Raw genomic sequence first — 61,570 nt, 5'->3', positions numbered from 1 at the left:
TGTTCATTTTTGGTTATGTCCTGAGCAGAAAATATATATCCTCTCCCACCAACCTTCCCACCATCTGTACCTGTCAGGTAATGTTCCCATGGCAGCTCCTTTCTCCTGAATAAGTCAGACAATGGGATTGTTACTAACGGATTCCTATTCAGTAGATGGTTAGGGGATCATGAGCTTGCTGACATAAAACAGCAGTTTTGGAGAGTCTAGGAAAGAATGACTTAGGTGAACCCTGTTTTTTTTTTTTTTTTTTTTTTTAAAGGACAGCAAATATTTTTCTATTGTACAACTTGAGAATATCATGATTATGCAATTTTTCAAAGCAATGATCTTTATCAGAGAATAACTCTCGTATAGGGACTAAAAGCCCAAATCTTTTGAGAATTCAGTCATTAGGGAATTGTGGTGATCAAATTATCATTAGTTGCTCCACAGCCCTCTCCTGAATCATTTCTGGTACCCCAAAGTCTGCCCTCTGTCTTCTTTCTATTTCTAGGTTGGAGTTCCTTTTAAGGAACCTATATTTTCACCCTTTTATTTTCTATTTATTTTTGATGCTTGAGCTCCAAAATGATCAAAGTATTCACGTGATGTGTGTATTATTGAGATAAATAGGCCTAAATGTACCCATCTTTTGCTATCGGTTAATCAAAAATCATGAAACCCTAGAAACTAACCTCTATTCTCGCTACGTCACCCATTTATCTATGTCCTTTAGTAAGGAAGAATGAGTTCCTTTGCCTCTACATTGTTGCTCGGGATTTCCTTGCCTCCTAGATATTTCTTGCCTCTAGTTATTCTGAAATGGCTATTACAGAATTTCTGCTGTTTTAAGTATACAACTCATTTTAGTGAATTCCATGTTAGTAATAGAGACTAAATGAAATACAGTTTTACTATTAATGTAAAAAATAGCATGGATGATAATAGGAGAAGGATGGGAAAAATGAAGGGGGGAGGGAATTAGGGGAGGCAAAAAACTGTAGAGACCATGGACTCTAAGAAACAGACTGAGGCTTTTAGAGGTGAGGGAGTGGGACAAATGTTTAGCCTGGTGATGGGTATTAAGGAGGGCACGTATTGCATGGAGCACTGAATGTTATACACAAACAGTGAATCATGGAACACTACATCAAAAACTAATGACGTACTGTATGGTGACTAACATAACATAATATAATAGAAAAAAAAACGGGGGGCGCCTGGGTGGCTCAGTTGGTTAAGCCGCTGCCTTTGGCTTGGGTCATGATCTCGGGGTCCTGGGATCGAGTCCCGGATTGGGCTCTCTGCTCAGCAAGGAGCCTGCTTCCCTCTCTCTCTCTCTCTCTCTCTGCCTGCCTATCCATCTACTGTCAAATAAATAAATAAAACCTTTTAAAAAAACGGTACATTTACTCTGATGAACATCGAGCAATGTATGGAATTGTTGAATCACTATATTGGAAAACTGAAACTAATACAACACTATGCCTATTATATTGGAGTTAAAAATAAATGGAAAAAATGTTGTCTCTAAAAAGAAATAACATGGAACTTTGATCCAGATTGTAAAAATTACATGGAATTGAATCTTTTCTTAAGCTCTACCTCACATCATTTTGAAAGGACATCCATTCATACATAAATATATAATGTATAGACAGATACAGATACTTAGGTATATTATGCTCTTGGGTGAGTTGTTTCTATCTCTCTTCTCTTGATAACAATATACTGTATAGAGTTGACTATTTGCTTGTACAGGCTAACAGTTCCTGACTCAGAGACAGTGGGGAAAATAATAGAGTCCTAAGGATTACCTGCAATTTGGGATAAGGAGAAATTTATGAGAATCTGGCTAATGTACAATTTGCATACAAAATAAACATCATTATTTTGTCCACAGGTCCAGAAGGACATGTAGAAAGGTCAGCAGTTGATTTCCTTACTCAGATGATCTGGTGATTCTAATGCATTTCACCTGCCATACACCTAATCTCTTCTTGTGGACTAGTGCTTGGGGATGTCCTCCCTCAAAACAGTGATGTGCGTCAAAGGGTCAGTCTTTTTTCCATTAACAATATAGGTGAAATGGATGATATGACCTTAGACTTCGGCCAGAATCAGAGAAGCTCACTATGATGATTTTCGATAAAAATGGAATAGAGAGGAAGAAAACCACTGACTGAAATACTTCTTTCATTTGGTTCTGGAGACACAAAGACATTATGTCCAACTCCAGCATTACAGTCTTCCTGCCTTCTGTGTTGACCCTAATAGGGATCCCAGGCCTAGAGTCTGTGCAGTGCTGGATCGGAATTCCTTTCTGTGTTATGTATTTCTTTGCTTTGATTGGAAATTCTGTGCTTCTGCTCATCATCATTTCAGAGCGTAGCCTCCATAAACCCATGTATATTTTCCTAGGCATGCTAGGAGTCACAGATATTGTACTTGGCACAAGCATTGTGCCCAAGATGCTTGGCATTTTCTGGCTACATATACCAGAGATTTATTTTGATTCCTGCTTGCTTCAAATGGGGTTCATCCACACATTTCAGTGCATCGAGTCAGGCATCCTCCTGGCCATGGCTCTGGACCGTTATGTGGCCATCTGTTATCCACTAAGATATACTGCCATCTTCACCCACCAGCTGGTCACCCAAATAGGGGCAGTCGTAACATTTAGAGCTGCCATTCTGGTAGCCCCATCTTTAGTACTGATTAAATGTCGGTTTCAGTTTTACCATACAACCATCATCTCCCACTCCTACTGTGAACACATGGCCATTGTGAAGCTGGCTGCAGAAAATGTGCGGGTCAACAAAATCTATGGCTTGTTTGTGGCATTTGCTGTTGCAGGATTTGACATGATATTCATCACTTTGTCCTACATACAGATCTTTTTCACAGTTTTTCGTTTGCCCCAGAAGGAGGCTCGGTGGAAAGCATTCAATACCTGCATCGCCCATATCTGTGTCTTCCTCCAGTTCTACCTCCTTGCCTTCTTCTCCTTCTTCACACATAGGTTCGGTGCTCATATTCCCCCTTATATTCATATCCTCTTTTCTAGCCTCTACCTGTTGGTCCCCCCTTTTCTCAATCCACTTGTCTATGGTGCCAAGACCAAGCAGATCCGCATTCACGTAGTAAAGATGTTGTGTTCATAAAATCCAGTGTGATTATCACCTACAGCCTTCTCTTTTATGCAATAGTAGCAATCTCTCAAAACTAAATAAAACAACAAAAATGGATGCTAATTGTGATGCTTGCATTTTCTATTTAATTCTCTTGTGAAATTTTCCCGCATTTTAAATGGTTGCCCCATCATAGCCCATGACCAATCAGTCATGGGATTTAGATAGTACTGCGTAATGAGAATGAGAAATGTAGAAAGACCCAAATAGTGAACATATATTCTTTTTTCTTAAATTTTAGTGCCTGATTAAACTTTCTCATTTAGGTATCCTTCTCCAAAAGGATTAGCAAATATGCGTCTCTCAATGAATTGAAATGCACCTAAGACTCATTGGTTAGATTGTCCAGGTACTCACTGATAACAAGTTGTCAATTCTGTTCTTTCTGGATCATCCCAATTATCTTTAAAAAATGAGAGGAAGACTTTTTTTTAAATTTCTCTACAAACAATTGAAAACAAACAAACAAAAACCCATGAATATTTATATGAGAAGACATAGTCTTCAATTTTCAACATTTCTGGTGCCTTTTAGGGCATTAAGACATAAAAAATCATGATAAATCCAGTGTTCCATGTTACCCATCACCACTTTTTCTGCATCTTCACCGTTTACTTCCTTATTCATTCTTCAAGTATTATTTAAAAAAAAACCTACAATATTATAAATGTGATAGTAAAGAACAGAGACATAATGGGAAATTTGATACAGTGTTTACATTTTTGAGTTTCTAGACATAATGGTTTTATATTTTGAGGAGAAAGAATGAGAGAGAGAGAGGGAATCACAGAGAAGCAATAGAGGTACCAATGGAATGTGGTTTAGCAAAGGGAGTAAAGCACTGAAATTCAACTGAAAGCAGCACTCTGTAGAGTCATTTTTATTATCTTTATTTTTATTTATTTAGGGATTCTGATTACTTTCTAATTTTTTATTTTAATTTCAGTGATATGTATGTTAGTTTCAGGTGTGCATTGTAGTGATTCAACACTTCCATATATTACCCTGTACTCATCAGGAGACCTGCACTCCTTACTCCCCATCAACAATTTCTTCTTCTTCTTCTTCTTCTTCTTCTTCTTCTTCTTCTTCTTCTTCTTCTTCTTCTTCTTCTTCTTCTTCTTCTTCTTCTTCTTCTTCTTCTTTCTTCTTCTTCTTTCTTCTTCTTCTTCTTCTTCTTCTTCTTCTCCTTCTTCTTCTTCTTCTCCTTATTCTCCTTCTCCTTCTTCTCCTCCTCCTTCTTCTCCTTCTTCTTCTTCTCCTTCTTCTTCTTCTTCTTCTTCTTCTTCTTCTTCTTCTTCTTCTTCTTCTTCTTCTTCTTCTTCTTCTTCTTCTTCTTCTTTTGATTTTTGCTCAGCAAGGACATGTAGAAAAAGACACAAGAAATTAAAAAAAAAAAAAAGGAAAGGAGAGGAAAAAATCTTAGGAAACCACAGAAGCTGCTCAGTATTCCTAGAACTTAAGCCGACTTTGGAGGTACTGTGTATGGCTGTGACTGGACTTCCTGGTCAATTGTAGTGACTCTTTGGGCTCTCTTCCTAAATAGATTGTCTGCAAAAAGCACAAGTATATATTTTTCTTTCTGAATGTGTTTATGCACTGATTGTTTATTTTTGATATGTGGCTCTGAATGTTGGGCATACATACATGCAATGGATTTGTAGTAAGGCCCAGTAATAGGATAGGGCTCAGGAGATAAGCAAGCCTAATAGTTATGATTCTGCAATTGCACTCCTGGGTATTTACCCCAAAGATACAGATGTGAAAAGAAGGGCCATCTGTACCCCAATGTTTATAGCAGCAATGACCACGGTCGCCAAACTATGGAAAGAACCAAGATGCCCTTCAATGGACGAATGGATAAGGAAGATGTGGTCCATATACACTATGGAGTATTATGCCTCCATCAGAAAGGATGAATACCCAACTTTTGTAGCAACATGGATGGGACTGGAAGAGATTATGCTGAGTGAAATAAGTCAAGCAGAGAGAGTCAATTATCATATGGTTTCACTTATTTGTGAAGCATAACAAATATCATGAAGGACAAGGGGTGTTATAGAGGAGAAGGGAGTTGGGGTAAATTGGAAGGGGAGGTGAATCATGAGAGACTATGGACTCTGAAAAACAATCTGAGGGGTTTGAAGTGGAGGGGCTGTGGGAAGTTGGGGTACCAGGTGGTAGGTATTAGAGAGGGCACGGATTGCATGGAGCACTGGGTGTGGTGAAAAAATAATGAATACTGTTTTTCTGAAAATAAATAAATTGAAAAAAAAAGGACCATGTATATGTGTCTATACACAAACCAGTGCATGCCTTTTTCCAAAGAGTTCACTGGATATTCACATATTCACCATATAGCAGGTGCTGAGCTTAGCACAGAGTAAGAAGTTGAGGCTCCCTATACAACAATGTATAACATTATGTATAACATAATATATAACAATGTATAACAACAATGATGTTACACTAGTGCTTGGGCAAGAATAAAACTCCTTTTCTAGGCCTATTACATTCCCTGTGCTGAACTGCCTATAGCTTATAAAACTAACATAACAGATTAGAGGTGAAAATTACAGTGGGAATTGTGTGTCTGGTGTGAGGCAGTAAGTCTTGGTCTTTGTGGTTACTCTAAACCAGTCTTTTTAAAATAAAATATTTATTTTACGTATTTTAAGTTGGAAGACTAACCTTTGAATTAGGGCATTTTTAGTGGTAATGTTTTGAGAATTTGACTCAGCCAGTATTTAAATCCAATCTAAGTGCCCGAGTTACATTGTCCCTGTCACCACACACTGCCTCCATGCATGCATTCCTGATTCAGTCAGAATAGGCCAGTAGGAGTATTGTGAAGAAATGCTTCAGGGAGCCCCAGAGCTGTAAGTTTGGTAGCTGCAGGTGATAATGCTTTGTCCAAACAAAACCAAATAAGATAAACCAGATCACTGGTGTCCCAAAAGATCAGAAGAATATCTGCAAAATTTGTTTTGTTTCTCTTTGACCTCTATTTCTGAATTTCTTTCAACACTTAGACTCTCCTCTCCCCCATCTCTGATGTCCTTATGAAGCCCCACACACTACACATCCCCTCCCCATAGCTTCACTTGACTCACATACGTGGCTCTGGCATAGGTCTGGGCTAGGCACACTCCCACATTAATCTTTTCTTTCCTGCTATGAACCCAGGTATCCCATTTCAAATAAATTTTCAAGGATTAATTTTAGCTCTACGTGAAATAGTTAAACTATTGATATATGTAATCAAAGGAGATAGAGACACTTAAGCACCTCAACATTATCTTACAGTATTTTCAAAGAATCACATATCACCTTAAGGAAAGGCCTGATGGGGTGATGATTTACGTATTATACATTCTAACCTCTATCAAAACACAAGGTCCAATTGACTATTGAGAACAAACTAATGGCTTTCAGTGGGGCAGGGGGACAGAGATGGGTATAATGGATGAAGGGCAGTGGGATATAGAAGCTCCCAAAGTGGAATTAGTAAATCACAGGAATAAAAGGCAAGCATAGGGAATATAGTCAGTAGTATTGTAATGGCATTGCCTGGTGGCCTGTGAGAAGTATCCTATGGCCAGTGTAATAGAACATAGAGACGTGTCCAATCATGGTGTGTGTTATGTGTGAAACTAATGGAACAGTGTATATAAATTATGCTCCAATTAAAAAAAAAGAAAAGAAATAAATGGCATCCACACATTTCAATTCTATGACATGAAGTGCCAGAATATTGACCACTTAATAAAAAATAAATGTATACAATGTAAAATGATAGTGACTCCAGTGGAAATAAGGTATGAAAAGGCAAATATCCCTTAAGTCTATGTTCCTCTTCAGCAAATGCAGTCAACTTGCTTTTACTTGAGCATAGGGATTAGGAGAGGATAGAAGCCACTTGTCCATTTGTTTGCATCCATGTCTCTATCCTTGTTTACATGTGCCTACTTATATGTATACCGTCCTCATAACACATCCCACTCCAATGTTCCATCTCCGAGCCTGCTTTCCACTCAGCTTCTCTCCTGCATTTATCTACATTCCTTTGTAACGACAGGAAAAGAATAACCAGTAAATGAACCTCCCTCCCATTTTTTGAAAGACGGTGGACCTCTATCTCATAATGTGAAACATTAATATTTGCTGCTCTGGAGGTATTTTGAAATAATAAATATGGTGTTTAATTTTAAGTCAGTGACCCAAAAAGGAGAGAATATTTTTCCTTACCACATGCAGGCCATATCCATTTAAGAATCTAACTGAATTTGGCACTGCATATAGTTTAGGTTTTTAATGTCCATTGTATAAGTTTAAGAAACATGTTGATTCACAGACCAGAATCGGTGAATTCACCTGAAGATCCTCAATCCCCAGCGTAGGCCTTAGCATCACTTTAGTGGTCAATCAATGAAGAAGAGGACCTATGTGTATATACTGCCTGGAATCTGTTTTGGTAAAACCTCATTCCCTCCTTCTCTCTTAAGGAATGAGATCAACTTCACATGTGTCTATTTTACTCAGGGATATCATCAGTGAAAATTTTGATGACATGTTTTTGTATCTAGTGTAATTTCTATAGGCAGTTTTGGTTGGTGGCTGAGATCAGAGCTTTCGAATTTGTGCTAACACTGAATCCAGTGGGACCAAGGTCAAAAAACTGAAAGTCTGTGGGAAATTTTTCATCTATAGGAATAATAATAGAATTTATGTGAAGGATTATTATAAACGTCTTTTCAACAGTCTGTTGTGAAGATTTAATGAGCCATATTTGGAAAGTACCATTAGACATAGTAAGCACTTAGCAAATGCTATTTTTTTCAAGATATATTTTAATTCTTCCATGGGAAGAGTCAGATTTCAGTTGTAGGCTAAATAATACATCTTGCTGTCTTTCCACAGAGAAGAATATATTTGGGCAAAAAAACCCATTTGATAAGACATCATTCAGCCTAATGGGGTGTTCCTCCATCTTGACTCAACTCTGTGGTTTTTGATCAAGGCACGAGGTCTGAATATGATGCCACAGATGCCTCCATCCCCTTATAATCACAGCGGTCCCCAGGATATGTGGTATGTCCTGATTGGAATTTCAGGACTGAAAGATTTTCACACCCGGATATCCATCATTATTTGTTCCATGTACGTTTTGGCTGTTGTAGGCAATTTATTCTTGATCTTTGTGATTGTGACTGAGTGCAGTCTCCATGAGCCCATGTATATCTACCTTTCCATGCTGGCCTCAGCAGATGTGCTGCTCTCCACACCACAAGCCCCAAAGATGCTGGCCATCTTCTGGTTCCAGTCCATGGATATATCCTTTGATTGTGTGTGTCCCAGATGTTCTTCATATATTTCATCTTTGTGGCAGAATCTGGTATTCTCCTGGCCATGGTATTTGACCGCTATGTGGCTATCTGTCACCCCCTGAGATATACCACAATCTTAACCTCTTCAGTCATTGGGAAGATTGGCATAGCAGCTATGGTCAGGAGCTTCATCATCTGCCTTCCATTCACCCTCTTGGTACACAGACTTAGGTATTGTGGGAGAAACATCATTCCCCATTTCTACTGTGAGCACATAAGCATTGCCAGATTGGCATGAGACAATATCAGGGTCAACATCATCTATGGGCTGACTGTGGCCCTGCTGTCTACAGGACTGGACACTGTGTTCATCATTATGTCTTACACCATGATCCTTTACACAGTGTTTCAGATACCTTCCTGGGTTGCCCTAAACACATGTGCTTCCCACATCTGTGTTATATGCTATCTGTGTTATGTTCTATGCCCCAGCATTCTTTTCTCTTTTTTTGCCCTTTGTTTTGGGGAGTAAACCATCCCTCATCATGTCCACATCCTAGTAGCCAACTTCTAAATGGTGGTGTCCCCTATGCTAAACCCCATCATTTACAGGGTCAAGACCAAACAGATTCAAGACCGAGTAATTCTCCTTTACTCCTGCATCACCACATGTTGTTAAAAAGAAGATTAATGCCTAATGTTGGATATTTCTCAATAAAACACACACACTCACCCACATACACACATATAATTTGATGGGTAATAGGAATAAATGAAATCCATAAATAATCCTCAGCACACATAAAAGGACAGTAAATGCCAAAGTTACCAATGCATTTCCCTAAAGTACTTAAAGACTTTGAAAAAATAGTGATATTCTGAATTCTCCTAGACATGCTATTATTGTAACTTCTTCTTAAGCAATCATAAGAGAACCCTGTGTAAAGAGAAATACATTTTAGGATTCAACCGAAATGGAACTTTCTTGGATAGAGCTGGGAAGTGGAAATGGCGATTTGCATAGCTTTTGTAGAGACCATTGAAATTTTGCTGAAATATGAAATACTCCTACTGCAATCAGGAAACACTTGTGCCAGTAGCATGAAGCTAATAAACTAATTATCTTCTCCTTTTTCTTCAATTAAAATGTGAGTTCTAAAATGAGGTTTTCTCATTCACTGATAAAATGTCTACTCAATGGAATAGGCACAGAGTATATGTTTATTGTATGAATGGGTGATAGTGAATTGAAACAAATAATAAATTATATTGACCCATCTGAGACAATGTAGACACCTTAAGAGTTAATCCTTTCTTCCCTACATATTGACAACTTTTGGCCAAAATCATCAATGACCCTCCCTTTAACAGAGTCTTCACTGAGAGAGGGAGTAAAAGATTAAAAATGCCATATCCAGGCCACAGATAAAGGCAGTAAAACATTATGTAGAATCCTGATGCATAATCTTAGATAAAAATTCTATAATCATACCAAATATAATTTTCATAAGCTTGTCTTCAGATTAAGTTCTTCATTCAAGAAAATACTTTTACAATCTCTCCTTCCTCAAGGCCTAACACATGCTATGAGAATATGAAATCTGACTTTATTTACACTTGAAGAAAGCAAAACATGAACTCAGAAGCTGTACTTTGAACATTTGTGAACTTTCCAGGGTTAGTCTTTTTTCCTATATGTATATATACATATATATGTTTGCGTTTTTATATGTATGCATATATATACATATATGTGTTTCCTTGTTTATATATATGCATATATATTTATTATATGTATATTCACTATATATATATATATATATATATATATAATGAAATTGAAATGAAAGGGTATTTCCTAGATCCTTGAAATCTTGAATAATTACCTTGGATTATAATATATGATGTAGTCACTTGGATTTCAGCAAATTAATCTATTTTAGGAGTTAAAAAATCCCTGTGATATTAGAAATTCTTGTTTGCTTGTCCCACACTAACTGTATAAAGCTATCTTGTGTAACTATTGGTTTTCGACTGGTAAATGGAATTATTTTAGTACCATATTTATTGGGTTGATGGTAAATGAAATATGCTATAGGATGTATTTGGCATTAAAATGTAAATTTTATTTTGATGATGGTAATTTTTAGGAACAGATACACTAAAGAACCCAGCACACCTAATTGAACCTAGCCAGGATGTACAGTTGTTTCAGCATTATTTGTAGAGAAGACTATGTTTTCTCTATTGAACATCCTTGATATTGTTTTTGGGAATCAATTGGCCTCATAGGTAGACATAAATTTCTTAACTCTATTACATATGATTTATCAGTGACTTGGCAATATGAGTCCCTTCATGGCTGTAGCCTTCTTAAAATCAAAGATGGACAGGGAACTGAGGTAATTGGTTTTACTACTAAATCAATTACTACTAAGTCAATTTTCTATAAAAAACATTGCCAGATTGGCATATGCTTCATAATGAATACATATCAATTTTTCTGAGAAAAAATTTGAATGATGATCCTTTAAAGATGATTCATTAACTTACCCCCCAAAACCCAAAAACTCAGAAAAAAAGGAAAACATATAGTTATTGATCTATTTGTGAAAGTATTTCATGATATTACAACAAAGTGGAAAACAGGTGTTTATCCATTCTAAAGCAATAGAAAGGTCATAACCATCATTCAAAGTAAGTTCAACATGAACAGAAATTTAGAGTATGACATGCCAAATCAGGAACAGAGTTAGGATATGTGCTGAAAATATTGTTATAAGAGTTGGCATAATAAAATTAATACCCCAGTTATTTTGAGAAGATACTATTCCCAGCAATAATGTATAGTTTAAGGGACTCAGGATAGAAGATTGGAGGACAACAAAATTTAAATAAAATCAGTAGAAGAAGAGGAGGGAAACAAAATGATAAGCTAGTTTAAACTATTCCTTGGTGACTCCAAACTTGGCTAATGATTGGCTAATATGTGCCAATCTGACCTCTGAATTAATTCTATTCAACATGAATCTGTACCATTGTATCTGTCTCCTTCACAGACAAAATTCTAGAAAGAGCATCGAAGGTCCTCTTTTTATCTCTATCTCTTCTCCCCAATATCTATTGTGAATGCCTCCTCCATCCTACTGAAAGGATTCATCCTAAATTTGCCAGCATCTCTATTACCTCAAATCCCTCTTAAGTTAGCAGAGAAAGTCTAGAAACCAGGCGAATCATGTCAAGGAGAAAGGTACCATGTGCATAAGTATTTCTTAGAATTCATTTGTTCTAATGATAAAGACATATGAATTCTTCCTATATTCCTAAACATTTGAAAGCATATTTATCTTCTTTTTCCTTGCAGATGACATGATTTCTCCACATCTATGAGGCATAAAATACCTGCATTCTGAGGGAAGAGTGGAAAAAAAGAGGAAGAAAGGTATAAAAAGGAGGAATAGAGAGAAATTTCACCAGATGGTCAACAACTAGCTCAGGATTCTGCATGGTAGAATTAACTAACTAATTAACTAATTAATTAATTTTATTAAATTCAATTAGCCCACTTATAGAACATCATTGATCAGGTGTGCCATTCAATAATTAATCAGTTGTATATAACAAGAAGTGCTCATCATATCACATGCCCTCCTCAATGCCCATCACCAAGTTACCCCATCCTCTAACCCTACTCCCCTCTAACAACCCACAGTTTATTTCCTATGATTAAGAGTCTCCCCTGGTTTCTTCCCTTTCTGATGACTTCCCATTCCATTTTCCCTCCTTTTCCCTATGATCATCTCTGTTGTTTCTTATATTCTACATAGAGGGAAAACATATGATACTTGTCTTTCATTGATTGAGTTATTTTGCTCATCATATACCCTCCAGTTCCACCTACCTCGATAGAAGGAACACACTCCAATATCATAAAAACCATTTATGGAAGTCCCACAGCAAACATCATTCTGAGTGGGCAAAAACTAAGACCTTTCCCCTAAAGCCAGGAACTGGATGGAGTGCCAACTGTCACCACCGTTGTGTTCTAGAAACCTTGCCTCAGCAATCAGACCACAAAAAAAGATTAAAAAAAATCAAATTATAAAGAAGGGCCATCTGTACCCCAATGTTTATAGCAGCAGTGGCCACAGTTGCCAAACTGTAGAAGGAACCAAGATGCCCTTCAACGGACAAATGGATAAGGAAGATGTGGTCCATATACACTATGGAGTATTATGCCTCCATCAGAAAGGATGAATGCCCAACTTTTGTATCAGCATGGATGGGACTGGAAGAGATTATGCTGAATGAAATAAGTCAAGCAGAGAGAATCAATTATCATATGGTTTCACTTATTTGTGGAGCATAACAAATAGTGTGAAGGACAAGGGGAGATGGAGAGAAGGGAGTTGAGGGAAATTGGAAGGGGAGGTGAACCATGAGAGACTATGGACTCTGAAAAACAATCTGAGGGGTTTGAAGTGGTGGGGGGTGGGAGACTGGGGGAACCAGGTGGTAGGTATTAGAGAGGGCACGGATTGCATGGAGCACTGGGTGTGGTACAAAAACAATGAATACTGTTATGCTAAAAATAAATAAAAAATAAATTAAATAAAAAGTTAAATGCTCATTCTTCTCAGATGACAGGATACTTTATGTGAAAAACCCAAAAGACTCCACCCCAAAATTGCTAAAACTCATACAGGAATTCAACAACATGGCAGGATATGAAATCAATACACAGATATCAGTTTCATTTCATACATTAACAATGAGACGGAAAAAAGAAAAATGAAAGAACCAACCCCATTTACAACTGCACCCCAAACCATAAGATACCTAGGAATAAACCTAACCAAAGGAGTAAAGGATCTATACTCTAAAAACTACAGAACAATTATGAAAGAATTGAGGAAGACAAAGAAATGGAAAAACATTACATGATCATGGATTGGAAATATAAATATTGTTAAAATGTCTATACTACCCAAAGCAATCTACACAATCAATGTTATCCCTAACAAAATACAATCCACTTTTTTTTTTTTCCACAAAGCTGGACAAATAATTCTAAAATTAGTATGGTAGGATTTGGAAATGTACATCATAATTGGTCATTGTGAGAATAACATTAAATATACAAAAATAGCTTCAATAGAATAAAAATCTCAGGACTAAGACTGCAAGAGAAGGAGAGTAAATGTGTGATAAAGAGCTATTGTGGATAAGACTTTTCTTTCCAGACGTGCCTTAGTGAACAAAGGGTCCTAAGGACATTTATAGAATTCATGGCATAGGAACATGCCCACATCTAAGTGTTCTTTAGAAGTTATTCCAAATGAGGATGGCAGAAAAGGAACTGAACTCATAAAAATACAACCTGTGTATATTAGTTTCTCTACATTTACCCTGTGGGGGAAAAGAAAAGAGAAGATTAGTGCAATTCTGCAAGTTATAGAAATTATTTCAGAGACATTAGCTGTGAATAGATCCAAAAGGGTATCATTCTGAGCTGCTGGGAGACTTCTGGACTGGCCTAGTGGTGAGGAAATCCCTCAGATCATATTCAGACTGTCTCCTCCACATTCACTGGGGAATATTTTAATTGGTAGTCAATAGTTTTCTTCTACAATTCAAGCTCAATAAATTTATGTGGCTGCCTCAGCATGATACAGACCTTGCTGTGAGTTTTGTTGGAGGATGAATCCACCAACATGATCTTGGAAAGACTAAAAGGATAGGGTCAAATTTGTTTTGTAGGGACAGAAGAAAAGCAGGAAAGGCTATTGCAGAGTTGTCCATATATTGGATATGGCCCGAGCAGCAAATGGATCAGAGTTTATGACTTTTACACGGGCTATTACTTAGGGTGGAGACAGAAGAAGAGGCACTGCCCAGCACATGATAACAAGGGAATGAGACCAGAATCTCTGGAGGAAGAAAGACGGATGAGAGGTAAGCAATGAGGAATAGGGCTATGAAGACTGATGGTGGTCTTCAGGTGTTGGGTAAGAGCAGAACAGGTTCCCAACAACAAAGGGTGAGGAAGTCTCACTATCCCCAGATTTACCTCATAATGCTTCACTACCAGCTTCTCCAGTGATTACCAACCAGCTTCTCCAGTGATTACCACTCCTTTCCACCTGCCCTGTATTCACTCACATCCTCTCCCTTGCCTTCCCACCATCCGTACCTGTCATGTAATGCTCCCATGGCAGCTCCTGTCTCTTGAATAAGTCAGACAATGGGACGGCTACTGAAGGATCTCTATTCAGCATATGGTTAAGTGATCATGAACTTGCTGACATATAGCAACTGTGTTGGAGAGTCTTGGAAAGAATGACATAACTGAACCCTGTTTTTTTTGAAGGGCAACAAATATTTTTCTATTACATGACTTGAGAATGTCGTGATTCTAGATATGCAATTTTTTAAACAACGATCTTTATTCTAGAAGAATTCTGATATGGGGACTAAGAGCCCAAGTCTTTTGAAAATTCAGTCATCAGTGAACTGTGCTGATCAAATTATGATTAAATGGCTCTACAGCCTTTTCCTGAATCATTTCTGGTGTCCCAAAGTCTGCCCTCTGTGTTCCTTTTCTTCTTCTAGATTGGACTCCCTTCTAAGGAACCTATCTTTCACCCCTTTATTTTCTATTCATTTTTTATGCTTAAGCTCCATAATGGTCAAAGCATTAAGTGATATGAATATTATTGAGAATCAGTAAGCCTAAATGTACCCATCTTTTGATATTTGTAAATGAAAACACTTTAAACCCTAGAAACTAACCTCTATTCTGGCTAAGTTACCCATTTGCTTATGTTCTTTAGTAAGCAAGAATGAGTCCTCTTGCCTCTACATTTTTGCTCAGGATTTCCTTGCCTCCTAGATATTTCTTGCTTCTAGTTATTCTGAAATGGGTATTACAGAATTTCTGCTATTTTAAGTATACAACTCATTTTAGTGAATTCCATGTTAGTAATAGAGACAAAATAAAATACAGTTTTACTAGTAATGTAAAACATGGCATGGAAAACATTAGGAGAAGGATGGGGAAAATGAAGGGGAGGCAGTTGGAAGGGGAAACAAACCATAGGAAGCTATGACTATGGACTCCAAGTAACAAAATGAGGGTTTTAGAGGGGAGGAGGTGGGGGATGGGCTAGCCCGGTGATGGGTTTTAAAGAGGGCATGTATTGCATGGAGCACTGGGTGTTATATACAAACAATGAATCATGGAACACTACATCAAAAACTAATGATGTACTGTATGGTGACCAACATAACATAACATAATAATAAAAAAATGAGAGTACTTACTTTGATGAACACTGAGTAATGTATGGAATTGTTGAAACACTATATTGGACAATTGAAATTAATATAATACTATGACTATTACATTGGGATTAAAAATAAATTGAAGGGGTGCCTGGGTACCTCAGTGGGTTAAGCCTCTGCCTTCAGCTCAGGTCATGATCTCAGGACACTGTGATTGAGCCTGTATGAGGCTCTCTGCTGAGAGCCTCTCTCTCTGCCTGCCTCTCTGCCTACTTATGATCTCTGTCTGTCAAATAAATAAATAAAATCTTTTAAAAAATAAATTTATTTTATTAAATTTATTTTTTAAATAAATAAAGCTTATTTATTTAAAAAAATAAATAAATTGCAAGATGTAATCTCTAAAAAAATAATATGTAACTTTGATCCAGATTGTAAAAATTACATGGATTTGAATCTTTTCTCAAGCTCTACCTCATATTCTTTTGAAAGAACATCCATTCATATGTAGATGTATAATATATAGACAGATATAGATATCTCAGTATATTATGCACTTGGGTGGAGTTGTTTCTAACTCTCTTCTCTTTCATATGAGCCTTTGATAACATTATACTGCATAGAGTTTGACTATTTGCTTGTACAGACTAACAGTTCCTGACTCAGACAGTGGGGGAAAAAATAGTCCTAAGGATTACCTGCAATTTGGGATAGGGAGAGATTTATGAAAATATGATTAATGGTCAATTTGCAAACGGAATAAGCAAACATTATTATTTTGTCCACAGGTTCAGAAGGACATATTGTGTCCACAGGCCCAGCATTTGATTCCCTTACTCAGATGATCTGGTGGTTCTAATGCATTTGACCTGCCATACACCTAATCTCTTCTTGTGGACTAGTGCTTGGGGATGTCCTCCCTCAAAACAGTGATGTGCATCAATGATCAAGTCTTTTTTCCATCAATAATACAGGTGAAATGGATGATATGACCTTAGACTTTTGCCAGAATCAGAGAGACTCACTATGACGACTTTGGATAAAAAAGGGAGTAGAGAAGAAGAATACCATTGATAGAGATACTCCTTTCATTTGGTTCTGAAGACCCAAAACCATTATGTCCATCTCCAACATTACAGTCTTTCTGCCTTCTGTGTTGACCCTAATAGGGATCCCAGGCCTAGAGTCTGTGCAGTGCTGGATTGGGATTCCATTCTGTGCCATGTATCTCTTTGCTTTGATTGGAAATTCCACGCTTCTGATCATCATCATTTCAGAGCGTAGCCTCCATCAACCCATGTATATTTTCCTAGGCATGCTAGGAGTTACAGATATTGTACTTGGCACAAGCATTGTGCCCAAGATGCTTGGCATTTTCTGGTTTCATGTGCCAGAGATTTATTTTGATTCTTGCTTGCTTCAAATGGGGTTCATCCACATTTTTGAGTGCATCGAGTCAGGCATCCTCCTGGCCATGGCTCTGGACCGTTATGTGGCCATCTGTTATCCACTAAGATATACTGCCATCTTCACCCACCAGCTGGTCACCCAAATAGGGGCTGTTGTAACATTTAGAGCTGCCATTCTGGTAGCCCCATCTTTAGTACTGATTAAATGTCGGTTTCAGTTTTACCATACAACCATCATCTCCCACTCCTACTGTGAACACATGGCCATTGTGAAGCTGGCTGCAGAAAATGTACGGGTCAACAAAATCTATGGCTTGTTTGTGGCATTTGCTGTTGCAGGATTTGACCTGATATTCATCACTTTGTCTTACATACAAATATTTATTACAGTTTTTCGTTTGCCCCAGAAGGAGGCTCGGTGGAAAGCATTCAATACCTGCATTGCCCATATCTGTGTCTTCCTCCAGCTCTACTTCCTTGCCTTCTTCTCCTTCTTCACACATAGGTTTGGTGCTCACGTTCCCCCTTATATCCACATTCTCTTTTCTAGTCTTTACTTGCTGGTCCCCCCTTTTCTCAATCCACTTGTCTATGGTGCCAAGACCAAGCAGATCCGCATTCACGTAGTAAAGATGTTGTGTTCATAAAATCCAATGAGTTTATCACCTGCAGCCTTCTCCTTTATGCAATAGTAACAATTTCTCAAAACTAAATAAAATAACAAAAATGCATGTTAATTGTAATGCTTGAGTTTTCTATTTAATTCTTTTGTGAATTTTTCTGCCTTTTATATTTTTAAAAATATTTTATTTATTTATTTGACACAGAGAGAGAGATCACAAGTAGTCAGAGCAGCAGGCAGAGGGGAAAGCAGGCTCCCTGCTGAGGAGAGAGCTGGATGGGGTCTCAATCCCAGGAACCCGAGATCATGACCTGAGTTGAAGGCAGAGGCTTAACCCACTGAGTCACCTGCTTTTTAAATGGTTGTCACATCATAGCCCATGACACCTATCAGTCATGGAATTTAGATTCTACTGAGTAATGAGATTGAGAAATGTAGAAGGAGCAAAATAGTGAATATGCACCATTTCCCCTTTTCTTTATTTTTAGTTCCCAATTAAACTTGCTCCTTTAAGTATCCTTCTTCAGAAGGATTACAAATATGTGTCTTTCAATGAGTTTAAATGCACCCAGGACTCATTGTTTAGATTGAGGATAGTGGAGCTCTGGGCTCCTCTGGCGTGGAGATTGGGAGGCCGCCATTTTCATTCCCATCCGCCGGAACTCTATGGAAAGCGTTCAGGGAACAAAACTCCCAAAAGCGAACCCGAGTGGATTACTTAGCCTGGCCCCTGGTAAGGGCTGTGCAATTCTGCCTCAGGCAAAGTCACTTGAGAATCAGTACAACAGGTTTCTCCCCCAGAAGATCAACAAGAAATCCAGCCAAGATCAAGTCCACTTACCAAGGAGAATAGCAGAATTCCGGAGGAGGAGAAAGCAAAGCATGGAATTCATGGCTTTCTTCCCATGATTCTTTTGTCTTGCAGTTAATTTTTTTTAATTGTATTTTCTTTCTACTGCTTAGTTTTTTTTAAATTTTAACCTTTCCTCTTTTAATGTTTTTCAGCTAGTTTATCTTAACAATACCTTTCATAAAAAAAAAAACCAAACAATAATCTTTTTTTGAACCTTCATTCTTATAGTCATATTTTATCCTTCATTGTATCTACCATTATTTTCTGTATACACATAGGGTTTTTTCTTCTAAAAAATTTGGGGTACAACTTCTTCTAATAGATCAAAATATACCCTAAATCTAGCTCTGGGCTTGTTCTAGTCTCCAGCCCAAGCAAATTCTCTCCACTTTCTTTTTCTTTATTCTCCCAACCAACTTACTTTATCAACTCCTTTTCTAAAAATTAAAAAAAATTCATTTTTATAGGCATATTCCATCCCTTCATTGTGTTTACCCTCATATATGGTTTTCATTCTTTAAAATTTGGGGAGATAGTTTCTTCTAAGAGACCAAAATACTCCCAAAATTAAAGGGGTGACCCTGTTATAGTCACCATTCTAATATACATACATATATTTTTCTTTTCTATAATTTTTCTTTATTTGTTTTCTTTTTCAATTGTTTTTTCTCTGAACTTTTTATCCCCTTTCTCCCCAGCACGATTTGGGGTCTCTTCTGATTTGGTTAAAGTGCATTTTCCTGGGGTCTTTGCCACCCTTTTAGTATTTCATGTGCTCCCTCATATTTTCTTATCTGGACAAAATGACAAGGCAGAAAAATTAACCACAAAAAAAAAGAACAAGAGGCAGTACCAAAGGCTAGGGACTTAATCAATACGGACATTGGTAATATGTGAGATCTAGAGTTCAGAATGACGATTCTCAAGGTTCTAGCCAGGCTCAAAAAGGCATGGAAGATATTAGAGAAACCATCTCTGGAGAGATAAAAGCCCTTTCTGGAGAAATAAAAGAACTAAAATCTAACCAAGTTGAAATTAAAAAAGCTATTAATGAGGTGTAATAAAAAATGGAGGCTCTTACTGCTAGGATAAATGAGGCAGAAGAAAGAATTAGTGATATAGAAGACCAAATGACAGAGAATAAAGAAGCTGAGCAAAAGAGAGACAAACAAATACTGGACCATGAGGGGAGAATTTGAGAGATAAGTAACACCATAAGATGATACAACATTAGAATAATTGAGATTCCAGAAGAAGAAAAAAGAGAAAGGGGAACAGAAGGTATACTGGAGAGAGTTATTGGAGAGAATTTTCCTAATATGGCAAAGGGAACAAGCATCAAAATCCAGGAGGTGCAGAGAACCCCCTCAAAATCAATAAGAATAGGTCCACACTCCATCACCTAATAGTAAAATTTACAAGTCTTAGTGACAAAGAGAAAATCCTGAAAGCAGCCTGGGAAAAGAAGTCTGTAACATACAATGGTAAAAATATTAGATTGGCAGTGGACTTAACCACAGAGAACTGGCAGGCCAGAAAGAACTGGCATGATATATTTAGAGCACTAAACAAGAAAAACATGCAGCCAAGAATACTATATCCAGCTAGGCTATCATTGAAAATAGAAGGAGAAATAAAAAGCTTCCAGGACAAACAAAAACCGAAAGAATTTGAAGACACCAAACCATCTCTACAGGAAATATTGAAAGGGGTCCTCTAAGCAAAGAGAGATCTGAAAAGTAGTAGATCAGAAAGGAACAGAGACAATATACAGTAACAGTCACCTTATAGGTACAATGGCACTAAATTCATATCTCTCAGTAGTTACCCTGAATGTAAATGGGCTAAATGCCCCAATCAAAAGACACAGGGTGGCAGAATGGATAAAAAAAACAAAAACCCATCAATATCCTGCCTACAAGAAACTCATTTTAGACCCGAAGACACCTCCAGATTTAAAATGAGGGGGTTGTTTTCCACCTCTAATGGACATCAAAGGAAAGTTGGGATGGCAATCCTTCTATCAGATCAATTAGATTTTAAGCCAAAGACTATAATAAGAGATGAGGAAGGACACTATATCATACTCAAAGGGTCTGTCCAACAAGAAGATCTAATAATTTTAAATATCTATGCTCCTAACATGGGAAAGCCAACTATATAAACCAATTAATAACAAAATCAAAGAAACTTATTGACAATAATACGATAATTAGTAGGAAACTTTAACACTACCCTCACTGAAATGGACAGATCATCCAAGCAAAAGATCAACAAGGAAATAAAGGCCTTAATTTAGGGATTCTGATCCTTTTTAAATTTTTTTAATTTTAATTTCAATCATATGTATGTTAGTTTAAGGTGTGCAATGTAGTAATTCAGCACTTCTATGGATCACCCTGTACTCATTAGGGGACCTGAACTTCTTACTCCCATCACCAGTTTACTTTACTTTACTTACTTACTTACTTACTTACTTACTTACTTATATGAGAGAGAAGGAGAGAGAGAGAGCACAAAAGCAGGGTAATTGGCAGAGGGGCAGGGAAGGGACAGGAGGAGAATCTCAAGCAGACTCCACTGAGCACAAAGTCCAATGTGGTTCTCCGTCTTAAGACTTTGAGATCATGACTTGAGCCAAAACCAAGAGACTGAAGTTTAACCAGCTGAATCACCCAGGTGCCCATCCCCATAGTTCTTTTGTTTTATTTCTTAATGAGTAGAATCATATGTCATTTGTCTTTCTCTGTAGGGAGTCAGACTCTTAATGAAGGACAAATGAATGGCTAGGAAGTAGCAATATATCATGCCAGGTAGATGATATTAAAGATTAAATATAAAATCAAAAACTTCACAGTACGGCTGTGTCTGTTGTAGAGGGAGCAGGTACAGTTAGAAGAACTAACTGACTTCTCCTTAGCCTCTTCCTGTAGAGGAGGTCAGAACTGGAAATTAACACATACAGTGTATGAAATCAAAATTTAATTAGTAATAACATTTCTGTCAACACCTAAAGATGATCATGGATATGAACTTCCACGAATAAATCTTAATTCTACAAATAACTATAAGTCCATGTCATATCCACCAGTTTTCTAGGTCTCTTTATGAAGACCTTACTGATTTAATATGGCAGTATGTATTTTTTTTATTGCTGACCAAGCTGTTCTTCTCCACAAGCGAGATGAGAGAACACGAGCATTAAGGAAGAGAGTGATTCTGGTGGCCACACTGAAGGCATCCAAAATGTCCTTGATTTAAACAAAACAAAACAAAAACACCACCACTATCAATCTATGAAAAGACATGGAAGAACCTTCAATGTATATTTCTACATGAAAGAAGCCATCCTGAAAAGGTTAATTAGTCATAACATTACAAGGACATGACATTCCAGAAAAGGCAAGGCTACAAAAATAGTATAAAGATCAGTGTAATGAGGGGTTCAGGAAGAGGGAGGGAGACATGAATAGGGGGAACACGGAGAGTTTATAGGATAACAAAGGTGTTCTGTGTGATACTCTAATGGTGGGTACATGACATTATGTACGGGTAACCCCTGGTTTTCGAAAGTTCATGTTATGCCATTTAGCTCTCATGAAAGACCTACATTAGTACCTATTTTTAGCACCTGAAAGAAATCTGAAGAGTATTTCCACTTTTATAAAAGAGATGAAATTCAAATTAGCTTTAAGTGTGTGTTTTGCATTGATCCATTGCAGAGGCAGCGAGAGCAGCCCCTCCAAGCTCCTCTCCCAGGAAGAACACTCCACATCACTGTATCAAAACCTCGTAGTTTCACACAGTGTCAGTGAGCATCTGTGCTTTATCCTGATTGATTTTGAACATCTGTTCATAAGATATGTCCCAAAGTATCAGCAAACTCTAAGAGCAGTTATTTTGGGGGTCTGGGAATGCTCAACAGATTTTCCTTGTGAATTCATGTTGATTGCTTCTTTGGTGCCATAATGACTCAGGAAAGGTTTAATAAGAATGCTCTACTTTTACATAGTGGAGAGGAAACATGTACTTGTCAGAAGCATAGAACTGAAGACAGCAAGAGTGATCCTTAATGTAATCTGTGGACTTTGGTTAATAGCGCATCAATACTGGTTCAGTTGTTTAACAAAATCTAACATGCACTCATTGAATTTTAATATAACATGGGAGCCAAGAGGACGTACTAGTAGCTTTGAAAGAAAAATGAATAAGGCAGTAAAAAACAGGGGCAGCTGGGGGGCTCAGTCAGTTAAGTGCTGACCTTTGGCTAAGGTTGTGATCTTGGGAACCTGGGATCAAGCTTCTTCTGGATTTCTGCTCAGTGGGGAATCTACTTCTCCCTCTCCCTCTGTTTGCACTCCCTCTCTCTCAAATAAATAAATAATCTAAAAAAAAAAAAAAGGCAGTCACAAACAGCCAATAACTGAATGTCTAGAAACAGATGGCACTGCTAATTACCACAGCAATGTGGGAATCTGGAAGATAGCATAAAGTCCCTTCACAATGTTGAGGGAAACTACTGGACTCCTGATGATAATAGTAGTCACTTTCAGGTTAATATGGCCACAGACTTCTTTCCTTCCTCAACTTCTGAGGAAAGAAGAGGAGCAAACGTAACAAGCCATGTTTTCATGTGTAGGGAAATAAGCAAAATCAAACAGAAGCCCCACCAGAAAAAGACTGTCTAGGGAAAGATGGTTGGGGAGCAGTAGCTTACTGTTAGTGAGACAGTGGAAACACCAGCCCCTCAAAACACATGCAAAAAAGAGAGTCCACCCCATGGTATAAAATAGTGAGAACATACATGTTGAGTCAGACATTCCTGAAGAGGGGAAATTAAAGGAAGAATTGTGGCCCAGGGAAACAGTCTTGAAAACAGTCTTAAGAAATTGTTGATTTTGGGGCACCTGGGTGGCTCAGTGGTTAAAGCATCTGCCTTCAGCTCAGGTCATGATCTCAGGGTCCTGGGATCGAGCCTCACATCGGGCTCTCTGCTCAGCAGGGAGCCTGCTCCCCCCCCCCCTCTCCCTGCCTCTCTGCCTACTTGTGATCTCGATCTCTCTCTCTATCAAATAAATAAATTAAAAAAAAAGAAATTGTTGATTTTGTGGTAGGGCAAACAATGACAGAAATGGGTGTCAGAGGTGTGTGGGTGGTGTGGTCCATTAAGCATATAAATGTTGGTATTGGCTAAGGTCCTGATCTCAGCATTGAGATGGAGCCCTGAGCTAGGTTCTGTACTCAGCAGGGAGTATGCTTGAAGATTCTCCCTCCTTCTTCCTTAGCCCCTCTCCTGCTCATGTAATCCCCCTGCTGTTTCTAAAATAAATAAATAAACATATAATTCTTTTTTTTTTTTTTTTAAAGAAATGTATGTGAAGTTTGTAAACCACTTTATTCTCCTAGAATCTCTGGCCCTTTTATAAAGAACTGTGTTTGACATTCCTGGAGACCATGAGACATTTCCAATAAAGAGTTTCTTTAGAAGATATATAATTAAAATAAAAATGTTTCTGCTGATAAACCTTTCATCTCCCCTACCTGAAAACACATACACACAATCACACACACACATGTGTCATAGAGAAAGTAGATTATGCCTCTCTAATTTATCCTTAGGAATAATATGTAGATATGGACATAAAATAAGAAAATAAAGACAGAACAGAAATAGACAAGAAATAAATCCTATGTTTTAAGAACTGCTTAAAGTCAGGATAGAAAGAAAAATACAAAATCATTTCAGAAATATTTACTACATTTTCATTCTTTTCTGTTGTGTAACAAACCACCGCAAAACACATTGCCTTAAATAACAATGATTTATCCTTTCTCATAATTCTGTGGGTCAACAATCCAGTTTGAGCTTGACTGTATGGTTGTTTCCTCAAGGAGAAGGCTGTGGTCACTCAGCAGGGCAGCATTTGGCTTGGAACTCCACTGAGTTGCAAGGTCCACAGATTGCTTTCCCATGCCTGGTGCCTTTGTGCTCATGTACATAGTCATACTCTACCCATGGTGATAGCTTCTTCATGTTATTGGTTTAACCCCATTGTGGTCCTACTCCTAACACAGGTGACAGGCTTTGAATAAGAAACAAGGTCGAGGGTGGCTCAGTGGGTTAAAGCCTCTGCCTTCGGTTCAGGTCATGATCCCAGGGTCCTGGGATCAAGCCCCACATCGGGTTCTCTGCTCTGCAGGGAGCCTGCTTCCTCCTCTCTCTCTCTGCCTGCCTCTCTGCCTACTTGTGATCTCTGTCTGTTAAATAAATAAAATCTTAAAAAAAAAAAAAAGAAACAAGGTCGAAGTTCCAAGATTTACTTACTAACTTTGGTTCAGTAACCTGAAACCATCACCATCATTCTTGCTACTTAATTGGTCAAAACACCTGTCATCCCAGGTTCAATGGGAGGAGACGTGGGCTTGCCTTCAAATGATAGCGGGTGCATGCACCCATAGAAAAGGGTGTGATTACAGTCAGCTTCTCAGATTACCTTCCACAGTGTCCAAATATTGTAATAGGAATTCACAAAGAATAATAAGCAAGAGAGAAGAAAGTAGTGTAAAGGTCTATTGATCGAGAAAAATGAAAAATATTTACACATACATGTAGGAAAGCATTCTCTGAAAAGTAATAAGAGCAAAACCAAACAATAAAATCAAACTGAAACTAAGGTTATAATTATAACCTTTGTAAAACAAACAAACAAACAAACAAAACAGAAATCCCAATGCACTTAGAGAAGAGTTATAAAGACTAGAAAGTTAAAAAAAAAAAGAAAAAGAAAAAGAAAAAAAAAGTCCAACAGAGAACATAAAAATCTACATAAAAATCCAAATAAGCTGGGTTATAGACATTAAGGAACACTAGCTCTGAAACTATTGATGCACTATATTTTGCCCAAATTGAATTTAAATTAAGAAATCCAAATAAGTGTCTATAGTAGCTAAGGACATTTCTTGACCCTTCTGATGCTAATTCTACCAGGTGACCCATGGAAGAGACAGAAAGCCAAGGAGCCTTAAGACTTCAGGTAAATAAGAGGCCAGAATTCAGTATTAGCCGCCTTCTAAAAAGCATACAATGCTTCTACATGTGGCCTTGACCATCTTCATTTGCAGATGTCTCCATGGGAACAGGCTGTGACGGCACTAGCGGGAGCCTCTGCCACACAAAGAGAACTGCATATTTAATGGAAAGTGTGTGTTAACTTGGGTCATGCGAGAGTGCTGTGCAGAGGACAACCTGCACACGCAGTATATGGGAAGGATGGGGTGGGGGCGCTTCTTCCTGAAGCCAACCTGGGCCTTCTCCTTCCAGGAGTGAGTGGAGTGACACTCACTGGGGGCTGACACTCTTGAGCCCGAGAGATGCCCAGAGGAGCTATAAATACCCAGCTCCCCATTTCTTCACCACATCGTGAACATCATATGTCTTTTTTCTTTTTTTTACCTCTCAACTAGTTAAATATCTTCAGGATCCTAGAAAATGTAGGTAAGAATTTGATTTTTGCTCAACAAGGACATGTAGAAAAAAGACATCAGAAAAACAAAAAGGAAAGGAAAGCAACGGAAAGGAAGAAAATCATAGGAACCACAGAAGCTGCTCAGTCTTCCTTGATCTTGATCATCTTGTGTTTCTCTCATCCCTGACCCCTGAGGTACAGTGCGGCTGTGACTGGACTGCCTGGGCAATTGTAATGACTCTTCAGAGTCTCTTCCTAAACGGATTGTCTGCAAAGTGCACAAGTATGTATTTTTCTTTCTGAATATGTTTATGCACTGGTTGTTTATCTTTGATATGTGGCTCTGAATGTTGGGCAGACATGCATCAAATTTGTTGTAAGGTCCAGTAATAGGATAGGGCTCAGAAGATAAACAAGCCTAATAGTTAAAGATCATGTATATTTGTCTATACACAAACTCATGCATGCCTTTTTTCCAAAGAGTTCACTGGATATTCACCATATAGTAGGCGCTGAGCTTAGCACAGAGTAAGAAGTTGAGGCTCCCTATACAATAATGATGTTACACTAGTGCTCGAGCAAGAATAAAACTCCTTTTCTAGGCCTATTACATTCCCTGTGCTGAACTGCCTACACCTTATAAAACTAACATAACAGATTAGAGGTGAAAATTACAGTGGGAATTATGTGTCTGGTGTGAGATGGTAAGTCTTGGCCTTTGTGGTTACTCTAAACCAGTCCTTTTAAAATAAAATATTTATTTCACATATTTTAAATTGGAAGACTAACCTTTGAATTAGGATATTTTTAGTGGTAATGTTTTGAGAATTTGACTCAACCAGTATTTAAATCCAATCTATGTGCCCGAGTTACACTGTCCCTGTCGCCACACACTGCCTCCATGCATGCATTCCTGATTCAGTCAGAATGGGCCAATAGGAGTATTGTGAAGAAATGCTTCAGGGAGCCCCAGAGCTGTAAGTTAGGTAGCTGCAGGCGATAATGCTTTGCCCAAACGAAACCAAATAAGATAAACCAGATCACTGGTGTCCCAAAAGATCAGAAGAACATCTACAAAATTTGTTTTGTTTCTCTTTGACCTCTATTTCTGAGTTTCTTTCAACACTTAGACTCTCCTCTCCCCCATCTCTGATGTCCTTATGAAGCCCCACACACTACACATCCCCTCCTCATAACTGCACTTGACTCACATACATGGCTCTGGCATAGGTCTGGGCTAGGCACACTCCCACATTAATCTTTTCTCTCACCCTCTAAACCCCACAACCCCATTTAAAATAAATTTTCAAGGTTTAATTTTAGCTCTATATAAAATGGTTAAATAATTGGTATATGTAATCAAAAGAGATAGAGACACTTAAGCATCTCAATATTTTCTTACAGCATTTTCAAAGAATCCCGTATCACCTTAAGGAAAGGCCTGATGGGGTGATGATTTACGTATTATACATTCTAACCTCTATCAAAACACAAGGTCCAATGGACTACTGAGAACAAACTAGTGGCTGCCAGAGGGGCAGGGGGCAGAGATGGGTACAATGGGTGAAGAGTAGGGGGAGATGGAAGCTTCCAGTTGTGGAATTAATAAGTCACAGGTATTACGAAGACATTGCATGGTGACCTACGAGAAGTATCCTTATGGCCAGTAAAACAAAGCACATAGACTTGTCCAATCATGGTATGTGGTAAAGTGAAACTAGTGAAATATTGTATGTAAATTATACTTCAATTTAAAAAAAAAAAAAGAAGAAAAAGAAATGGCATCAACACATTTCAATCCTATGACATGAAGTGCCAGAATATTGACCACTTAATGAAAAATAAAAGTAGACATGGTAAAATAATAGTGTGCAATGATCTGACTCCAATGAGACCAAGGGATAAAAGGCAAACATCCCCTGAGTCCTTGTTCCTCTTCAGAAATGCAGTCAGCTAGCTTTTACTTGAGAATGGGGATTAGGGGAGTTTGGAAGCCACTTGTCCTCCACTTGTTTGCATCCATGTCTCTATCCCTGTTCATATGTACTTGCTTATGTGTGTACAACCCTCATACACACATCCCACTCCAATGTTACATCTCCGAGCCTGCTTTTCACACAAGATTTCTCCTGCTTTTATCTATATTCTTTTGGGACGACAGAAAAATGGTAACCAGTAAATTATCTTCCCTCCCATTTATGGAAGGACTGGGAACCTCTATCTCAAAATGTGAAACTTTAATATTTGCTGCTGTGGAGGTATTTTGAAATAATAAATATGTTGTTTAATTTTTTTATAAAGATTTTATTTATTTGTTTGACAGAGATCACAAGTAGGCAGAGAGGCAGGCAGAGAGAGAGGAGGAAGCAGGCTCCCTGCTGAGCAGAGAGCCTGATTCAGGGCTTAATCCCAGGACCCTGGGATCATGACCTGAGCAGAAGGCAGAGGCTTTAACCCACTGAGCCACCCAGGAGCCTCTATGTTGTTTCATTTTTAATCAGTGACCCAAAAGGGAGAGAATATTTTTCTCATCACATGCAGGACATATCCATTTAAGAATGTGACACTCTATGTAGTTTAGGTTTTTACTGTTAATCCTTTAATTTTAAGAAACATGTTGATTTGCAGACCAGAATCAGTGAATTCACCTGTAGATCCTAAATGTCTGGCATAGGCCTCAGCATCAGTTCAGTGGTCAATCAATGAAGAAGAGGGCTAATGTGTTATAGTGCCAGAAATCTATTTTGGGAAAACCTCATTCATTCCTTCTCTCATAAGTAATGAGATCATTTTCGCATGTATCTATTTTACTCAGGGATAACATCAGTGAAAATTTTGATGACGTGTTTTTATACCTAGTGTTATTTATATAGGCAGTAATAGATGGTGGCTGAGATCAGAGCTTTCAAATTTATGCCTGTCTGATTCTGAATCCACTGAGACCTAGGTCAAGAAGCTAAATGTCTTCGGTATTTTTCATCTACAGGAATAATAGTAGTATCCATGTCAAAAATTATTGTAAAGGTCTTTCCAATAGTCTATTGCAAAGTTTTTAATGAGCTGTATTTGAAATGTAACATTAGATATAGGAAGCACTTATTAAATGCTAACTATTTTTTTTTTTCCAAGATCTATTTCAGGGGCGCCTGGGTGGCTCACTCGTTAAGCGTCTGCCTTCGGCTCAGGTCATGATCCCAGGGTGCTGGGATCGAGCTCTGCATGGGGCTCTCTGCTCAGCGGGAAGCCTAGTTCTCCCTCTCCCACTCCCCTTGCTTGTGTTCCCTCTTTCACTGTGTCTTCCATCAAATAAAAAATTAATATCTCTTTTTAAAAAGGTATATTTTAATTCTTCCATGGAAAGAGTCAGAGTACAATTTTAGGCTAGGTAATACATCTCACTGTCCTTCCACAGAGAAGAATATATTTGGGGAAAAAAAATCTAATCAGACATCATTCAGCCTAATGGAGTGTTCCTCAATCGTGACTTGATCAAAGTACTAGGTCGGAATATGATGCCACAGATGCCTCCCTCCTCTTATAATCACAGCAGTCCCCAGGATATGTGGTATGTCCTGATTGGAATCCCAGGACTGGAAGATTTTCACACCTGGATCTCCATCCCCATCTGTTCCATGTATGTTTTGGCTGTCGTAGGCAACGTGCTCTTGATCTTCGTGATTGTGACTGAGCACAGTCTCCATGAGCCCATGTATATCTTCCTTTCCATGCTGGCCTCAGCAGATGTGCTGCTCTCCACAGCCACAGCCCCAAAGATGCTGGCTATCTTCTGGTTCCAGTCCATGGATATATCCTTTGGTTGCTGTGTGTCCCAGATGTTCTTCATACATTTCATCTTTGCGGTAGAATCTGCTATTCTCCTGGCCATGGCATTTGACCGCTATGTGGCCATCTGTCACCCCCTGAGATATACCACGATCTTAACCTCTTCAGTCATTGGGAAGATTGGCATAGCAGCTATGGTCAGGAGCTTCATCATCTGCCTTCCATTCACCTTCCTGGTACACAGACTTAGGTACTGTGGGAGAAACATCATTCCCCATTCCTACTGTGAGCACATGGGCATTGCCAGATTGGCATGTGACAATATCAGGGTCAACATCATCTATGGGCTGACTGTGGCCCTGCTGTCCACAGGACTGGACATTGTGTTCATCATTATGTCTTACACCATGATCCTTTGCACAGTGTTTCAGATACCTTCCTGGGCTGCCAGATTCAAGGCCCTCAACACATGTGCTTCCCACATCTGTGTCATCCTTATGTTCTATGCCCCAGCATTCTTTTCATTTTTTGCCCATCGTTTTGGGGGGGAAACCATCCCTCATCATGTCCACATCCTAGTAGCCAACCTCTATGTGGTGGTGCCCCCTATGCTAAACCCCATCATTTATGGGGTCAAGACCAAACAGATTCAAGACCGAGTAATTCTCCTTTACTCCCGCATCACCACATGTTGTTAAAATGAAGGTTAATGCCTAATGCTGGATATTTCTCAATAAAACACACACACTCACCCACATACACATTACAGTTTGAATGACTAATGGGAATAAAGAAAGTCCATAAATAATCCTCAAAACACATAAAAAAAGGACAGTAAATGCCAAAGTTACCAATGCATTTCCCTAAAGCACTTAAAAGACTTTGAAAAAAAAAAAAAAGATATTCTGAATTCTCCTAGACATGCTATTATTTTGCATTGTAGCTTCTTCTTAAGCAAACATAAGAGAACCCTGTGTAAAGAGGAATACATTTTAGGATTCAACCTAAATGGAGCTTTCTTGGGTAGTGCTGGGAAGTGAAAATGGTGAGTTGCCTTGCTTTTGTAGAGACTGTTGAAATTTTGAGGAAATATGCAACTCTCCTATTGCAGTCAGGAAACACTTGGGCCAGTAGTATGAAGCTAATAAACTCTAATTATCCTCACCTTTTTCTTAAATTAAAATGTGAGTACTAAGATGAGATATTTTCATATTTGCTGATATAACGTCTGCTCAATGGAACAGGCACAGAGTATAGGTTTATTGTATGAACAGATAATACTGAATTGAAACAAATAATAAATTTTATTGACCCATCTGAGACAACACAGACACCTTCAAAGTTAATCTTTTCTTCCTTACATATTGGAAGCATCCTTTTAATAGAGACTTCAATGAGGGAAGGACTAAAAGATTAAAAATGCCATACTCAGGCCATAGATAGAGACAGGAAAGATTACATAGGATGCTGACCCATAATCTTACATAAAAAGTCTGTAGTCACACCAAATATAATTTTCGTAAGCTTGTCTTCAGATTCATTTCTCAATTTCAAGAAAATACTTTTATAATCTCTCCTTCCTCAAAGCCTAGCACATGCTATGAGAATGTGAAATCTGACCTTATTTACATTTGAAGAAAGCAAAAAATGAACTTGGAAGCTATACTTTGAACATTTGCAAACTTTCCAGGGTTAGTCTCTTTTCCTTGTTTTCTATTATGTATATATCATGTTTGTGTGTATATACATATTAATGCACAAATAAGGTAATGTGTGTGTGGTTGTGTGTTTGTGTGTGTGTGTGTATAGTGAAATTGAAATGAAAGGTTGTTTCCAAGTACCTTGGCTTAAAAATATGATATAGTCACTTGGATTTTCAGCAAGTTAACCTATTTTAAAAGTTAAAAATAAACCCTGTGATACTAGAAATCCTTATATGTTTGTCCCACACTAACTGTATAAAACTGTCTTGTTGTGTAACTATTGGTTTTTGACTAGTAAAAGAAATTACTTTAGTACCTTATGTATTGGCTTGTTTTTGAAATGAAATATGCTATAAGATGTATTTGGTATTAAATTAAAAATTTTATTTTGATGATGGTAATTTTCATGAACAGAGACAATAAGGAACCCAACGCACCAAACTGAACCTGGCCAGAATGTCCAGTTGTTTCAGCGTTATTTGTAGAGAAGACTATGCTTTCTCTATTGAAAGATCTTGATACTGTTTTTTTTGTTTGTTTGTTTGTTTTTACTATTTTTAAAATTATTTTTATTAACATATAATGTATTATTTGCCCCAGAGGTACAGGTCTGTGAATCATCAGGCTTACACATTTCATAGCACTCACCATAGCACATACCCTCCCCAATGGATATTGTTTTTCAGAAACAATTCACCTTATAGGTAGACATTAATTTCTTAATTCTATATTCCATAGGATTTTTCAGTGATATGGTAATATGAGTCACTTCATGACTGTAGCTTTCTTAAAATAAAAAATGGACAGGAAATTGAGGTAATTGATTTTACTACTAAATCAATCAGTACTAAATCAATTTACTACTAAAATTGTGGATTGCCAGATTGATGTATGCTTCATAATGAGTACATATGATTTTTTTTTTGAGAAAAATTTTGAGTGATGATCCTTTAAAGATGATTTATTAACCTCTACCTCAAAGCCCTACAAAACTCTGGGAAAAAAAGTTAAACTTATAGGTATTGATCTATTTGTGAAAGTATTTCCTTGTTTCACAATAAAGTGGAAAAAATTTGCTTATCTATTCTACAGGCCGAAGAAAGGTCAGGACAGTCTTTCAATGTATGTTCAAAATGGCCTGAAATTTGGAATAAGACATGCCAAATCAGGAACAAAATCAGGATATGTGATGAAAATATTGTTATAGGAGTTGGCATAATAAAATTGATACCCCAGTTATTTTGAGAAGATACTATTCCCAGCAACAATGTATAGTTTAAGGGTGAAAGGGACTCAGCAGGTTACTAGATTGGAAGACAACAAAATTTAAATAAAATCCATAGAAGAGAAGAAGAGGAGTGGAAAAATTGATAAGCTGGTTTAAACTATTCCTTGGTGACTCAAGACTGAATAAATGATTAGATAACTTGTGCCAATCTGACCTCTGAATCAATTCTATTTAACATGAATCAGTACCATTGTATATGTCTCCTTCACAGACAAGATTCTACAAAGAACATCTAAGATCCTCTGCCATTTTATCTCTATCTCTTCTTCTCCCTGAAATCCATTGTGAATGTCTCCTCCATCCTACTGAAAGGATCCTTTCTAAATTTGTCATCATCTGTATTGCCTCAATTTCACTTAAGTTAGCAGCATAAGAGAAAGTCTAGAAACCAGACAAATCATGTCAAGGAGAAAGGTATCATGTGCATAAGTGTTCTTGAATTCATCCTTTGTTCTAATGATAAAAGAATTCTTCTCCCTTTATTTCTAAAAAATTGAAAGCATATATGTCTTCTTTTTACTTGCATCAAGAGCAGATAACATGATTCCTCCACATCTATGAGGCATAAAATATCTGCATTCTGAGAGAAGGGTGGTAGAAAAGAGGAAAAAAAGGTATAAAAGGGAGGAATGAGAGAAATATCACCAGATTGTCAGTAACTAGTTCAGAGTTCTGCATGGTAAAATTTATGTTTTTATGTATGTATGTATGTATTTATTTATTTATTTTATTTAGATTCAATTAACCAACTTATCACACATCATAAGTCAGGAGTAGTATTCAATAATTCATCAGTTATGTATAACAAGCAGTGCTCATCACATCACGTGTCCTCCTCAACGCCCAGCACTGGACTACTCCATCCTCCCACCCTACTCCCCTCTATCAACCCTCAGTTTATTTCCTATGATTAAGAGTCTCTTTTGGCTTTTTCCCTTTCTGATGACTTCCCATTTAGATTTCCCTCCTTTCCCCTATGATTGTCTCTGCTGTTTCTAATATTCCACATAGAGTGAAACCACATGATACTTGCCTTTCTTTGATTGAGTTATTTTGCTCATCACAATACCCTCCAGTTCCATCTACATCGATAGAGGGAACATGCCCCCAATGTCATAAAAGCCATCTATGAAAATCCCACAGCAAACATCATTCTCATTGGACAAAAACTGAGATCTTTTCCCCTAACGCCAGGATCAGGACAAGGTTGCCAACTCTCACCACTATTCTTCAACATAGTTCTAGAAACCTTGCCTCAGCAATCAGACAATGGAAAGAAATTAAAAAAAAATCAAATTGGTAAAGAAGTCTAACACTCACTCTTCTCAGATGACAGGATGTGTTATGTGAAAAACCCAAAAGACTCCAACCCAAAACTGCTAGAACTCCTACAGGAATTCAAGAACATGGCAGGATATGAAATCAATGCAGAGAAATCAGTTTCACTTTATACACTAACAATGAGACAGAAGAAAGAGAAATGAAGGAATTAACCCCATTTACAATTGCACCCAAACCATAAGATACCTAGGAATAAACCTAACCAAAGGGGTAAAGGATCTATACTCTAAAAACTACAGAATAATTGGGGGCGCCTGAGTGGCTCAGTGGGTTGAGCCGCTGCCTTCAGCTCAGGTCATGATCTCAGGGTACTGGGATCGAGTCCCGCATCGGGCTCTCTGCTCAGCAGGGAGCCTGCTTCCCTCTCTCTCTCTCTCTGCTTGCTTCTCCATCTACTTGTGATTTCTCTCTGTCAAATAAATACATAAAATCTTAAAACAAAACAAAACAAAAACTACAGAATAATTGAGGAAGACTAAGAAATGGAAAAATAATTATTGCTCATGATTTAGAAGGATAAAGATTGTTAAAATGCTATCTAAAGAAATCTACAGAATCAATGGTACCCCTATCAAAATACTATCCACATTTTTTATTAATATTTTATTTATTTGTTTGACAGAGAGAAAGAGCACAAGTAGCAGAGAGGCAGGCAGAGAGGAAGGAAGCAGGCTCCCTGCTGAGCAGAGAGCCCGATGTGGGGCTTGATCCCAGGACCCTGGGATTATGACTGGAGCCGAAGGCAGTCACTTAACTGACTGAGCCACACAGGCGCCCCACTATCCACATTTTTAATAGTGCTGGAACAAATACTTCTAAAATTAGTATAGCAGGATTTGGAAATATACATCATAACTGGTCATTCAAAATTTACAAAAATAGCTTCAATAAAATAAAAAATCTGAGGATGAGACTGTAGGGGAATGAGAGTAAATATGTGAGAAAGAGATATTGTGGATACAGACTTTTTGTTCCAATAGTGCATTAGTGAACAAAGGGTCCTAAGGATATTTATAGAATCCATGGCATAGGAACATGCCCACGTCTAAGTGTTCTTTAGAAGTTCTTCCGAATGAGGATGATAGTTCATATATTTATGAACTCATAAAAATACAACTTGTGTGTATTAATTTCTCTACATTTACCCTGTGGGGGAAATGAAGAGAGAAGAGCAGTTAGATTCTACAGGTTATAGAAATGAATTCAGAGACACCAGCTGTGGATGGACCCCAAAGGGCATTATTCTGAGCTGCTGAGAGCCTCCTGGACTGGCCTAGTGGTGAGGTAATCTCTCAGGTCATAATCAGACCTCCTCCTTCTCCACATTCTCTGGGGAATATTTTAGTTAGTAGTCAGCAGCTTTCTTCTACAATTCAAGGTCAATAAATTCATGCTGCTGCCTCAGCATGATACAGACCTTGCTGTGAATTTTGTTGGAGGATGAATCCACCAACATGACCTCAGAAAGCCTTACAGAATAGGATTAAATTTGTTTTGCAGGACAGAGAACAGCAGGAAATGTTATATTCCTGCTCATATTTTGGATATGGCCCAAGCAGCAAAGATCCAACCTTTTCTACCTGTCTACCACCATCTGTACCTGTCAGGTAATGTTCCCATGGCAGCTCCTTTCTCCTGAATAAGTCAGACAATGGGATTGTTACTAAAGGATTCCTATTCAGTAGATGGTTAGGGGATCATGAGCTTGCTGACATAAAACAGCAGTTGTGGAGAGTCTAGGAAAGAATGACATAAATGAACCCTGTTTTTTTTTTTTTTTTAAAGGACAGCAAATATTTTTCTATTGTACAACTTGAGAATATCATGATTATGCAATTTTTCAAAGCAATGATCTTTATCAGAGAAGAACTCTCGTATAGGGACTAAAAGCCCAAATCTTTTGAAAATTCAGTCATTAGGGAATTGTGGTGATCAAATTATCATTAGTTGCTCCACAGCCCTCTCCTGAATCATTTCTGGTATCCCAAAGTCTGCCCTCTGTCTTCTTTCTATTTCTAGGATGGAGTTCCTTTTAAGGAACCTATATTTTCACCCTTTTATTTTCTATTTATTTTTGATGCTTGAGCTCCAAAATGATCAAAGTATTCACGTGATGTGTGTATTATTGAGAATAAATAGGCCTAAATGTACCCATCTTTTGCTATTGGTAAATCAAAAAATCATGGAACCCTAGAAACTAACCTCTATTCTCGCTACGTCACCCATTTATCTATGTCCTTTAGTAAAGAAGAATGAGTTCCTTTGCCTCTACATTGTTGCTCGGGATTTCCTTGCCTCCTAGATATTTCTTGCCTCTAGTTATTCTGAAATGGGTATGACAGAATTTCTGCTATTTACATATACAACTCATTTTAGTGAATTCCATGTTAGTAATAGAGACTAAATAAAATAGAGTTTTGTTAGTAATGTAAAAAAAAGCATGGAACATTAGGAGAAGGATAGGAAAAATGAAGGGGGGGGCGGAGCTGGAGGAGGAGAAAAACCATAGGAGACCATGGACTCTAAGAAACAAGAGAAACAAGCAGGCTTTTAGTGGTGAGGGTGTAGGACAAAGGGTTAGCCTGGTGATGGGTATTAAGGAGAGCACATATTGCACGGAGCACTGGGTGTTATACACAAACAGTGAATCATGGAACACTACATCAAAAACTAATGACGTACTGTATGGTTACTACCATAACATAACATAAGAGAAAAAAGAGGTACATTTACTCTGATGAACATTGAGTAATGTATGGAATTGTTGAATCAGTATATTGGACAATTGAAACTAATACAACACTATGCCTATTATATTGGAGTTTTAAAAAATTGAAAAAATTTATCACTATGCCTGGAATTAAAAAAATAAATTGAAAAAATGTTATCTCTAAAAATAATATGGAACTTTGATCCAGATTATAAAAATTACATGGATTTGAATCTTTTCTCGAGCTCTACCTCACATCCTTTTGAAAGGACATGCATTCATACATAGATATATAGATATATAATGTATAGATAGATATAGATACCTAAGTATATTATGCTCTTGGGTGGAGTTGTTTCTATCTCTCTTCTCTTTCATTCGAGCCCTTGATAACAATATACTAGATAGAATTTGACTATTTGCTTGTACAGACTAACAATTCCTGACTCAGAGATAGTGGGTTTACTTAAGGATTACCTGCAAATTTGGATAAGGTGAGATTTATGAAAATCTGATTAATGTACAATTTGCATACAAAATGAACAAACATCATTATTTTGTCCACAGGTCCAGAAGGACATGTAGAAAGGTCAGCAGTTGATTTCCTTATTCAGATGATCTGGTGATTCTAATGCATTTCACCTGCCATACACCTAATCTCTTCTTGTGGACTAGTGCTTGGGGATGTCCTCCCTCAAAACATTGATGTGCGTCAAAGGGTCAGTCTTTTTTCCATTAACAATATAGGTGAAATGGATGATATGACCTTAGACTTCGGCCAGAATCAGAGAAGCTCACTATGATGATTTTCGATAAAAATGGAGTAGAGAGGAAGAAAACCACTGACTGAAATACTTCTTTCATTTGGTTCTGGAGACACAAAGACATTATGTCCAACTCTAGCATTACAGTCTTCATGCCTTCTGTGTTGACCCTAATAGGGATCCCAGGCCTAGAGTCTGTGCAGTGCTGGATCGGAATTCCTTTCTGTGTTATGTATCTCTTTGCTTTGATTGGAAATTCTGTGCTTCTGCTCATCATCATTTCAGAGCGTAGCCTCCATCAACCCATGTATATTTTCCTAGGCATGCTAGGAGTCACAGATATTGTACTTGGCACAAGTATTGTGCCCAAGATGCTTGGCATTTTCTGGCTACATATACCAGAGATTTATTTTGATTCCTGCTTGCTTCAAATGGGGTTCATCCACACATTTCAGTGCATCGAGTCAGGCATCCTCCTGGCCATGGCTCTGGACCGTTATGTGGCCATCTGTTATCCACTAAGATATACTGCCATCGTCACCCACCAGCTGGTCACCCAAATAGGGGCCGTGGTAACACTTAGGGCTGCCATTCTAGCAACCCCTTCTTTAGTACTGATTAAATGTCGGTTTCAGTTTTACCATACAACCATCATCTCCCACTCCTACTGTGAGCATATGGCCATTGTGAAGCTGGCTGCAGAAAATGTGCGGGTCAACAAAATCTATGGCTTGTTTGTGGCATTTGCTGTTGCAGGATTTGACATGATATTCATCACTTTGTCTTACATACAGATCTTTTTCACAGTTTTTCGTTTGCCCCAGAAGGAGGCTCGGTGGAAAGCATTCAATACCTGCATCGCCCACATCTGTGTCTTTCTCCAATTTTACCTCCTTGCCTTCTTCTCCTTCTTCACACATAGGTTCGGTGCTCATATTCCCCCTTATATCCATATCCTCTTTTCTAGTCTCTACTTGCTTGTCCCCCCTTTTCTCAATCCACTTGTCTATGGTGCCAAGACCAAGCAGATACGCATTCACGTAATAAAGATATTGTGTTCATAAAATCCACTCTTGTATCATCTATAGCCTTCTCCTTTATGCAATCATAATGATCTCTCAAAATTAAATAAAACAACAAAAGTGGATGCTAATTGTGATGCTTGCGTTTTCTATTTAATTCTCTTGTGAAATTTTCCTTCATTTTAAATGTTTGTCACATCATAGCTCATGACACGTATTAGTCATGGGATTTAGAATCTACTGCTTAATGAGAATGAGAAATGTAGAAAGAGCCAAATAGTGAACGTGTTATTTCCTTTTTTCTTAATTTTTAGTGCCTAATTAAACTTTCTTATTTAATTATCCTTCTCCAGAAAGATTAACTCATATGTGTCTCTCAATGAATTTAAATGCACCCAGTATTCATTGGTTAGATTGTCCAGGTACTCACTGATAACAAGTTATTGTTTCTGGATCACCCTAATTATCTTTAAAAATGAGAGGAAGTTTTTTTTTTTATTTTTATGCAAAGAAATTAAATAAAAAAAACCTGACTATATATATATGATGAGACATTCTCTTTAATTTTCAACATTTCTTGTGCCATTTAGGACATTAAGACATAAAAAATCACGAGAAATCCAATATTCCATGTTAATGATCATTACTTTTTCTGTACCCTCACCAATTTCTTATTCATTCATCAAGTATTATTAAAACAACTACAGTATTATAAATGCTATAGTAAAGAACAGAGACATAATGGGAAATTTGAGAGAGTCTTTACATTTTTTGAGTTTATAGAAATTATGGTTTTATATTTCTGGGAGAAAGAGAAAGAGAGAGAGAGAGAGAAGGACAGAGAAGCAATAGAGGTACCAATGGAATGTGGTTTAGCAAAGAGTGAGGCAGTGAAATTCAACTGAATGCAGCAGTCTGCAGTCATTTTTATTATCTTTGTTTTTTCCTTTTAATTAAGGAGTCTGATTCTTTTTTATTTTTTTAATATAACTTCTGTTGTATTTATGTTAGTTTCAGGTGTGCAGTGTAGTGATTCAACACCTCCATGCATCACCCTGTACTCATCAGGAGACGTGTACTCCTTACTCCTCATCACCAGGTTCTTCTTCATCTTTTTTTTTTTTTTAATAAAGATTTTATTTATTTATTTATTTATTTGAGAGAGAGTACAGGAGCAGGATGACAGGCAGAGGGGCAGTGGAATGATAGGGAGAGAATCTCAAGCAGAGTCTACTGGCACAGAGCCCAATGTGGTTCTCCATCTCGGGAATTTGAGACCATGACTTGAGCTGAAACCAGGAGTCTAAGACTTAACCAACAGAATCACCTGGGTGCCCTTCCCCTTTGTTCTTTTGTTTTGTTTCTTAATGATTAGAATCATTTGTCATTTTTCTTTCTCTTTAGGGAGTCTGACTCTTAATGAAGAACAAACAAATCACTAGCTAGTAATGACATATTATGCCAGGTGGATGATGTTAGAGATTAGGTATAGAATCAAAAAACTATACTGTAGTGTTTTCTGTGTTGTGAATGAAGCACGGGCAATTGGAAGAACTAACTGACTTCTTATAGCCTCTTTCTATGAGGAGGATAGAATTGGAAATTAACATGTATGAATTCAAGTTTTCTTTGGTAATAACACTTCTGTTAAACATGTAAAGATGGGGGCACCTGGGTGGCTCAGTCATTAAGTGGCTGCCTTTGGTTCAGGTCATGATTCCAGGGTCCTGGGTTAGAGTCCTACTTGGGGCTCCTTGCTCAGCGGGAAGCCTGCTTCTCCCTCTCCTTCCCCTTTCTTGCTGTCTCTCTCTCTCTGTCAAATTAATTAATTAATTAATTAACTAAATAAAATTAAAAAAAAAACATGTAAAGATAATCATGGACATAAACTTCCATGAATAAATCCTAATTCTACATGTAACTATAAGTCCATTTCATATCCACCAGTTTTCTAGGTCTTTTTCTGAAGACCTTACTGGTTTAATATAGCAGTATATATATTTTTTATTGCTGACCAAGCTGTTCTTCTTCACAGAAGATGAGAGAACAAGAGCAGTAAGGAAGAGGGAGATTCTGGCGGCCACATTGAAGGCATCCAAATACCCTGGAGAACAGCAGGAGCCTAGCAGTGTGTATTCCAGTCCTTCATTTCCTAGAAGGATCCTGCTGAATTAGATTGTCCTGGCCTCTTCTGTAATTTTCAGAGGACAATTTAAAATATGTGTAACACTTCAAGTATTTATCCTCAAGATTTTAGCTCCTTATTTTAGTATCATTAAAGAGAGATTTACTTCCCATTTCTGCCTTTTTACTTAATCTTTCATTCAGTGTTTGACATGTAATTATATCTGACTTTTACCTTAAGTGTCTTATAGTGTCTGAAACATAAGAAAAGTATTAAAACAGATAAATTTCCTTGATGGAGAATGTTTTCATTTCTGCTACATTCTAAAGTTCACTAAAACCATGGTGCAGACACAGAGATATTGTGAAATAGTGGCAATGTATGTGTAGACAAATTGAATAAATATGGAACACTAAACTATACCCAAATGGCAACTGGGATAGATAACTCTGAGACCTAGGTGCCCACTGAAGAAGATACCCATGAGGAGAAAATGGTCTGTACATCGCAATTCCAGAAAAACACAGGAATTTATACAGGTATTAGCGCTGAGGTGCACTGAAAATGGAGGAAAAGGTGAAGGTATGTGTAAGGTTTCTGAACTGAAGCATCTGGAAAGTATCCATTTTCATTTCCAGCCAAATGATTGGTCTCTGTGGTGACAGAATCAATAATGATCCAGAGAAAGCAGCACTGGGTACAAAGGATGCTAGGAATGAGGGATCATATAATAGAGAGGGGTTGTCTAAAATAATACCTATTGAATATTGAAGCCCATAGAAAACTTGTCAACATTCATCTTCTAAAACACCAGCCAGCCTGATATTTCATTGTCATGTGATTTTAGGATGATTCTCTGTAAAAAAGTCTCAAAGCACTTATGGTTTGTCTCCCTTGCTGGGGGGAGGGGGATTGAGAGAAGGGGGTGGGATTATGGACATTGGGGAGGGTATGTGCTTTGATGAGTGCTGTGAAGTGTGTAAACCTGGTGATTCACAGACCTGTACCCCTGGGGATAAAAATATATGTTTATAAAAGATAAAAAATTAAAAAAAAAGGAAAAAAAAGTCTCAAAGCAAATATTAAGAGGTACTGCTATTTGAGTACTTACTCACTGACTTGGCTAGCCTCCTACTTCGGGACTTACAATGTCACTGACTAGGTCACATCCCACCATGTGCATGGATATCCCTACTAAATTCATGGTTCCTCACCATGACATATGAATGGACAGCCAAATATATACCAAAGGTGAGATTAAATTCACCAATACAAAATCACATACCAAAATTAATGAAAAAAAAATAGAATCAGGTAGAGCAGAGTTTATTCAATTCAGTGACTATGACTTAAAAAGAAAAATCATCCCCTAGTTAATACTCTTAGTGAAATAATACATGATACTAGATCCTTGATAGAATAACAGAATACTTTTAATAAGAAATACATAGACAACATAAAAGTTTATTTGTAAATTAAAGAACAATATGAGAGATTAAAGAAAAACCAACAGAACTCTCAGAAGCTAGATTTAAGAAAGCAGAACAAAAGAACAAGTGTTAAATATGGGGACTTGGAGGAAAAGGAATATAGGGTTCATCCAAGAACACCAACACATCACTAGTAGGTGTTCTAGAAAATCGGGGAATTTAAAATGATAAGTGGGATGTATTAGGATTAGGAGTTTATTAGAAAATTATTCAAGATTTTTTCAAGGAAAAAAATGACAAAATGTCCAAATTGAGCATAGTCACAAAGAAGAGAGAAAAAAATATAATTGCATAGTAAGTTAAGAAAATGAAAAGTAAGACATGGACAGGCAGAAAATATTTGTAACAGACATATTTCACCAGATATACAAAGAATTTTTAAAACTCAACCACAAAGAAATAACGAAGTCAGTTAAAACTTGGGCAAAACATCTGAAAAGGTATTTCCACCAAAACGACATGCAAGTAACATTAAGCACATGAAAAGGTGCTCAATATAATTTTGCCATGAAGATTTCTAAGTAAAACAACATTGAGATACCACTAACACCAATGAGAATGGCTAAAACCTAAAAACACTGACAACACCAAATGCTGGTGAGGACAAGAGTCACAGGGACTCACAGTCATTGTGGGTGAAAATGCTAATTACAGCCTTTCTGGAAGCGTCTCGGAGTTTCTCATAGGACTAAACGTACTCTTACCATGTGGTCTTGCACTCCCAGATATTTGACCCAATGAGTTGAAGGCATATGTCCATGTCAAGACATAAACATGAATCTTTATATCAGGTTTCTTTCTAATTGTCATAATTGGAAGAATGTAAGATGAATGGATAAAGAAACTCTGGTATTGCTGTAAAATGTAATGCTATTTATTCCTTGATTAAAAAAAAAAGACAAAGAAAACTATCAAGCTATGAAAAGACATGGAAAAACCTTCAATGTATATTTCTACATGAAAGAAGCCATCCTGAAAAGGTTCAATAGTTATATGACTACAAGAGCATAACATTCCAGAAAAGACAAAACTACAGAAATAGCATAAATATCATTAGGTCAAGGGTTCAGAAGAGAGAGGGAGACATGAATGGAGGGAGAACAGTGAATTTTTAAGCTAACAAAATTCTTTTGTGTGATACTGTAATGGTGGATACATGACATTGTATACGGGTAACTCCTGGTTTTTGAAAGTTCATGTTATGTCATTTAGCTCTCATGAAAGACCTAAATTAGTACCTGTTTTCAGCAGCTGAAAGAAATCTGAAGAGTATTTCCACTTCTATAAAAGAGATGAAAATCAAAACTAGCTTTCAGTGTGTGTTTTGCATTGATCCATTGCAGAGGTAGCGAGAGCAGCTCCACCAAGCTCCTCTCCCAGGAAGAACACTCCACATCACTGTATCAAAACCTCGTAGTTTCACATAGTGTCAGTGAGCATCTGTGATTTATCCTGATTGATTTTGAGCATCTGTTAGCAAGATATGTCCTAAATACCAGAAAACTCTAAGAGCAGTTATTTTGGGGTCTAGAAATGCTCAACCAATTTTCCATGTGAATTCGTGGTGCATGTTTCTTGTTTGGTGCCATTATGGCTCAGGAAAGGTTTCATAAGAATGCTCTACTTTTGGATAGTGGGGAGGAAATATGTACTTGTCAGAAGCATAGAACTGAAGACAGCAAGAGTGATCCCTAATGTAAACTGTGGACTTTGGCTAATAATAACACACCAATACTGGTTCAGTTATTTAACAAAATCTGACAGTCACTTATTGAATTTTTTTTGAATTTTAATATAACAAATTATAGTGAGCCAAGAAAACACACTAGGTAGCTTTGAAAGGAAAATGAATAAGGCAGTAAAAAACAGGGGCAGTTGGGTGGTTCAGTCATTTAAGGATTGACCTTTGGCTCAGGTTGTGATCTTGGGGACCTGGGATCAAGCCCTACTTCTGGTTCTCTGCTCAGGGAATCTGCTTCTCCCTTTCCCTCTGTTTGCACTCTCTCTCTCTCTCTCAAATAAATAAATAAATAAATAATCTTAAAAAAAAAAAAAGGCAGTCACAAACAGCCAATACCTGAATGTCTAGAAACAGAATAGCACTGATTATCACAGCAATGTGGGAATCTGGAAGATAGCATAAAGTCCCTTCACAATATTGAGGGAAACCACTGAGTTCCTGATGGTAATGGTAGTCATTTTCATGTAAATATGGCCACAGACTTCTTTCCTTCTCTCAACTCATGAGGAGCAAGAAGAACAAACGTACCATGTGTTTGTTCTTGTACGTTTGTTCAAACGTAGCCATGTTTTCATGTGTAAGGAAATAAGCAAAATCCAACAGCTCTAGAAGCCCCACTAGAAAAAGACTGCTTAGGGGAAGAAGGTTGGGGTGCAGTAGCTTACTGTTAGTGAAACACTGAAAATTCTAGGCCCCCAACAAACATGCCAAAAAAGAGAGTCTACCCCATGGTGTAAAAGAGTGAGAACATTCATTTTGAGTCAGACATTCCTCAAGAGGGGAAATTAAAGGAAGAATTGTGGTCCAGGGAAACAGCCTTGAAAACAGTCTTAAGAAATTGTTGATTTTGTGGCAGGATAAATGATGACAGAAGTGGGTGTCAGGAGTGCCTGGGTGGTATGGTCCTTTAAGCATGTGAATCTTTATTTTGGCTGAGGTCCTGAACTCAGGGATGAGATGGAGCCCTGAGCTAGGTTCTGTACTCAACAAGGAGAATTCTTTTTTTTTTTTTTTTTTTAATAAACATATATTTTTATCCCCAGGGGTACAGGTCTGTGAATCGCCAGGTTTACACACTTCACTCACCATAGCACATACCCTCCCCAATGTCCACATACCCTCCCCAATGTCCATAACCCCACCCCCCTTCTCCCAACCCCCCTCCCCCCAGCAACCCTCAGTTTGTTTTGTGAGATTAAGAGTCTCTTATGGTTTGTCTCCCCCCCAATCCCAAACAAGGAGAATTTTTGAAAATTCTCCCTCATTCTTTAGCCCTCTCCCGCTCATGTATTCTCCCCGTTGTTTCTGAAATAAATAAATAAACATATAATTCTTTTTTTTTTTTTTAAAGAAATGGATGTCAGTTAATGTAGACAATAAACTTGTAAACCACCTTACTCTACTAGAATCCCTGACTCTTTTATAATGACCTGTGTTTAACATTCCAGGAAACCATGAGACTTTTCCAATAAAGAATATTTATAGAGGAGGAGTCAAGATGGCGGAGAAGTAGCAGGCTGAGACTACTTCAGCTAGCCAGAGATCAGCTAGATAGCTTATCTAAAGATTGCAAACACCTGAAAATCCATCGGCAGATCGAAGAGAAGAAGAACAGCAATTCTGGAAACAGAAAAACAACCACTTTCTGAAAGGTAGGACGGCAGAGAAGTGAATCCAAAGCGACGGGAAGATAGACCACGGGGGGAGGGGCCGGCTCCGGGCAAGCGGCGGAGCAACCGCGCACAAAATCAGGACTTTTAAAAGTCTGTTCTGCTGAGGGACATCGCTCCAGAGGCTAAACCGGGGCGAAGCCCACGCGGGGTCAGCGTGGCCTCAGGTCCCGCAGGGTCACAGAAGGATCGGGGGTGTCTGAGTGTCGCAGAGATTGCGGGTATTGGAACGGGAAAGCCAGCTACAGAGACAGAGCTGACAGTAAGCTCGCAGCTCGGGGTGACCTTGAACCGGTCGCAGGCTCGGTGAGCTCGGAGGGCGGCCGGAGGTCAGGCAGACGGGAGTAACTGGCGCTGTTCTCTGAGGGCGCACTGAGGAGTGGGGCCCTGGGCTCTCGGCTCCTCCGGGCCGGAGACCAGGAGGCCGCCATTTGTATTCCCCGTCCTCCGGAACTCTACGGAAAGCGCTCAGGAAACAAAAGCTCCTGAAAGCAAACCCGAGCGGATTACTCACCCCGGCCCCTGCTAAGGGCGGTGCAATTCCGCCTGGGGCAAAGACACTTGAGAATCACTACAATAGGCCCCTCCCCCAGAATATCAACAAGAAATCCAGCCGAGACCAAGTTCACCTACGAAGGAGTGCGGTTTCAATACCAAGGAGAGCAGCAGAATTCCGGAGGAGGAGAAAGCCAAGCACGGAACTCATGGCTTTTTCCTTGTGATTTTTTTTTTTTTTTTTTTTTTTTTTGTCTTGCAGTTAATTTAATTTTTTTCTTTTTCATTTTTTTTTTTCGCCTTCGGGTAATTTTTTTTTTTTTTAACTGTTACCTTTTTCTTTTTAAACGATTTTTTACTAGTTTATCTAATATATATATTTTTTCTTTTTTATATTTTTCTTATTTGTTTTCTTTTTATAAAATCTTTCCTTTTCTTTTTTTCTTTTTTTTTCTTTCTTCCTTTTTGAACCTCTTTTTGTCCCCTTTCTCCCCCCTCACGATTTTGGATCTCTTCTAATTTGGTTAAAGCATATTTTCCTGGGGTTGTTGCCACCCTTTTAGTATTTTACTTGCCCCTTCATATACTCTTATCTGGACAAAATGACAAGACGGAAAAATTCAACACAAAAAAAAGAACAAGAGGCAGTACCGAAGGCTAGGTACCTAATCAATACAGACATTGGTAATATGTCAGATCCAGAGTTCAGAATGACAATTCTCAAGGTTCTAGCCGGGCTCGAAAAAGGCATGGAAGATATTAGAGAAACCCTCTCGAGAGATATAAAAGCCCTTTCTGGAGAAATAAAAGAACTAAAATCTAACCAAGTTGAAATCAAAAAAGCTATTAATGAGGTGCAATCAAAAATGGAGGCTCTCACTGCTAGGATAAATGAGGCAGAAGAAAGAATTAGTGATATAGAAGACCAAATGAGAGAGAATAAAGAAGCTGAGCAAAAGAGAGACAAACAGCTACTGGACCACGAGGGGAGAATTCGAGAGATAAGTGACACCATAAGATGAAACAACATTAGAATAATTGGGATTCCAGAAGAAGAAGAAAGAGACAGAGGAGCAGAAGGTATACTAGAGAGAATTATTGGGGAGAATTTCCCCAATATGGCAAAGGGAACGAGCATCAAAATTCAGGAGGTTCAGAGAACGCCCCTCAAAATCATTAAGAATAGGCCCACACCCCGTCACCTAATAGTAAAATTTACAAGTCTCAGTGACAAAGAGAAAATCCTGAAAGCAGCCCGGGAAAAGAAGTCTATAACATACAATGGTAAAAATATTAGATTGGCAGCTGACTTATCCACAGAGACCTGGCAGGCCAGAAAGAGCTGGCATGATATTTTCAGAGCACTAAACGAGAAAAACATGCAGCCAAGAATACTATATCCAGCTAGGCTAGCATTGAAAATAGAAGGAGAGATTAAAAGCTTCCAGGACAAACAAAAACTGAAAGAATTTGCAAACACCAAACCAGCTCTACAGGAAATCTTGAAAGGGGTCCTCTAAGCAAAGAGAGAGCCTACAAGTGGTAGATCAGAAAGGAACAGAGACCATATACAGTAACAGTCACCTTACAGGCAATACAATGGCCCTAAATTCATATCTCTCAATAGTTACCCTGAATGTTAATGGGCTTAATGCCCCTGTCAAAAGACACAGGCTATCAGATTGGATAAAAAAACAAAACCCATCTATATGTTGCCTCCAAGAAACTCATTTTAAGCCCGAAGACACCACCAGATTTAAAGTGAGGGGGTGGAAAAGAATTTACCATGCTAATGGACATCAGAAGAAAGCAGGAGTGGCAATCCTTATATCAGATCAATTAGATTTTAAGCCAAAGACTATAATAAGAGATGAGGAAGGACACTATATCATACTCAAAGGGTCTGTCCAACAAGAGGATTTAACAATTTTAAATAACTATGCCCCCAACGTGGGAGCAGCCAACTATATAAACCAATTAATAGCAAAATCAAAAAAACACATCAACAATAATACAATAATAGTAGGGGACTTTAACACTCCCCTCACTGAAATGGACAGATCATCCAAGCAAAAGATCAGCAAGGAAATAAAGGCCTTAAACGACACACTGGACCAGATAGACATCACAGATATATTCAGAACATTTCATCCCAAAGCAACAGAATACACATTCTTCTCTAGTGCACATGGAACATTCTCCAGAATAGCTCACATCCTCGGTCTTAAATCAGAACTCAAACGGTATCAAAAGATTGGGATCATTCCATGCATATTTTCAGACCACAATGCTCTAAAGCTAGAACTCAACCACAAAAGGAAGTTTGAAAAGAACCCAAATACATGGAGACTAAACAGCATCCTTCTAAAGAATGAATGGGTCAACCGGGAAATTAAAGAAGAATTGAAAAAAATCATGGGAACAAATGATAATGAAAATACAACGGTTCAAAATCTGTGGGACACAACAAAGGCAGTCCTGAGAGGAAAATATATAGCGGTACAAGCCTTTCTCAAGAAACAAGAAAGGTCTCAGGTACACAACCTAACCCTACACCTAAAGAAGCTGGAGAAAGAACAAGAAAGAAACCCTAAGCCCAGCAGGAGAAGAGAAATCATAAAGATCAGAGCAGAAATCAATGAAATAGAAACCAAAAAAACAATAGAGCAAATCAACGAAAGTAGGAGCTGGTTCTTTGAAAGAATTAATAAAATTGATAAACCCCTGGCCCGACTTATCAAAAAGTAAAGAGAAAGGACCCAAATAAATAAAATCATGAATGAAAGAGGAGAGATCACAACTAACACCAAAGAAATACAAACTATTATAAGAACATACTATGAGCAACTCTACGGCAATAAATTTGACAATCTGGAAGAAATGGATGCATTCCTAGAAACATATAAACTACCACAACTGATCCAGGAAGATATAGAAAGCCTGAACAGACCTATAACCAGTAAGGAGATTGAAACAGTCATTAAAAATCTCCAAACAAACAAAAGCCCAGGGCCAGACGGCTTCCCGGGGAAATTCTACCAAACATTCAAAGAAGAACTAATTCCTATTCTCCTGAAACTGTTCCAAAAAATAGAAATGGAAGGAAAACTTCCAAACTCATTTTATGAGGCCAGCATCACCTTGATCCCAAAACCAGACAAGGATCTCACCAAAAAAGAGAGCTATAGACCAATATCCTTGATGAACACAGATGCGAAAATACTCAACAAAATACTAGCCAATAGGATTCAACAGTACATTAAAAAGATTATTCACCACGACCAAGTGGGATTTATTCCAGGGCTGCAAGGTTGGTTCAACATCCGCAAATCTGTCAATGTGATACAACACATCAATAAAAGAAAGAACAAGAACCATATGATACTCTCGATAGATGCTGAAAAAGCATTTGACAAAGTACAGCATCCCTTCCTGATCAAAACTCTTCAAAGTGTAGGGATAGAGGGCACATACCTCAATATCATCAAAGCCATCTATGAAAAACCCACTGCAAATATCATTCTCAATGGAGAAAAACTGAAAGCTTTTCCGCTAAGGTCAGGAACACGGCAGGGATGTCCATTATCACCACTGCTATTCAACATAGTACTAGAGGTCCTAGCCTCAGCAATCAGACAACAAAAGGAAATTAAAGGCATCCAAATCGGCAAAGAAGAAGTCAAATTATCACTCTTCGCAGATGATATGATACTATATGTGGAAAACCCAAAAGACTCCACTCCAAAACTGCTAGAACTTATACAGGAATTCAGTAAACTGTCAGGATATAAAATCAATGCACAGAAATCAGTTGCATTTCTCTACACCAACAGCAAGACAGAAGAAAGGGAAATTAAGGAGTCAATCCCATTTACAATTGCACCCAAAACCATAAGATACCTAGGAATAAACCTAACCAAAGAGACACAGTATCTATACTCAGAAAACTATAAAGTACTCATGAAAGAAATTGAGGAAGACACAAAGAAATGGAAAAATGTTCCATGCTCCTGGATTGCAAGAATAAATATTGTGAAAATGTCTATGCTACCTAAAGCAATCTACACATTTAATGCAATTCCTATCAAAGTACCATCCATCTTTTTCAAAGAAATGGAACAAATAATTCTAAAATTTATATGGAACCAGAAAAGACCTCGAATAGCCAAAGGGATATTGAAAAAGAAAACCAACGTTGGTGGCATCACAATTCCGGACTTCAAGCTCTATTACAAAGCTGTCATCATCAAGACAGCATGGTACTGGCACAAAAACAGACCCATAGATCAATGGAACAGAATAGAGAGCCCAGAAATAGACCCTCAACTCTATGGTCAACTAATCTTTGACAAAGCAGGAAAGAATGTCCAATGGAAAAAAGACAGCCTCTTCAATAAATGGTGCTGGGAAAATTGGACATCCACATGCAGAAAAATGAAATTGGACCATTTCCTTACACCACACTCAAAAATAGACTCAAAATGGATGAAGGACCTCAATGTGAGAAAGGAATCCATCAAAATACTTGAGGAGACCACAGGCAGCAACCTCTTCGACCTCAGCCGCAGCAACATCTTCCTAGGAACAACGCCAAAGGCAAGGGCAGCAAGGGCAAAAATGAACTATTGGGATTTCATCAAGATCAAAAGCTTTTGCACAGCAAAGGAAACAGTTAACAAAATCAAAAGACAACTGACAGAATGGGAGAAGATATTTGCAAACGACCTATCAGATAAAGGACTAGTGTCCAGAATCTATAAAGAACTTAGCAAAGTCAACACCCAAAGAACAAATAATCCAATCAAGAAATGGGCAGAGGACATGTACAGACATTTCTGCAAAGAAGACATCCAGATGGCCAACAGACACATGAAAAAGTGCTCCATATCACTCAGCATCAGGGAAATACAAATCAAAACCACAATGCGATATCACTTCACACCAGTCAGAATGGCTAAAATCAACAAGTCAGGAAATGACAGATGCTGGCGAGGATGTGGAGAAAGGGGAACCCTCCTATACTGTTGGTGGGAATGCAAGCTGGTGCAGCCACTCTGGAAAACAGCATGGAGGTTCCTCAAAATGTTGAAAATAGAACTGCCCTATGACCCAGCAATTGCACTATTGGGTATTTACCCTAAAGATACAAACATAGTGATCCAAAGGGGCACGTGCACCCGAATGTTTATAGCAGCAATGTCCACAATAGCCAAACTATGGAAAGAACCTAGATGTTCATCAACAGATGAATGGATCAAGAAGATGTGGTATATATACACAATGGAATACTATGCAGCCATCAAAAGAAATGACATCTTGCCATTTGCAACATCATGGATGGAACTAGAGCGTATCATGCTTAGCGAAATAAGTCAAGCAGAGAAAGACAACTATCATATGATCTCCCTGATAGAGGAAGTGGTGATGCAACATGGGGGCTTAAGTGGGTAGGAGAAGAATAAAAGAAACAAGATGGGATTGGGAGGGAGACAAACCATAAGTGACTCTTAATCTCACAAAACAAACTGAGGGTTGCTGGGGGGAGGGGGTTTGGGCAAAGGGGGTGGGATTATGGACATTGGGGAGGGTATGTGCTTTGGTGAGTGCTGTGAAGTGTGTAAACCTGGTGATTCACAGACCTGTACCCCTGGGGATAAAAATATATGTTTATAAAAAATAAAAAATTATATTAAAAAAAAAGAATATTTATAGAAGATATATAATTAAAATAAAAATATTTCTGCTGATAAACCTTCCAACTCCCTTACCTGAAAACACATAAACACAATCACACACACATGTGTCATAGAGAAAGTATCTCTCTCCAATCTATCTTTAGGAATAATTTGTAGATATTGGCATAAAATAAGAAAATAAAGACAGAAAAGAAATAGACAAGAAATAGATCATATGATTTAAGAACTGTTTGAAGTCAGGATTTAAAGAAAAATACAAAATCATTTCAGAAATATACTACATTTTTATTCTTTTCTGCTGTGTAACAAACCACCTCAAAACACATTGCCTCAAATAACATTGATTTATCCTTTCTCACAATTTTGTGGGTCAACAATCCAGTTTGAGCTTGACTGTATGGTTGTTTCCTCAAGGAGAAGGCTGTGGTCACTCAGTTGGGCAGCATTTGGCTTGGAACTCCACTGAGTTGCAAGGTCCACAGATTGCTTTCCCATGCCTGGTGCCTTTGTGCTCATGTACATAGTCATACTATCACCATGGGGATAGCTTCTTCATGTTATTGGTTTAACCCCATTGTGGTCCTACTCCTAACACAGGTGACAGGCTTTGAACAAAAAATAAGGTCGAAGTTCCCAGACTTATTAACTTTGGCTCAGTAACCTGAAAACACCACCATCATTCTTGCTACTTAATTGGTCAAAACACCTGTCATTCCAGGTTGAAGGGGAGGAGACATGGGCTTGCCTTCAAATGATAGCAGAGGCCTGCACCCATGGAAAAGGATATGATTACAGTCAGCTTCTCAGAAGTGTTGTGTCCAAATATTGGAGTAGGAATTCAGAAATCTTAATAACCAAGACAGAAAAGAGTAGTGTAAAGGTCAGTGATAGAGAAAAGACAAAAAGGTTTTATGCATACATGTATGAAAGCATTCTCTGAAAAGTAATAAGAGCAAAACCCAACAATAAAACAATCCCAATGCATTTAGAGAAGAGTCATAAAAACTGAGAAAGTTTAAAAAGAAAAATAAATAGAAAAAAAGAAAATAATTCCATCAGAGAACATAAAAAAGCTACATAAAAATCTGAATAAATTGGTGATGGACATTAAGGAACAGTAGCTTTGAAACTACTGATGTACTATATTGTCTAAATTGAATTTAAATTAAAAAATCCAAATAAAAATCTATAGTAGCTAGTCACATTTCTTGAACCCTCTGATGCTAATTCTACCATGTGACCCATGGAAGAGACAGAAAGCCAAGGAGCCTTAAAATTTCAGGTAGATAAGAGGCCAGAATTCAGTATTAGCCACCTTCTAAAAAGCATACAATGCTTCCACATGTGGCCTTAACCATCTCCATTTGCAGACGGCTGTGTGGAAACAGGCTGTGAAGGCACTAGCAGGAGTCTTTGCCACACAAATGAGAAGTGCACATTTAATGGCAAGTGTGTGTTAACCTGGGTCTGCAAGAGTGCTGTGCAGAGGACAACCTGCACATGGGGTACATGGAAAGGATGGGGTTGCGGTGGTTCTCCCTGAGGCCAGCGTGGCCCTCTCCTTCCAGGAGTGAGAGGAGTTCAGTCCTCTGGGTTTGACAATCTTGAGCCCGAGAGATGCCCAGAGGAGGTATAAATACCCAGCTCCCCATTTCCTCACCATGTTGTAAACATTGTCTGGCTTTTCTTTCTTTCTTCTTTCTTTTTTTCTTTCTTTTTTTCTTTCTTTCTTTCTTTATTTCTTTCAACTCTACTAGTTAAATATCTTTAGGATCCTAGAAAGTACAGGTAAGAAGCTGATTTTTGCTTAGCTAGGACATTTAAAAAAAGACATCAGAAAAAAAAAAGGAAAGGGAAGGGAAGGGAAGGACAGGAAAGGGAAAGGAAGGGGAAGAAATCTTAGGAAAACACAGAAGCTGCTCAGGATTCCTAGAACTTGATCATCTTGTGTTTCTCTCATGCCTGATCTTTGAGGTACTGTGTGGCTGTGACTGGACTGCCTGGGCAATTGTAGTAGTGACTCTTGGGCTATCTTCCTAAATGAATTGTCTACAAAGAGCACAAGTATATATATATATATATTTGAATATGTTTATGTACTGGTTGTCTATCTTTGATATATGGCCCTGAATGTTAGGCATATGTGCACCAAATTTGTAGTAATGTCCAGTAATAGGATTGGGCTGAGGAGATAAACAAGCCTAATAGTTAAAGACCATGTATATGTGTCTATACACAAACCCATGCATGCCTTTTTTCCAAAGAGTTCACTGGATATTCACCCTATAGCAGGCGTTGAGCTTAGCACAGAGTAAGAAGCTGAGGCTCCTTATATAACAATGATGTTACACTAGCACTGGAGCAAGATTAAAACTCTGTTTCTAAGCCCATTACATTCCATGTGCTGAACTGCCTACACCTTATAAAACTAACATGACGGGTTAGAGGTGAAAATTACAGTGAATGTCGTGTGTCTAGTGTGAGATGGTATGTCTAAACCAGTCCCATCCTTGTCCAGTGGAGCATAAGCCTGTTGTCCAAAAACGTGAACTTAGTTCAGAGTAAAAATGATTTTGATCTTAATGATGGCCATTTTGGAAGTCCCCTAATTTCATCTGTGGTTAGGATAAAAATAGGTCTGATTTATGTCACAACCATCTTTAAATACTATGTTCAGAATTTGCTCACTTTTTAATTGATGTTTATTTGGGGTATTTTATATATGAAGACTAAGCTTTGAATTAAGATATTTTTTTATATAATTTTTTATTTTTTATAAACATATATTTTTATCCCCAGGGGTACAGGTCTGTGAATCACCAGGTTTACATACTTCACAGCACTCACCCATATTTTTTAATTGAATTTTTTAAAAATTTCTTTTCAGCGTAACAGTATTCATTGTTTTTGCACCACACCCAGTGCTGCATTCAATACGTGCCCTCCCCAATACCCACCACCTGGTTCCCCCAACCTACCACCCCCTACCCCTGAAAAACCCTCAGATTGTTTTTCAGGGTCCATAGTCTCTCATGGTTCACCTCCCCTTCCAATTTCCCTCAGCTCCCTTTTCCTCTCCCTTAATGATAATGCAGTGAGAATTAGTCTCACCCAGTATTTAAATCTAATCTATGAGCCCAGAGTTACACTGTCCCTACTCAACACACAATGCCTCCATGCATGCATTTATGATTCAGTTAGAATAGGCCAATAGGAATATTGGGAAGAAATGTTTCAGGGTGCCCCAAAGCTATAAGTTAGGTAGCTGCTGGTGATAATGCTTTGCCCAAACAAAACCAAATAAGATAAACCAGATCACTGGTGTCCCAAAAGATCAGAAGAACATCTGCAAAATTTGTTTTGTTTTGTTTCTCTTTGACCTCTATTTCTGTGTTTCTTCCAACACTTAGACTCTCCTCTCTCCCATTTCTGATGTCGTTATGAAAGCCTGCTCACTGCATATCCGGTCCCCATAACTGCACTTGACTCACATACATGGCTCTGGTATAGGTCTGGGCTAGGCACACTCCCACATTAATCTTTTCTCTCACCCTCTAAACCCCACAACCCCATTTAAAATAGGTTTTCAAGGATTAATTTTAGCTCTATATGAAATGGTTAAATAATTGGTATATGTAATCAAAAGAGATAGAGACACTTAAGCATCTCAACATTTTCTTACAGCATTTTCAAAGAATCCCATATCACCTTAAGGAAAGGCCTAATGGGGTCACCACTTACGCATTATATATTCTAATCTCTATCGAAACACAAGGTCCAATGGACTACTGAGAACAAACTAGTGGCTGCCAGAGGGGCAGAGGGCAGAGATGGGTCCAATGGGTAAAGAGTAGGGGGAGATAAAAGCTTCCAGTTGTGGAATTAATAAGTCACAGAAATAAAAGGCAAACATAGGGAATATAGTAGTGGTATTGCAAAGACATTGCATGGTGACCTACGAGAAGTATCCTTATGGCCAGTAAAACAAAGCACATAGACTTTTCCAATCATGGTATGTGGTAGAGTGAAACTAATGGAATATTGTATATAAATTATACTTCAATAAAAACAAAGAAAAAAAGGAAATGTTCTCCACATATTTCAATCCTATGACATGAAGTGTCAGAATATTGACCACTTAATGAAAAATAAAAGGTAAAATGATAAAATGATAGTGTGCAATGATCTGACCCCAGTGAGACCAAGGGATAAAGGCAAACATCCCTTAAGTCCATATCCCTCTTCAGCAAATGCTGTCATCTAGCTTTTACTTGAGAATGGGGATTTACGGGAGGATGGAAGCTACTTGTCGTCCACTTGTTTGCATCCATGTCTCTATCCCTGATTACATGTGCCTGCTTATGTGTGTACACCCTCATACACACATCCCATTCCAATGTTACATCTCCGAGCCTGCTTTTCACTCAAGATTTCTCCTGCTTTTATCAACAACTTTTGGAATGACAAAAAAAGAATAATCAGTAATTTACCCTCCTTCCCATCTATCTCATAATGTGAAACATTAATATTTGTATGTAGTTTAGGATTTTACTGTTCATCCTTTAATTTTAAGAAACATGTTGATTGGCAGACCAGAATCAGTGAATTACCTGTAAATCCTCAATGCCTGGCCATTAGAATCAGTTCAGTGGTCAATCAATGAAGAACAGAGCCTATGGGTTATAATGCTGGGAATTTATTTTGGTAAAACCTTAGTTCCTCCTTCTCTCTTAAGAAGTGAGATCAACTTCACATGTATCTATTTTACTCAGAGATATCATCAGTGAAAATTTTGATGACATGTTCTTGTATCTACTGTTATTTCTATAGGCAGTATTGGATGGTGACTGAGATCAAAGCTTTAAAATTTATGTTGCCTGGTTTTGATTCCATGGGACTTAGGTCAAGAAGCTGAAAGTCTGTGGGACTTTTTTTAATCTATCAGAATAATTATAGTATCCATATCAAGGATTATTATAAAGGTCTTTTCAACAGTCTGTTGTGAAGATTTAAAGAGCTGTATTTGGAATGTTCCATTAGACATAGTAAGCACTTATTAAATGCTAACTATTTTTCTCAAGATATATTTAAATTCTTCCATGGAAAGAGTCAGATTTCAATTGTAGGCTAGTTAATATATCTTGCTGTCCTCCCACAGAGAAGAATATATTGGGGGGAAAAAATCTGGTCAGTCATCATTCCACCTAATGAGGTGTTCCTCAATCATGACTCAGTCCTGTGGCTTTTATTAAATGTACTAGGTCTGGAATATGCTGCCACAGATGCCTCCCTCCTCTTATAATCACAGCAGTCCCCAGGATATGTGGTATGTCCTGATTGGAATCCCAGGACTGGAAGATTTTCACACCTGGATCTCCATCCCCATCTGTTCCATGTACGTTTTGGCTGTCGTAGGCAACGTGTTCTTGATCTTCGTGATTGTGACTGAGCACAGTCTCCATGAGCCCATGTATATCTTCCTTTCCATGCTGGCCTCAGCAGATGTGCTGCTCTCCACAGCCACAGCCCCAAAGATGCTGGCTATCTTCTGGTTCCAGTCCATGGATATATCCTTTGGTTGCTGTGTGTCCCAGATGTTCTTCATACATTTCATCTTTGCGGTAGAATCTGCTATTCTCCTGGCCATGGCATTTGATCGCTATGTGGCCATCTGTCACCCCCTGAGATATACCACGATCTTAACCTCTTCGGTCATTGGGAAGATTGGCATAGCAGCTATGGTCAGGAGCTTCATCATCTGCCTTCCATTCACCTTCCTGGTACACAGACTTAGGTACTGTGGGAGAAACATCATTCCCCATTCCTATTGTGAGCACATGGGCATTGCCAGATTGGCATGTGACAATATCAGGGTCAACATCATCTATGGGCTGACTGTGGCCCTGCTGTCCACAGGACTGGACATTGTGTTCATCATTATGTCTTACACCATGATCCTTTGCACAGTGTTTCAGATACCTTCCTGGGCTGCCAGATTCAAGGCCCTCAACACATGTGCTTCCCACATCTGTGTCATCCTTATGTTCTATGCCCCAGCATTCTTTTCATTTTTTGCCCATCGTTTTGGGGGGGAAACCATCCCTCATCATGTCCACATCCTAGTAGCCAACCTCTATGTGGTGGTGCCCCCTATGCTAAACCCCATCATTTATGGGGTCAAGACCAAACAGATTCAAGACCGAGTAATTCTCCTTTACTCCCGCATTACCACATGTTGTTAAAATGAAGGTTAATGCCTAATGCTGGATATTTCTCAATAAAACACACACACTCACCCACATACACACATACAATTTGAATGACTAATGGGAATAAAGAAAGTCCATAAATAATCCTCAACACATATAAAAAAAGGACAGTAAATGCCAAAGTTACCAATGCATTTCCCTAAAGCACTTAAAGACTTTGAAAAAAAAAAAAAGATATTCTGAATTCTCCTAGACATGCTATTATTTTGCATTGTAGCTTCTTCTTAAGCAAACATAAGAGAACTCTGAGTAAAGAGGAATATATTTTAGGGTTCAACCTAAATGGAGCTTTCTTGGGTAGAGCTGGGGAATGAAAATGGTGAGTTGCCTTGCTTTTGTGGAGACTGTTGAAATTTTGCTGAAATATGAAACACTCCTGCATTCAGGAAACACTTGGGCCAGTAACACAAAGCCACTAAAATAAATTATCTGCAACTTTTTTTCTTAAATTAAAATGTGAATTCTTTAATGTTATTTTATGATTTATTTATAGAGAGTCTACTCAATGGAATAGATAGAGTATAGCTTTATTGTATGAACAGATAATATTGAATTAAAACAAGTAACAAATTAAATGAGCCCATCTGAGACAATGTAGACACCTTAAAGCTTAACACTTCCTTCCCTGTATTTCAGGGGCTTCAGACCCAAATCATCAACAAAACATCTTGGTATCAAAAAAGACTTCACTGAGGGCGGAAATAAAAGATTAAAAATTCCATACCCAGGCCAAAATTAAAAGGCAGTAAAAGATTAAATAGGATGTTTACAGGTAATCTTACATAAAAAGGCTTTTATCTCACCAAACATAATATTCCCTAATTTGTCTCCAGACTATCTTCATTTCTCCATTCAAGAAGATATTTTTATCTGAAAAAAGTAAGTATTTTTACAATCTCTCATTCCTCAAGGCCCATCATGATCCTACACAGAATATACTGGGGGGAAAAATCTGGACAGACATGTGAAATCTGATCTTATTTACAATTGAAGAAAACAAAAAAATGAACTTGGAAACATTTTCTTGAACATTTACAAACTTCTCTGAGTTAGTCTTTTTCTTTGTTTTTCCATTATGCATATATAGTATATGTTCATATACACACATTTATGTATGTATAGTGTCAATGTGAGAAATGAAAGGCTGTTTCCTTGACCTTTGGAATCCTGAATAATTAAATTGGATTGAAATATATGTTATATTCACTTCCTGAATTTCAGCAAGGAAGTCTATTTTAGAAATTAAAAGAAATACTTTTATATTAGAAATCCTTGTTTGCCAACCCCACACTAACTTTATAAAATTGCCCTGATATGTAACTATTGGTTTTTGAGTGGTAAAATGGAATTATTTTAGTACCTTCTTTATTGGATTCATAATTAAATGAAATATGACAGATGATGTACTTGGCATTTAATAAGTATAGATTTTAGGGACGCCTGGGTGGCTCAGTTGGTTAAGCAGCTGCCTTCGGCTCAGGTCATGATCCCAGCGTCCTGGGATCGAGTCCCACATCCGGTTCCTTGCTCAGCAGGGAGTCTGCTTCTCCCTCTGCCTCTGCCTGCCATTCTGTCTGCCTGTGTTCACGCTCTCTCTCTCTCTCTGACAAAAAAAAAAAAAAAAATCTTTAAAAAAAAATAACTATAGATTTTATTTTGATGATGATGGTAATTTCTATGAACAAAGACACTAACCCAATCCACCAAACTTCACCTAACCCTGCTAATAATAATTTGTAGAAAATGGTTGGAACAGGTCATTATCCTAGATATGGAAGTCACAGAAAAGGTTGACAAAAAGTTGCAGCCAATAGGATTTTGGATCAAGTGCAGGTTCTCCAAGAAATGATGGGGAGGTGGAGAGTAAATAGATGACAATATGCTGACAAAATATTTTCTTAAATGAGTGGTTTAAGTGAGCTTTAAAGAAGAAGAATTTTTAATGTGTGATTTCGGCAGTAGGAAACTAAGAATATGCCAATTTCCCTCCCAGAATTATGAAATACGATAAGATAAATAATGATTGAGTTGATTTTTTTTTTATTTCAAAGATTTTATTTATTTATTTGACAGAGAGATAGATCACAAGCAGGCAGGCAGAGGGGAGGTGGGGAAGCAGGCTCTCTGCCGAGCAGAGGGCCAATGCAGGGCTGAATCCCAGGACTCTGAGATCATGACCTGAGCTGAAGTCAGAGGCTTAACCCACTGAGCCACCCAGGTGCCCCGACAGCCTTAATTTTAAGAAACTTTCAGGCTGAGGGCTCAGGCATGTGTAGATATTGAAGGAGCTAGGAGACCTCCGTCTGTGCTTACCTGCTGAAGGCACGCTTCCTGAGCCATTGCCCTGGAAATTTTGAAGGTGATGCTCCATATCCTATTGTCTCCTGACCACTAAATCATCAGCTGGGTAACAATGACTAAAAAAGATGGAATAGCACACAAGGTAGAGATGGAGAGCTCTGGAGGAGCTTAGAGAAAACTGACATACTCTTGCAGATGCAATTAAACAAACAGGACTCTAAAAGGTTGTTAAGTTGAGAACAGTTTTTCATAACAGGAAGAGGCTGGGTAATTTAATATCAGACTCTGAGACCTAGAGAACTAAAGAATATGTCATTTAGGTAGCTGAGCAATACCTTTCTCTAGACGTAGATTTGGAGACTACAGAGCAGAAGAATAAATCTTCTTTCTTATGGTTTTTTCTCTGCCCTAAATGGTTTCAGCCATGGTGAAACTCTGTGACATAAAGAATATGGCATCAAGAAAATGTATCCCAAAGCATGAAGAGGCTAAATAGGCTAGTATACCCAGTGTAAAGACTGTTAGAAAATATCATATTATAATTGGGGTTTTAGTTAATACAAGTTAAAGAAGTATAAGAATTGGTGAAAGAAAAAAGACAAATTCTAGATTTTATCAATTGATTTTTATTTGCTTATTTATTTACTTATTTTCTTAGGCTTTATAAAGCATAGGAAAGTTAATGGAATTCCATAAATGCAGCATACAAATACATAAATTTTTATACTGTATTGTGTACTTGAAATTTGCTAAGAGGATAGATCTTGGGTATTCTCATGGCAAAAGAGAAAAAATTAAGAAAATGGTACAGTATGAAGTGATGGATAGGTTAATTGGCTTGGTTTTGGTGAATATTTCATAATATACACCTATATAGGGCCATCAGTAACACACATCCAATATAAGTGATTTTTGATCGTCAGTTATACCTCAATAAAGCTGGAGGAAAGTCAATACTGTTGTATAGCAGCTATAATGAATGGAAAAATTAAATAGAAAATTATGTTAATTAAAATGGTAAACAAGGGGTACCTGAGT

The 61,570-nt window shown here is 37.9% G+C and overlaps 5 protein-coding genes and 1 pseudogene across 6 annotated transcripts; all 6 read left to right on the top strand.

The window, feature by feature from the left end:
• Window positions 1-2,207: 2,207 nt before the first annotated feature.
• Window positions 2,208-3,146, top strand: LOC309840197 (olfactory receptor 52A1-like; the record flags this gene model as incomplete). The annotated part of the gene is made up of 1 exon (XM_082682270.1): window positions 2,208-3,146. The coding sequence occupies one exon, from the start codon at window positions 2,208-2,210 to the stop codon at window positions 3,144-3,146; it is 939 nt and encodes a 312-aa protein (XP_082538396.1).
• A 5,074-nt stretch (window positions 3,147-8,220) lies between these two features.
• Window positions 8,221-9,179, top strand: LOC309840119 (olfactory receptor 52Z1P-like; annotated as a pseudogene). Its single transcript has one exon. The product of its transcript is annotated as an olfactory receptor 52Z1P-like (transcript).
• Window positions 9,180-16,901: 7,722 nt separating this feature from the next.
• LOC309840183 (olfactory receptor 52A1-like) lies at window positions 16,902-17,840 on the top strand (the record flags this gene model as incomplete). Its single annotated transcript, XM_082682257.1, has 1 exon — window positions 16,902-17,840. The coding sequence occupies one exon, from the start codon at window positions 16,902-16,904 to the stop codon at window positions 17,838-17,840; it is 939 nt and encodes a 312-aa protein (XP_082538383.1).
• An 11,803-nt stretch (window positions 17,841-29,643) lies between these two features.
• On the top strand, window positions 29,644-30,615 carry LOC309840093 (olfactory receptor 52Z1P-like; the record flags this gene model as incomplete). Its single annotated transcript, XM_082682160.1, has 1 exon — window positions 29,644-30,615. One exon carries the CDS (start codon window positions 29,644-29,646, stop codon window positions 30,613-30,615), a length of 972 nt encoding a protein of 323 aa, XP_082538286.1.
• A 7,233-nt stretch (window positions 30,616-37,848) lies between these two features.
• On the top strand, window positions 37,849-38,787 carry LOC309840189 (olfactory receptor 52A1-like; the record flags this gene model as incomplete). Its single annotated transcript, XM_082682262.1, has 1 exon — window positions 37,849-38,787. One exon carries the CDS (start codon window positions 37,849-37,851, stop codon window positions 38,785-38,787), a length of 939 nt encoding a protein of 312 aa, XP_082538388.1.
• Window positions 38,788-57,232: 18,445 nt separating this feature from the next.
• Window positions 57,233-58,204, top strand: LOC309840096 (olfactory receptor 52Z1P-like; the record flags this gene model as incomplete). The annotated part of the gene is made up of 1 exon (XM_082682165.1): window positions 57,233-58,204. The coding sequence occupies one exon, from the start codon at window positions 57,233-57,235 to the stop codon at window positions 58,202-58,204; it is 972 nt and encodes a 323-aa protein (XP_082538291.1).
• Window positions 58,205-61,570: the final 3,366 nt, after the last annotated feature.

Source organism: Mustela nivalis (assembly GCF_964662115.1).
Source record: "Mustela nivalis genome assembly, chromosome: 9".
NCBI lineage: Eukaryota > Metazoa > Chordata > Mammalia > Carnivora > Mustelidae > Mustela > Mustela nivalis.
This window is presented reverse-complemented; position numbering and strand designations above follow the sequence as displayed.